The 72,089-nt window shown below is 41.2% G+C and overlaps 1 protein-coding gene across 1 annotated transcript; it reads right to left on the reverse strand.

Moving 5' to 3' along the window:
• Nucleotides 1-27,091: 27,091 nt before the first annotated feature.
• LOC148143476 (putative G protein-coupled receptor 139) lies at nt 27,092-31,813 on the reverse strand. The gene is made up of 2 exons (XM_087975664.1): nt 31,747-31,813; nt 27,092-27,978 (listed from the first exon to the last, which is right to left on the reverse strand). The coding sequence occupies exons 1-2, from the start codon at nt 31,811-31,813 to the stop codon at nt 27,092-27,094; spliced, it is 954 nt and encodes a 317-aa protein (XP_087831790.1).
• Nucleotides 31,814-72,089: the final 40,276 nt, after the last annotated feature.

A 72,089-nucleotide genomic window follows, 5' to 3' on the forward strand; every position in this document is an offset into this window, starting at 1 on the left:
CTCAATCCGAGCATTTTTCAGATTGAATAATATCAGGCGGTATTTCTAACCAACTAAACAGATAATTCTATAACCTTATTCCTCACTTGGAATGATTTGGCTGGCTTTTTGCCGTCTGCAAATTCCATTTTGTGAATAACCAGGAAAAACAATTGACCAGTGTTGTGATGTGATTTGATTTATTATTATCACATGTATCGAGATACACTGAAAAAGTTGTTTTGTGTTGAGCAAATCGTACCATATACGATTCATCAGGGTAGCAGTACGAGTGCAGATCGAAAGAGAGAAAGAGAGAGAGAGCGAGAGAGAGAAAGGGGGTGGGGGAGAGAGAGAGAGAGAGATCAATATTATCATTGAGAGGTCGGTTCAAAAGTATGATAAGAATGGGGAAGAAGCGATTCGTGAATCTGTCCCCACGCTTATTCAAACGTTTATATCTTCTAACCAGCGATTGGACCCCGCATGAGAGACGTTTTTGACAATGCTGGTTGTTCTCCCAAGGAATCCGGAAGCATAGATGGAGTCAAGAGACTGAGGGCTGTAATCGATTGGATTCCCTTCACGACTCTCTGCAGTCTTGGTAACAACAGTTGCCATACCACACTGTGATGCATTCAGACAGGATGCTTTCTATAGTGAAGCTATACAATGAAATTCTGTTAAGAGTCTCTATGGAAATGCCGAATATCTCTTGGTCGACTGAGCTGGTAGAAGCGTTAATGTTTTTTTACTTGACCATACAATCGACGTAGATTGACCAGGAACTCCCTGTCGACTATTGATATCTTAGCACTGTTGACGCAGGCATTGATGTGCTCTCAATTCCACTTACTGAAGTAAATGAACAGATCCTTCATCCTTCTGACATTTATGGCGAGATTCTTGACAATGAGGATCCCCCAGAAACTCATTTTCGAAGGAGATTTCCATATTAACAATCTCGAGTCTGTCAGTACATTTTAATATGTTCTTATTATCAGTATAACATGACAGTTGTCAGTTTACCTCAGTTGACTGCGCAGCTGTTATGTAAAGCAATGTGGTGCCAACAACGTGGGCTCTTTCTACACACAACGAAAGACACTCATTCTCAACCTCTCTTCACCCCGGCAAATCTCGTGACGCTCCGGTTAAACCAATACCTCTGATCTCTCTCTATTGAGATACCAACCCAATCGTCTGATACTGCGATGGTGAATTGACAGGAAAACCTGTCAGATTCCTTCATACTTCTTTGATGACATGAATGTCCTGTATCGCTCAGTAATACAACAATGTTTACAATACATAACGAAGCCATTTGTTCCATTGTGTTCATAGAGGCGTTAGTGGTGATCTTTCAGGAATCAGAGTGGATCACAGAGGACGAGAAAATTGTTAACATACCAACCGTATTTATGAAGGGCTGGAGGAAGAAGACACAACTCTCGAGGTTATGTAGCCTGAAGTTGATCGCTAAGAAAATGTTAGTGTCCAGTCTTAAATGGCCATTCTGGTGTATTTGGAAGCGCATGGTAGAATATGACTGGACCAGTTCAACTTCGTGAAAGGGAGATCCCGCCTGAACGTATCTGCTAGATGTCTTTGAGCAGGTAACGACCAGATTAAGCAAAGGAGAACCAATTAACGTGAATCTAGTTCGATTCTCAGAAGGCCTTTGACAACGTGTCGCACAGGAGGCGGTTAAACAAGATAATAGCGAACACGTGATGTTAGGGGGAAGGTTCAAGCACGGAGAGGGAATTGTCTGACTGGTAGAGGACAGAGATTGGGAAGAAGAAGTATTTTACTGGGTTGCATTTGATGGCTATTGGAGTTTAGTGGACAGTGTTTGGACTGAAACTATTCACGGTACACAAAGGGGACAAAGGAACTGAGGGCATTGTAGCTGATTGTGCAGCTGACACAAACGTAAATAGTGTTGAGGAAGCAACCAAAAGGTTGAAGGGAACGGACATGTGAGGCGAGTATGCAAATAATGAAAAACGATGAGGCAAGGTGAGAGTTTTTGCATTTTTGACGGGAAAATAGAGGGAGTAGAATATTTTCCGCATAGAGAAATTCTATAGAAAATTTGAGCTGCAAAATTTGCTTTGGGGGGATGCTATTTCAGGATTTTTTTAAAGCTATAGCTCAGTTGACAGGATCGCAAACATATCGTCGGCATTCATTTAAAGAATGCTATAATACAAGAGTAGCGACGTACTGTTGAAGCTGTATAGAGCTCGGGTCAAAATAACTTGTGATATTGTACTCATTATTCTACCCATATGTAAGGAAAGATATGTTGTCGTTGGACGGATGCAAACGATGATTGCACAAATAAACCCAGGGAGGAAGGGTGTGTCATTAAGATTAAAAGGATGTTAGGTGATAGCGGGCATATTCAGATTGGAGCTTGTAGCATACTGAGAGACCTCTTTGGTTTGGACATGGGGAAGATGTTCCCACTATTACGAGAGACTATTTCCTGAGGTTAGTGCCATAAATAAAGGATGACAATGTAAAGCTGAAGTGATGAAGGACCTCTTCAGCCAGTGGTTGATTAATCTAAGGCACACACTGCTGCAATGGGCTGCGGATGGCCAATTTATGTCGTGTATACAAGATGGAGGTGGTCAGGTTGTTATTTGGTAAAGGGATTATGCATTATGTAGAAGTTTTTGCTTGAGAAGCACGGCAGCCGTAATCGAATGGTGGGCAGAGACGATGGGACAAATTACTTAATTCTTCTCTTCTATCCAATGAATGTATGAGCCAGTAAATCTGACAAGAAACGGAGCTGAAAACCATGAGATTGAGGTTTTTATTTTGACACATTCTCAACTGAGTTACTTTGATCAAAGTCATTCGCAAATCTTCTGCTCATCCAATTGTTTCTCATCACCAACATTTCCTTCATTGACCATTCTTCTTCTTTCCATAAAGGTAGCCAAGTACAGCAGACACGAAATTCCCGAAAGAAAACCATGTTGATTATCTCACATAAATCAGTTGATGTCAATGTGATCATACTTATAAAATCTAACATGTTTTCAAACATTTTCCGACCAGTGTAATTGTAACAGGTGTTAGTCTGCATAATACTTACAACACTCGCCATGCGCCAAAACAGGGAAAAAAAAAGTTTTCCGTTTTTCCTCTCTTTGAAGTAAAATTTTGTGTATTCTGCAGGTTAGAGATCATTATAGGCCAAAAGCAGGAACTGCAATCGACCTGTAGAAAGTGTCAGCCCACGAAAGTGTTAATGAAGCCACTTATGTGAGTAGAAGAATGCATTTGGTTAAGATTTATGGACAAGAAGAGTTGAAATTACTCGAGATTGAGCAGCATTTGACTAAGAAAAACTGCTCTCTGAGGTTAACATCTAAAGGGACAGAAAACAGAAAAAGCTATTATCAAAAATGGACAATAGAAGCTGGAGTTTCGTCTGTTTTGACACTCTAATTCAGTTCAATCTTTTTGTACACGGAAAGTGTCATTCTTCGGACCTTCCCCCACTCTATCTCTGGTCTCCTGCCCTCCTCCTACCCCACACCCAGTTACAGATGATGCTGAGTGTGTCTATAAACTTCAGTGATCAATTTGGATTCACAGCGTGAGCATTATCTCTGTTATTGCACAATATATCAATCCCTGAGCGGGAATTGATATGTCAATGAAACTTGGGAAGTGACAAAATAGAAAAGATTGAGAAAATGAGAGAAGTTTAGAAAATCTACTTAGCACTTATAGTTTTTGCATCCCAATCTTTTCACTATTGCATAAATGCTTATCAAAGAGCACCAAGAGTACCTTTGCCCACTTAAATGATGATTCATTTTTGTCAATTGAAGTCACGTGATACGCTGGAATTGTCTGAAATCCGCAATATGTGTGACAAGATTTAGAATCGTTCTCTTCACTTTCACTGAAATATAGATTTCTTTGCATTGATGAAAAGTGAGAAGAATTTCCCTTCATTGCTCCCTCTATCATTAATTGGTGTGGAATTTCTCCTACAAAGGAGGAAAATGTAGAGATCGGCATCATAGTATTTTATAGGATAGTCTGCATTAATGTTACACGTCAGGACATAGAACATAGGACAGGACAGTACAGCACAGTATCTGCCTTCACCACTCGATGTTATGCGAACATTTTAACCTCAGCTCAGATCAAACGAACCTACATGCCCGACATTTTCCTAAGATCCATGTAACGATCCGAGAGTCACTTAATTTTCCCTGATGTATCTGACTCTTCCATCACTGCTGGTAGTGTATTCCAAACACCTACCACCGTCTGCGTACAGAAACAACCTCTGACGTATCCTCAAAACCTTCCTCCAAACACGCAAATATCATGTCCCCTTCTGATACCCATTTCCGCACTGGGAAACAATGAAGTCTGACTATCCACTCTAACTGTGCTCCTCGTCATCTTGTGTACATTTGTTAAGTCACCTCTTATCCTTTTTCACTTCAATAAAAAAATCCCAAGCTCCCTCAAGATTTCTTCACAGGACAAGCCCTTCAGTGGAGGCAGCATCCTTGATTATTTCCTCACAATCCTATTTAATTCTTCCATATCCTTCCTATAATGAAGCTACCAGAACAAGATACAATAGAAGAATTTGATCACTACAGATGCTGGTTTATGTACGTGGACCTCATGGTCCGTCAGCTGCTCCACACTGACACGAATCCTCACTAAACCCTGTAATCTGCCTTGAAATTCGAAGTTGTAAAATGAATCACTTTGCACTTCTCCTGATTAAACTCCATCTGGCAGTGATCAGCTCAGCTCTGTATCTGCCAATGCCCCGTTGCGACTGATAACAGCCATCTCCGCGATCCATGCCTCCCCCAAGCTTTCCGTTATTGGCAAACTTCCTAAAGCTCTCTTCCGCTCCCTCATTCAAGTCAAATACGAAGATCATAAAGAGCAGAGGCCCCACAGCAGATGCATTCCGAACACCATTATTCCCTGAACTCCAGACTGAATACTTTCCATCTACTACCATCCTCTGTCTTCTATGTGCCATCCTGTTCTTTCTCCAGGCAACCAAATTTCCCTGTCTCCCGTGCCTCCTTACTTTCTGAATGAGGCGACAATGGGGAAACTTCTTGAACACTTTGCTGAAATTCACACACAAAACATGTACTCTCCTTATGTCATCAATGCGTTTTGTCACATTCTTAAAGAATTCAACAAGATTTATGAGGCATGACCTGACCTTCTGAAAATCATGCCGACTATCTCGAATGAAGCTGTACTTTTCCAAATAATCTTAAATCCTGTCTCTCAGAATTGACTTCAAGAATTTGTGCATCGTCGACGAAAGATTGCTTGTTCTGTAATTCCCAGTCTAAGCCCTATTCCGTTTCTCGAAGAAGAGAAAAACATTCCCTTTATTGTTTCCGACTCTAGTGAAGAGCGAGGATGCAAGTATTATCCCCAAAGACGTTGGCTCCCATATTAATCTTGGGTATATCCCGTTTGGCTAGGTGGACTGACCTATTCTCGTGTTTTTCAAAACTTCCAGCACATTCTCCTTCTTAACATGAACCTGTTAGAGCATATCAGCCTGTTTCACATTGTCCTCATAATGCATAAATTCCCTCTCAGGAGTAAACATTGAAGCAATGTATTAATTAATGACCTTCCCTTCTTCCTCTGACACCAGGCACAAGTGCCCTTCACTGTCCTTGATCGGCCTGACCCTCACTCTGCCCATCATCTTGTTTCTCACATCAGCGTCTTACGCCTTCTGATTTTCCATAGTCTTACCCACTGAACATTTTTCGTCCTCTTCCAGTGCTGCCAAATCATGTCTTCAGTTCCTTCCTAACAACCTTGTAACTTTCTAGTCCCCTGTCTATTCCTTGATTCCTCAAACTTGAATAAGCGTCCTTCTTCCTCCTGACTAGATAACCCAAAGCTCTTTCATCAAAGATTCCTTCACACTGCTATTTATTCCTGCTTCAGGGTGAGAAACCTATCCAGCACATACTGCAAGCCCTCCATGAATAATCTTCACATTTCTGTCGTGCATTTCTCTGAGAATACGTGCTCCCAATTTATGATCCAAAATTCCTGCCTATTAACTTTTTAATCCCACGCAACCTCATTAAATACACTTTCCCACTGCCTGCTCGTATACCACTCCATGACTATTTCAAAGGTTAGGGTGTCGTGATCAAGATCAGCAAGATGCTCTGTCACCGTGAAATTTGACATTCGATTTGGCTCGTTGCCAAAAAAAAACAAATCCAATATGGTGTCCATTCGTATGACATTCTCTCCATGTTGACTCACCAATCCTTCCTTGACCTACCCGTCAAAATCTGCTCTATCCAAAATATTTGCACTAAGCAGGTTTGAATCAATATTAGGGAAGTTGAAACCACCACGACAACAACACTGTTACTGCTGCACATTTGCAAGTTTGACTCCCAATCAGACCCTTCGTTTCACTGTTGCTATTTGGGGGTCGAAAGAAGCTTCCCAATAAAATTAATGCTCTTTTCATGTTTGTCACCTCAACTTTTCCTGATTCAGCCGACAAAGCGCCGTCAACGACCTCCGTTTCTGCTACTGTAAACCTACTCCTGATTAACTATGCTACTTCACTTTTTCTTTTACGTCTATCGCGTCTCCTTCTAAAACATCAAAATTGTACAACATCCAAAATCCTTTCCTGCTCCTCTGACATTTATGTCTTCGAAATGTCCGCAACACCATTCCTTCACGTACTGATCCATGCAATAGGACGAACACCCACTTTCCTGACACTTCTTCCATCAAAATAGATACACAGCAAACTATCACCCGGAATGCAACTTTGCTCTCCCCAAAGTCTAACACTCCTCACAGACTCTGCACAGTGCATATGCATGTTCCTCACTTACCCCATTTTGTGATCAGTCGATCCTGTCACTATCCCCCTGCCAAACTAGTATAAACTCTCTGGAAAAGCTCTCACAAACTTCCTCCCCGGATATTGGTGCCCTCCAGTTCAAGTGCAACTCGTTCTTCTAGTACAGATGCCCTCAACCTCAGAAGGTATGCAAATGGTCCACATATGGGAAGACTTCTATCCTAAGTCAGCTCTTCAGCCACGTGTTCATCTCCACTCGCAGATGTTAGAAAGGATGTTAGGGCAGTTGAACACTTCTCCTGTAAAATGTGGGCTATAAGGGCCACCTCTAGTTTCACCACTGACTACATCTGGGGGAAGTGGCCTCAACTGCAGCTCCTCCAAAACTTCCTTAGGGAACTGGCGTTGTGGCTAGATGACATTTAGATCATTTGGAAGGGGAAGTGAGTAGTGGAGATGAATTAAAGTGAGGTAGCCTGATTACAGTCAGGCGACTGAAACTTAACTGGCTGACAGAATATGGGTCCCTTCTGCTTATTTCCCTCAAAATCATGTATGCAGTTTTGGATACGGTTGGTCGGGTCGTCACAATTAGGGGAAAGATACGACGTTCTATGGAACCGAGAGAGAGTTTAGCTTTTGGTGAGTTGCCTCAAACTGCCAGAGTTTATGATATCCGGCATGATTTTTTTAGGATATTTAAGGCGGAGGTGAAGCAGCCCTAACATGGTCCACTGATGCCCCAAGGACAGTGGTAGGAAAAGAGATTGGAATGTAATGCAGAAATTCAGTAAGTTGGGGTGGAAGCTTAGAGTTGAAAAAAGCAGATTTGTTGCCTTTGCTTTGCTCATCATGCCACATACTAAAAGGCGAGAATAAGGGGACAGAGCATTTGAACATGTGGCTACAGGTTTGGTGCACGAGGGAGGGATTCATTTATCTGGATAATAGGGGCTCATTCAGAGGTAGATGCGACCTCTACAAACTGGATGGTCTGCACCTGAACCAGTGGCGTATCAATATCCTGCGGGAGGAGAGACTTGATAAATGGTCTTTGGGAGGGTTTACACTAATTGAGCAGGTGGGTGGAAACCTGAATTGTAGCTCCATTTTGCAGGATATTTATTGTAGTGATGTCGTAAATAAAATTTCAAGGTTGCAACAGTGCACTGGAATGCAGGAAGGTGGTTTGAAGTGTGTTGATTTAAAAGCCAGGAGCATCCAGAATAAGGTGGTCGAAGTTTCAGCATGGGTTGGTACCTGGGAACTCAATATCGTGGCCGTTTTGGAGACATGATCACAACAAGGACGGGAATGGCTGTGGCAGGTTCTGGCAGTCACATATTTTAGTATGAACAGGGAATTTGGCAAAGCAGGAGGAGGTGTGGCATTGTGTGTCAACAACAGTATTGAGGTGGCAGAAAGGACGTTTGATGAGGTCTCGTTTGCTGCAGTAGCATGGATTGATGTTAGAAACAGGAGAGGAGTGGTCACGCTTTTGGGAGTTTTCTCAAGACCTCAGAAAAGTTCCAGATATGTAGAGAAACGGAGTGCAAATATGATTCGGAATAAGACCGAAAGTAACAGGGTAATTGTTAAAGGGAACTTCATTTTTCCGCATATTGAATGGATACCCGATCATTCGAGAACTTTAATTGGGAGAGTTTTTTTGCCCAATGTTTTCCGGAGGGTTTTCTGAAATTCTGCAAAGTATAAAAATTGAAAAGTCCCCATGGCCGGATGGGATTTTTCCTAGGTTTCTCTAGCAAACTGGGGCGGAGATATCAGAAACGTTGTTTTTTTTTATCTTCATGTCGTCGTTGTCTATAGGAAGAACAGCAACTGTTGTCCGTTTGTTTAAGAAGTGGAGTAGAGAGGGCCCTGGTCATTCTCGACCAGTGAGCCTTACTTCGGTCATGTGCAACGTGTCAAAAAAGGTTAATAACAGATTGGATTTAAAATCATCGTGAAATAAATGAGATGATTAGGGATAGACAACACGCTTTTGTGAAGGGCGAGGCCTAGTGTGAGGTGATTCACTTGGGAACAAGTAACAGCAATGCAGTGCACTGTGCTAATGGTCAGATTCTAGTTAGTATGGATGAGCTGAGACATCTCAGTCTCATGTATGTAGATCCCCGAAAGTTGCCAGGCAGGTTGATAGGGTTGTTGAGAAGGTATACTATGTGTTAGCTCTTATTGGAAGTGGAAGTGAGTTTCGGATCCATGAGGTTATGTTGCAGATGTACAAAACTCAGGTGCAGCCGTACTTGGAGTATTGTGTTCAGTTCAGGACGCAACATAGAGTCATAGAGATGTACAGCATGGAAACAGACCCTTCATTCCAGCGCGTTCATGCCGATCTGATTTACCAACCCACTCGAGTCCCACATGCTAGTACCCAGCCCATATCCTTCCAAACCCTTCCTATTCAAATACCCATCCAAATGTATTTTAAATGTTACAATTGTACCAGCCTCCACCACTTCCTCTGGCAGCACATTCCATACACATACCAACCTCTGTGTGAAAAATTGTCCCGTAGGTCTGTTTTATATTTTTCCCCTCTCACCCTAAACCTATGCCATCTAGTTCTGGACTTTCCAAGCCCAGGGAAAAGACTTTGCCTATTTACCCTATCCATGCCCCTCATAATGTTGTAAACCTCTATCAGATAACCTCTCAGCCTCAGACACTCCAGGGAAAACAGCCCTAGCCTGTTCAGCCTCTCCCCATAGCTCAAATCCTCCAACCCTGGCAACATCCCTGTAAATCTTTTCTGAATCCTTTCAAGTTTCACAACATCTTTCCGTTAGGAAAGAGAACAGAATTGTACGCAATATTCCAACAGTGGCCTAACCAATGTCCTGTACAGCCTCAACGTGACCTCACAACTCCTGTACTCAATACTCAGAACAATAAAGGTAAGCATACCAAACGCCTTCTTTACTATTCTATCTACCTGCGACTCCACTTTCAAGGAGATATGAACGTGCACTCCAAGTTCTCGTTGTTCAGCAACACTCCCTAGGATCTTACCATTAAATGTATAAGTCCTGTTAAGATTTGCTTTCCCAAAATGCGGCACCTCGCTATTATTCTGAATTAAACTCCATCTGCAACTTCTCAGCCCATTTGCTCATCTGGGCAAGATCCTGTTGTGACCTGAGGTACCCTCTTCACTGTCCACTACATCTCCAATTTTGGTGGCATCTGCAAACCTACGAGCTGTACCTCTTATGGTCGCATGCAAATTATTTATGTGAATGACAAAATAAAGTAGAGGACACAGCACCGATCCTTGTGGCACTCCACTGGTCACAGGCCTCCAGTCTGAAAAACAACCCTACACCACCACTCTTTGTCATCTACCTTTGAGACAGTTCTGTATCCAAATGGCTAGTTCTCCATGTATTTCATGAGATTTAACCTTGCTAATCAGTGTCCCATGGGGAACCTTGATGAACGCCTTAATGAGGTCCTTATAGATCACAACTGCAGCTCCTCCCTCATCAATCCACCTTGTTACTTCTTCAAAAATATCAATCAAGTTTGTGGGTCATGAATTCCCGCGCACAAAGCCACGTTGACTATCCATAATAAGTCATGCCTTTCCAAGTACATGTAAAGCCTGTCACTCAGGATTGCCTCCAACAGCTTGCCCTCCACCGACGTCAGGCTCACTGGTCTATAGTTCTCTTGATTGTCCTTACTACCCTTCTTAAACAGGGGCATCACGTTAGCCATCCTCCAGTTTTCTGACACCTCATTTACGACTATTGATAATACAAATATCTCAACAATAGGCCCAATAATCACTTCCCTAGCTTCCCACAGAGTTCGAGGTTGCACAAGTCCTGGGGATTTATCCACCTTTACCCATTGCGAGACATTTAAAACTTCCACCTCTGCAATATGGACCTTCTGCAAGATGTCACCATCTAATTCATTACATTCTATATCTTCCATTTGCTTTTGCCCAGTACATGCTGATGCAAAATACTAATTTAGTATCTCCCCCCATTTTCTGTGGCTCCACACAAAGGCCACCTTGCTGATCTTTGAGGGGAACTATTTTCTCCATAGTTGCCATTTTGTCCTTCTTGTATTTGCTAAAACTCTTTGGATTCTCCTTAATTCTATTCGCTAAAGCTATCTCATGTCCCCTTTTTGCCGACCTGATTTCCCTCTTAAGTGTACTCCTACTTCCTTTACACTCTTCTCAGGATTCACTCGATCTATCCTGTCTGTCCCTTAAATATGTTTCCTTCTTTTTCTTAACCAAACCCTCAATTTCTTTGGTCATCCAGCATCCATAATACTTAACAGACGTTCCTTTTTTCCTAACAGGAATATACTTTCCCTGTATTCTCGCTATCTCATTTCTGAAGGCTTCCCATTTTCAAGCCGTCCCTTTACCTGCGAAAATCTGCCCCCAATAAGCTTTCGAACGTTCTTGCCTATTACCGTCAAAAATTGGCCTTTCTCCAAATTAGAACTTCAACTTTTAGATCTGGTCTATCCTTTTCCATCATTCTTTTACATCTAATAGAATTTTCAGGAAGTTTGGAGAAACATTGGAAAAGATAAAGAACTGATTTACCAGGATGTTGCCTGGTATAAATGGAAGGTTTTATAATGAAAGACTGAGGTACTTGAATCTGATTTCGTTCAGTGTTGACATAATAGTGACATACGAAATGACCCGAGGATTAGATAAGGTGGATAGTGAGAGACTTTTATTCCTCGCATGGTGACGGCAGCATGATTTGAAATTGATTCAAATTCAGTGTTGATAGATATGGAAGAGATGTCAGAGGTGCATGCAACACTCCTTGCCTGCAATTGCAGTAGACTCGCCAAAATTATGGGATTCAAATTGGCATTGGAGAAACATATGAATGATAATGGATTCGTGTAGCTGAGATGGGTTTCATATTGGTTTCACAAATCGGCACAAACTTGAGGGCCGAAGGGGCTGTGCTGCGTTGTGATGTTTTATGCTCTACGTTCTAAACGGAAAGATAAAGTTGACTTGGATGTTAAACAAGATCTTGTGAGGGACACCATTGATAAAGCAACGGGATTGTTTGAGGACTACGATAAATAGAACATATAAAGCAGCTGAAGAGAACGAGGCAATCACGGTGTCACACAATGCATTTTACAGAGGTCCGCAAATTACAGGGCCAGATTTCGGCTCAGCGAGGCACATTGTGTGTGTGCCTTCCAACCCACATCATTTGAAGAGGAAGCGAAGGAAGTAGAAGCATGGATTGTTATGGATTATGAGACGAAGATGGTGGTACACCATTTGTTTGATATGCAGTAATGGTACCCTCCAACCCCGCACCCACTACCACTTTATTTCGAGAGGAAAGGGGAGGACCCTACGCATCTGTTGTAAAATTTCCTGTAGTGACAACTTGTGCCGCAAAGCAGAATGCTCTGGTGGTCATTTAATATTCCACATCTTTTGGATTCTCAGAACTCATCAATATTTCCTAAATTGTACTCACATATCAATTCGCTAATGACCCCGTGGAGGTCTTGACAAAAGACAAACTCCCAGATGTTGACAAATGACTAAGATGATGAGGAACATAAAATATTAATTTCGATGTACCTAAACTCCAATTATCTCGTGGCTACAAAGAGGAAGGGCGAAACAGAATAACCTAATTCAGAGAAAGGAAGCTCTTTTAATAGCCGTAGCAACTAATACAGGTCAACATTTCGCATAATTCCATAAGTGTACGCAAAGATATGGTAAACACACGACGGCTTTTTCCACCCTACTATCGTTAGTATTTTGGAATATTCATTGTAGATTTAGACCACGAAACCTTAGAGCACCAAGCGAAATAATTGTGGTCATGTAACATAGAATTACATCACAAACATTTGTTTGGTATGTTACAGGCCACACTCGCAGGGGTTTAGATGATAAGGTAGATCCCAAGGGTGTGAAGAAAGGAACAGGGAAAGAACACGTCAGAATAAAATAAAAACTAGGGTGGCATGAGCAAACGGTGGCATCCGGACCTGGATTAAAGAGAGTGGAAACGTCCGTGTCGAAGGACCCTCACCCGTTGTATGAAACGGTGGCTTTGGCAGGGGCACTTGAAGAGGAATTCCAGGCCCCACAGAGTTTGAGTCCTGTGGTGATCACAGAGATCGTGTCCACAAACAAGAACTGGAAGACCCCGATGTGCTAGTTATGCTGACTGGGTCTGCGATGGAGAAACTTAAACTGATGCCAACCAAAATGGCAGTGATGAAGAATTAGGCCTCCTGGATTCCTCCATGGCCTTCATTTCCTGTACTTCAGCACTTCTCCCAGACATGAAGAGTGGCCTGGCGCCGGGAGTGTGTTAGGGTACCAAACAACTCTGTCCCAGGCGCCTGAAATTTCAGTCAATATCCTACTTGAATCTGGCATACACGTTTCAAAATAACGAAGGAGTAGAATGTTTTAGCCAGAGCTCGACCACTCTGCCCATTCGTGATCCATTTTTTCCCCTTTATTTTCCTCTTCGAGTTCATTTCTTTCTTCTCCACAGTCCCTTGATGACTCTTGGTGTCCGATAACGACCAACTTCTTACGACTTCTAATTTGCCATGACTCATGGCCACAGGGAACACATCATGAACAGACTGCTCGCGCTGGTGCAGCGATTCTATGGCCAACTTCCTGTTTGGCACTAAAGACTAACAGAATGATGTACAGGTCTCCTGAAGTTGCTTGACGGCCTCGTAACCTTACGTTATGACGTCAATGCTTGGTTTGGTGTAGTAGCACCCCGAGATTGCTTGCAAGAGTGGTTTGGTAACTGCTGCTGCGGCAACCTCTTATATCTCATGTCGCTGTCTTCCAGAATCATTTGCCGATCTCTCAGCCTGGCATACGCTCGGGCGGGGCCGGGGATCTCTCTGTCTCGATATGATTCCAGCATGAGCTTCTTGCCTCATCAACTTCCACTATAAGCCCGATGTGGTTTGAACACAAGGCTGACGATTGGAGACTGACTGGCACTATCGAATTAGTTGGAAAATATTTTGTTCTGAACTTCCTATTTCAGCAGCTGTGAACTTTTATTTCTCTACTTTCTACGATTTTGTAGCTAAAGAAGCTATACTGAGGTAACTTCTTACCTGAGATGGCGCTGTAAATAGTAATGTGCAAAACATTGGTAAACATTGAATTTACCAATTTGCATACTTGTGTCAGAGAAACATGTTCAATTTCATTCAATTTCATTCCAAGACTTGAAGTTCAATGCAAGGAATCCCCTTGCTATCGACATGGCGAGTGGGGATGAGGCAGGGATCTGTCTAACTGGTGATCCCTGAAAAACCTCTCGACACGATGTGGGAGCTGTATCAGGTATAAGGAGATGACCTTGTAGAAGATGAGGTTTGCCGAATTAGTTGAAGCACAGGGAATAGAGTTGATCACAGACAATGTCCCAGTAATCACCCCCCAGGAAATCCATTATTTTTTCTATGCGATGTTCAGTCTCCGAGACAGAACCTGGTAGGCTATGGATAGTGGGATTCTCAATTGCTTGTCTACATTCCACCTCTGGCAGCTCCGAATATAATCAAGAACACAAGGCGGCGGTGCCAAGGATTTCTTTGCAGCATCCTTAGTGAGTGGAGCGGTAGTAAGCTCCTTGTCCTGCTTAATAAGTTGAGTTTCATTGATTCCGTTTGCCACATGCTCCAGACGTAAGGACATCCATCTTTAATGTCAGACTCAACAGCAGTTGACAGGCACAGTGCAGCTTTCATATCTTCCCATTCTTCAGGAAACAAAGCTGTTTGGCTCCTGGAGTGCAACCGAAATGAAATCGTAAGTTTCATGGCCTCTAGTTCTGGCGAGGTGACTGCTTTGTTGGAACATACTTTCCATGCGGAGATAATGAGGGTCGAAGAATGGTCTGCTTAAAATCACAGCTTGTTTCTGCAGTACGGTGATTTGCTTCATGAATGCATATATGTTAGAGATAGGACCTGAGCAGAAATGCCTGTTTGAGGAAATATGTCATCTTTGGGGTCCAGTGAGAGTTGTGTTCTGCGAGCATCAGTGATTAGTCACCTGCTTTTCGTCAATTACATAATTGATTTAGATGAAATATCGGAGACGTGGTTTTCAATGTTTAGCCCATAATATAATGGACCATAGGAAGGTGATCTTTGTGTAAAGCAACATCTTTTTTAAATGGGCAAAGAAGAAGTAGTTGAAGGTTAATGTAGATAAATATGAAGTGTGGCATTTTGGTTAGGAAATTAGTCCAGAAATTACACTGTAGATGGTAGGCTCCCGGTGTGTTTACCGAACAGAGAAACCTAGGGTCGCAAGCTCACAGTGCTTTGCAACTTGTATCATAGGTAGTTAGGGTAGTAAACAAGCCACTTTTATGTACTGGTTGGAGCATTGAAATTAGGAGTTGGCATATCATGCTATACAAGAAATTGGTGAGGCCACTTTTATAATATTGTGTGAAATTATGTTCACTCTGCTATAAGAAGTATGATGTTTAACTCGAAATGGTGCATTGAAATTTTGCAAGAATGTTGCCTGGTCCGAAAGACAATGAATATTAGAAGAAAGGAGATTGAACGGGGACTGATTGAGGTCTACAAATTCATGAAGGCTATAGGCAAGGTAGATAGAAATAAGCTTCTTCCCATGGTGAGGGAATCAATAGCGAGAGGTCACGCGTTCCAGGTGAGATGTAAAACGTTCAGGGGGGTTTCATGCAGCAACCCAGAAGGTTGTAGGTTCCTTGAAGGCGTTGCCAGCAGAGGTAGTAGCGGCAGGCACAGTAGGTTTATTTAAGGTGCGTCTGGACAGATGAATGAGTAGCTGGGGAACAGAGGGATACAGATGCTTAGGAATTTGGCGACAGGTTTAGACAGTGGATTTGGATCAGCTCTGGCTTGGAAGACCAAAGGGCCTATTTCTGGGCTGTAAATTTTCCTTGTTCGTTTTTCTTTGAATATGGTGGGACATTTTCTTCCTCGTTTATAAATTCGTGAAGTGCCTTGATAAGATGATTAGCTGAAGTCTTCTCTCGAAGCTCTAGTATTACAAAACTGAAGGGAATCCTTTTAAGATGAAAAAGGGCAATGTAAAAGGAATGAAAGGGATATTGTTCTCACACAGAGCGTGTATTGAACAAGCTTCCAGATGAGGTAGTAATGGCAAATGCAATTACAACATCAGTACGCGCAGAGGAAACCATTGGAAGGACAGGGGTCAAATTCAGGCAAATGGGACTAATTCAGTTGAAGATAACTGATCAGCCCGGAGATAATGTGCCATATATTTCCATGAATTAGTAATTGTCACCATTTTATATTGGGTCGCGGTGATAATGTTCACTCTTTCATATTGTGTCTGCCAGATAATGCTCTCTATTTTATGTCGGGTCTACTAGATAATGTTGAATATTTTATATTATGGTTTGGGAGCTAATAGCGTAAGGTGTGTATGAGTGCACATGCCTCCCGTTGTCACAGGAAACTTGAACCAAGAAAAAATGCTTGTCTCTTCTGACAATTAATGGACGTTTGCTTTTGCAATCAGATTTTAGATGAAATGAAAATTGAATGATTTGCAAACACGAAACTCCAGAAGAGCGAGGAGAGAGATAATTGTGTGAAGGGATCTAAAGGAGAATGTGAACATGGTGTAGATGTGAAGAATATGAAGAGATATAGATTTAATGAAACGGCGGGAACGATTTCTGTTTACGTTGAAAACAGGGATTAGTGCTGTCATGAGAGATAGACATAGCGACGTTTGTAAGATCAGTCTTGGCTCTGTGCATCAGTCGCTCTTGACAATTCTGTCACATTTTGTTCCCATCCATTCCTGCAATTGCACCTCGTATGACAAATTTTAGGGACAGCATGAACTACACAATCATCTCATACCAGAATGTTTATAGATAACTGAGAATAAGACCAGGCAGTTTATTGCTATTCTTTCCCTTGTTTCAGCTCGTGCCGACCGATTGATTGTGTCAGAATGATTCGCTCTCTCTGCCTCTCGCTTTGCATCTCTCTCGGCCCCAACTCTTTCTCTATCTCCACTTCCCTTCTGAGTTACAGCTTTCAAGTAAATTGACCTTGCTGTTGGGGAAATGGGTGGGAGGAATGAAATTTCTTTAAACTTCAACGATTCTATCACCATTTCCACAATCTTACACATTGACGAGCACAGGCCGAGTGCAAACCCAAGGAATGAGAGCACATGACGTTGTAATCCTGTCGCAGGACTGTACCAGCGCTTCTGTTTGACAGGTTGGTGTCAGGACAGCAGAAGAGCTACGGGAGGGACTGAAATGGACACCTGTCTCCTCAGCCCTACAAATGACATTTCTCCCTCTGTCTGTATGTAAACTTTAGCCTTTCATCAATTTCCTAGTTGAGAGGCTGAAATTGTTGAAAACAAAGGTTAATTATTTTAGAAAGAAAAAGTGACAACAGGATGCAGTCACCTCGTGACTCCCAACATCTTCTCATTTTTTGAACATTTCCCTTTGATATTAAAAGTGGACAACAGGACCAAATTTCAATAGAAAACAAGGGACAGCTGTTGTCTGACTGCCCATAATGGATATATTCTGAAAGACTAGGCAGTTACTCGTTGAGTTTCAGAGCCTGTTTCTCTCCTTCCCTCTGTGATTACACTGTCGCATTCAACATTTTCTTGCCCCTATTGAGAAAAATCACATCAAAAACGACTAATGCTCTGTCTGTCCCACTCAAAACAGCCCTAGCTTCCTATCTACACTGTCTGGGATTTTTGCTGTTCGTACGTGAAATATTACTGTGACAATTTTCCACAGTAAACATTACATTTGAGTTTTTAGTGGGGAGAAGGCTACTTAGAATGGGGACCATTGGAGTAAGAATGGGACAGTCCAAATCACAGGGTCTGCAGGGAGCACAACTTCCTTTATCCAAGTTCTGTTGATTGCTATTCGCCAGTCCCAGTCCAGTCTCTTCAAGCCCACCTCCGCTCACTTCGAAAAGGACAGTGCAGAACAGTGTTTGCTGAGATCAGCCAATGTGGGCAAATACACTTGCGAATGCTTTACGCTATGCATCATTCAAAGCATTGACGGCATCGTGCAAGGAGGGTCGCGCGATTTACAGATTGAGGGGAAAGACGTCTCAGTGGATGCAGAGATGGGAACAACTACAGTAAAGGTGGAGATGACTCAGAGGGAGGGAGGAACTCACAGAGAGAAGAGAGAAGAAAAATCAGAAGACGAGAGGGGACTAAGTTGGTATGTTAAAGCAGTCAGATTCTTATGGACCATCAGGGTAGAGGCAGTCTGAACGCTTCCTGCTGTAACCATCTCTGCTTTACTGTTTTGGGTTTGGATTGTCAGTTCGAATTTGAAATGAAAATAGATTTCGTACATTTTTTTTTCTTATGCTTTTGGTGAGAATGTCATTGCGCTGTTTGTTAAATTCAGGTTTATTGCCAAGAAAGGGATTCGATTGAAATTCAAATTGTTTTCGGGTTTTACACTTATGTTATTTTTTCCTCACACTACCGCCTAACTGCGGTCGTGCTTTTTTTTATGTTAGTATTTTATTCGTAGCCAAATTGTTAATAGGTTTAATAGACATAAAATTGGTTTTAGCCAATCTCTAGTTTCTACACTTAGTTAAGTCTTAGTTTTCTGGACAAAACTAGGTTGAGTTTAGTGGCAATGACTTGATTATAAGATTCAGTTTAGATTGGCAGAACGTTTTTGAATTACTCCAACTGGATCAAATAAATACCATCGTATTCTTTTATTGTGAATAATATTGCATGTAGGTTTGCTAGCTGAGCTACAAGCTTTATTTGCAGACGTTTCGTTATCCAAATAGCAAACAACTTCAGTGGACCTCAGGCGAAGCACTGTTGAAAATTCCTGCTTTCTCTTTATATCTTTAGGTTTCTTTTGGTTGGAGATGTCATTTCCTGTGGTGATGTTACTTCCTGTGGTGAAGCCACTTCCTGTTCCATTCCTCGGAGGTGGTAGATGGGGTCTAACTCAATGTGTTTGTTCATAGAGTTTTGGTTGTAATGCCATGCTTCTCGGAATTCTCGTGAGTCTCTTTGTCTGCCTTGTTCTAGGATGGATGTATTGTCACGGTCAAAGTGGTGTCCGTCCTCCTCCATATGTGAGCATAGTAGTGACAAAGGGTTATGTTTTTTTGTGACAAATTGCTGGTCATGTACCCTGGTGGCTAGTTTTCTGCCTGTTTGTCCAATGTAGTACTTGTTACAGTCTTTGCACCGTATTTTCTAAATGACCTTATATTTGCACGTTGTCTGTATAGAGTCTTTCAAGTTTATTAGCTTCTGTTTTAGTGTGTTGGTGTGTTTATGGGCTACCATGATAGCAAGCGGCCTGAGTAATCTGGCAGTCATTTCCAAGATGTCTTTGATGTAGGGGAGAGTGGCTAGGGTTTCTGGACTTGTTTTTGTCTGCTTGTTTGGATTTGTTGCTGAAAAATCAACGGTCTGTGTTCATTGCATACCCATTCTTTTTTGAATACATGGTATGGATGATCTGTCTCTGCTCTGCGTAGTTATTCTGTGCTGCAGTGTGTGATGGCTCGTTGAAGTAATGTTCTGATGCCGCTTCGTTTGTCGGTGTTAGGATGGTTGCTTCTGTAGTTCAATATTTAATCCGTATGTGTTGTTTTCCTGTAGACGCTGGTTTGAAGATCCCCATTAGCTGTTCCCTCTACTGTGACTTGTAGCAATATCAGTATGTTGTTGTTTCCCTCCTCTTTAGTGAATGTTATGCCAGTAAGGATATTATTAATGGTCTTAAAAGTTTCCCCTAATTTGTTTCGTTTAGTGATGACAAAGGTGTCATGCACGGAGCGGACCCAAAGTTTGTGTTGGATGGTTGGCAGAGTGGTTTGTTCAAGTTGCTGCATTACTGCCTCTGCTAAGGACCCTGATAGCGGAGATCCAGTGGGTGTTCCGTTGGATTGTCTGTAGGTTTTGTTGTTGAAGTTGAAATGTGCGATTATGTGTAGGTCCACTAGCTTGATGACACTGTCCTTGTGGATGTAGTTAGTGGTGGTTGGTATATGCGTTATTGGGTCTTCTAATAGTGTAGCCAGTGTTTCCTTGGCCAGGTTAATGTTGATTGATGTTGGCAAGGCTGTTACATCAAAGGAGACCATTATTTCTTACTCTTCTATCTTAGCGTCTTTGATGGTCTTCAGGAATTCTTTGGTGGATTGGCGTGAGACTTGTACTAAGTGTTTTAGACTTTGGTGTAGCTCCTTGGCCAATCTGTAAGTTGGTGTTTCCAGGTCGTGAGACTATGGGTCTGTGGGGGGTTCCTGATTTGTGAATTTATGGTATTCCGTAGAAGCGTGGAATGTTGGATCCGTCTGGTTTCATTCTTTTGGAAGTCGGTCTTACTTATTTCTGCAGATTTCTGAGGTTTTTGAGTAGGGCTGTGATTTGGTTCTCTAGTTGTGGGGTCGGGTCTATCGCCATCTGTTAGTAAGTGTTGGTATCTGTATTAGTGCATTCACTTTTTCAATGTAGCCTCTCCGATTTAGAATGACTGTCAAACGTTCTTTGTCTGAAGGTAAGATAACAATGATTTTATCTTTCTTTAGTCTTTCTAGTGCCTTCCTTTCTTTTGCATTAAGAGTGTTTTCTTCCTTTTTGCTGCTTAATGTTGGTGCCACTACCTGTCTGATGGTTTGCTGGGTTTCTTATATAAGTTGGTTGTCTTTTAGTGTTGTGTCTAATTCTGCTAAGAAATCTTTCTCATCCACATCCTGGCAGTTGTAATTTAATCCTCTTACAAAGACGGTTTTCTCAGTGTCTGTTAAGGGTCGGTCAGGTAATTTTACTATTTATTGTGTCATTTACAAAATACTGTGCAATGGCTGTAACAAACGCTACATTGGACAAACAGCAGACAACTAGCCACCAGGATACATGAACACCAAAAGGCCACAAAAAGGCTAGATCCTCTCCCACTAGTATCCTCACATACGGATGAGGAAGGACACCATTTCGACTAGGACAACACATCCATCCTCGGACAAGCCAAACAAAGACACGCACGAGAATTCGTAGAAGCATGGCATTCCAACAGGAATTCAATCAACAAACACATCGATTTAGACTCCATTTACCACTCACTGAGAAAATGACATCACCAACCCGAAGATATCCAAGCATATGAAGAGAAAGCAGGAATTTTCAGCATTGCTTCGCCTGAGGCCCACTGAGGATGCTACCTAGTGGGGTAACGAAACCACGAGGAAATTAACCTTGCAGCTCAGTGAGCAAACCTACATCCGAAACCTCAACCTCAGCTACAAATCTTCTCAAAACTCGCTGTTGTAAATAATGTGCAGAATGTCTTGTTTGTTGACGCACTATGTTACAATGGGTTTAGCCTTAATTTTGGGATTAGAGATCATATATGCCATTTGACAACAGTTAGGCTGTATTTCTGAATACATCGGAAACGAACAACAATGGAAAATGAGTGAGATATTCAGCCATCGAGCCTACTCATTTTAAATGCATTTATGGCTAAAGTGTCGCTTGGCGTTGCAATCTGTTTTCTTGTTTGTTGCGAATTTTGCGTGAGTCAGCGAATGCACCATGGCACGTGGCTGCGAGGCTGGTACAGGACGGATGGAATCAGATACCTATACCATTGGGATGACTTCTGGGGAAGGGTGGGACCTGTACATGAAGGACGGGTTGCAGCTGAACTGGAAGGGCACAAATGTCCTATTTGTGAGATTTGCTCGTGTGGTTCGAGGGTTTAAACTGGTTTGGCAAGGGGGTATGTATCAGAGCTACTTAGCTGAGAGGGGGTAGTTGCAGATGGGGCAGTGACAGGATGCGAAGAATCCATCGGGAAGTTTTCTCATGTGATGAAACAAAGGAATCGGTTAAAGTGTGTCTGCTTTAATGCAATGAGTGTCAGAAATAAGAGTGATTAACTTCGTGCATGAATCAGGTTTGAGACTATAATGTTGTGGCCTTAACGGAGATGTGTGTTTTGCAGGGGCAGGAATGGTTGCTAGATGTTCCAGGGTTTAGAACTTTTAAAAATAACATGGAGGTTGGAAAAAGACAAGGGGTTGTAGCATTGCTAACCAGAGAGTGCACCACAGTTACAGAAATGAAGGTTTTTGAGGAAGGTTTGCCTCCTGAGTCAGTATGGGTGGGAGTTAGGAAGAGCAAGGGATCAGCCACCTCATTGGGGGTTTCTACAGACCCAGTAATGGCAGTAGAAAGATTGAAGAACACGAAAGCCAGAAGAGTTTGGAAAAATGCAGATGTATCAGGGTTGTTGGTGTGCGTGACGTCAACATTCCCAATATCGACTGGAGACTCCTTAGTGCAGATGGTTTGGATAGAGCCGTTTTTGTCAAGTTTGTTCAGGAGAATTTCCTTACACAGTATGTAGACAGACCAGCGGGGGAAAAGGGTACTTTGAATTTGGTGCTCGGCAATGAGCCAGGACAGGTGTCAGATCTCACGAGGGGAGAACACTTTGGTGACAGTGACCACAACTGCTTCACTTTACCATAGCCTTAGAGAGGAGAAGGAGCAGTTACCGAGGGAAGATATTTAAGTGGGGAAAAGAAAATTACGACGCTGTCAGACCGGAGTTGGGAAGCAAGGACTCGGAGCAATTGTTCAACCGAAAGAGCACAGCAGATTTGTGGAGACTGTTCAAGGAGCATTTGTTGCGAGTGATGCACGAATTTGCTTCTCTGAGGCAGTTAAAAGGGGCATGATTAAGGAGCCTTGGATGATGAGAACAGAGTAGCTTCTCGTCAAAAAGAAGAACGCAGCCGACATAAGGTAGAGGAAGCAAAGATCGAGCACAGCTTTAGAGGATTGCAGGCTTACTAGAATGGAGCTCAGAAATGGAAAGAGGAGGTCCAGGAAGTGTCACGAAAAAGGCTTGGCAGGAAGGATTAGGGAGAACCCAAACGCGTTTTACTCATACGTGAGGAATAGGAGAATGATCAGGGAGAAGGAAGGGCCGATCAAGGATAGCGTAGGGAAATTGTGCTTACAAGCTTAAAAGATAGGGGAAGCCTGAAATGCGTTCTTTGCGAAGGAAAGGTAAGTTGTTGTAAATGAGAACTTTGAGGAGCTGGGAGACAGGCTTGAGCAGATCAAGATTGATGAAGTTGATGTGCTGGAAATTTTGACAAACATTAAGATTGGTAAGTTCCCAGGGCCAGACCATATTTATCCTAATTTGCTCCGGGAAGCGAGAAAGGTGGTTGCTGATCCGCTGGCGAAGATCTTTGCTTCCTCACTGTCCATGTGAACCGTACCGGAGGATTGGAAGGAGGTTAATGTTGTTCCTCTTTTCGAGAATGTTGATAGGTTGAAATCCCTGGCAATTACAGGCTAGTCAGTCATACGTCTGTGGTCAGCAAGGGTTTGGAAATTATTCTGAGTGATAGGATTTATGACTATTTGAAAGAGCATAGCATGTTTAAAAGCAGTCAGCATGGCTTTGTGAGGGGAAGGTCAGGTCTCACTAACCTTACTGAGTTGTTTGAGGAGGTGACAAGACATGTCGATGAAGTTCAAGCAGTGGATCTGGTGTATCTGGACTTCAGCAAGGCATTCGATAACGTTCCCCATGGTAGGCTCATTCATAACATCAGGAGGTTTGGGATACAGGGAGATTTGGCTAACTGGATTCACAATTGGTTGCCTGTCAGAAGGCAGAGAGTGGTTTTAGATGATAAGTATTCTGCCTGGAGGTCAGTGTTGCCTCGAGTTCCGCAGTGCTGTGTTCTTGGGTCTCTGCTCTTTGTACTCTTATAATTGACTTGAATGAGGAGATTGAGGATGGGTGAGTACATTTGCCGATGCCACAAAGGTTGGAGGTGCTTTTGATAGTACCGAGAGCTATTGAAAGCTGCAGCACATCATAGACAGAATGCAAGAAATGACAGGTGTAGTCCAACCTGGGTAAATGCGAAGTGAAGCATTTTGAAATGTCGAACTTGAATGCTGAATATAGGATTAAAGGCAGCATTCTGGGTAGTGTGGAGCAACAGAGGGATCTTGATGCTCAAGTGCATAGATCCCTTAAAGTTGCCACCGACGTTGAGACGGTTGTTAAAAAAAAAGCATATGTTGTTTTGGCTGTCATTAACGCGAGATTGATTTTAAGAGTCGCGAGGTTTTGCTGCAGCTCTACAAGTCCATGGTGAGACCACATTTGGAATATTGTATCCAGTTCTGGTTGCCCTACTATGTGAAAGATGCAGTGGCTTTAAAGAGGGTGCAAAGAAGGTTTACCAGAATGCTGCCTGGGCTGGAGGGCTTCTCGTATGGAGAGAGGTTTACTAAGCTCGGACTTTTCAGTCTGGAGAGAAGGAGGAAGAGAGGTGACCTGATCGAGGTGTACAAGTTAATGAGAGGCATGAATAGAGTTACTACTCAGAGACTTTTTTCCAGGGCAGGATTGACTGGCACGAGAGGTAATCATTTTAAGATATCAGGGGAAAGATATGGAGGAGACGTCAGAGGTAGGTTCTTAACACAGAGAGTTCTGAATTCATGAAATGCGTTGCCAGCAGTGATGTTGGAAGCAGAGTCATTAGGGACATTTAAGTGAGAGCTGGACGTGCACATCGACAGCGGTGAATTGAGGGGTGCATAGGACTGTTACTTTATTTTACATTAGGATTAATCCTCGGCACAACATCGTCGGCCGAAGGGCCTGTTCTGTGCTATACCTTTCTATGTTATATGTTTTTGTTTCAGATTATGATTATACAAATCCTGTTTACGTCTAGGCTATGACGTAGAAGAAGTAATTAGGTTTGAGTAGCTTGTGGATTGTGATTTTGGTAATGGTCATTCTGACTGTTAGGTTATCAGATTACCAGATCGTGTTACTGTTGGACTGTGCACTTGTTCAAGGTTAGCATTCACCTATGGGTAGGTGCAATTTAAATTTGCATTTGATTTTCAATTAAGTTTCATTCACAGTGTGGCTTAGAGGCAAGGTTTCCATTTTGGTTTTGAATTCTGATGGAAGGGATACTATGAAGACAGAAAGGTGGAAAGAAGGAATACCACATTAGTAGTTTCATGCAATGGAACACACGGGAGACAAATGTGACGGGGGCAAAAGAGCAGAAAGAAAAATAAGAGAGATGGTGTGTTGCAGGGAAAGTGCAGAAGGTGCAACGCAATTCGAAAATATTAAGTTCAACAAGCTTTAAAACAGGACCTTAGCACAGTGAGTAACTGAGTAACGATATGAAGAAACAGTCTGGCCATTTAAGAGCGGCCAACAAACGTCCAAAATGAGAAATAGAAATAGAACAGCATGAAAGTGAAATGAGGTAGGTGACCGATTGGACAGGGAGAAGTGTGGAATGAACAGGCTGAAAAGAGAGAATAATCTGGAGGCACTTTCCAAGCAATTAGTCAGTGTCATTTAGGAATGGATTAAAAAAAAGTCTCCTAAAAGATTTTCACGTCCTGTTGACAAACGTGGGACCAACTATTACACCGCCGGTTATCTAATTTCATCACGTCTCTCCACAGGAGAGCGTGGTCTCTGCTTGAACAGACTTGACACAGTGAAACCCATGTCTCTCCTCAGTCTTAAATCGGGTGGTGGGAGGCGAAGAAAGAAAGTGAGACAGAAGAGAGCTGTTACGTCAGAGAACTAGAACGGGGATGTAAAAAATCTGTATTACTCTCACTGATTATGAGCAGTAAAAGTGCTAATATTACTAACAATCAATATATTATCCATCATTTCATGAGTTTTGCTATTTGAAAGTCATTTGTTTTCCTTCTCTCTGTGAGAATAGGTGAGGAGGTTAGAATAGAAAGAGGACTGTGTTGTGGACAACATCGCTTTCTAATCTGTTCCCCGACGGGATGGGGCCGTTCGCCACAGCAGATTCGCCGCCAACGATTGGTCACTGCCCTTTGACCACCGAGGACGCTTAGCTACCGCCCATTGGCAACTGAAGACGATTCACCACCGCAAGTGAGTCGTATATTTTGAATATTGGTCGTACAAAAAATTGTCGTTATATTGGTTAAGGTAGTGTTGGCGTTGTTTCAGTAACAACTTATTTTCGTTACAGGAGAGTGTTTTTTTTAAGCTTGTATTTTTGGAACAGGAATTTTTAGTAGGGAAACAGAAATTATTGATAAACGTGGAAATAAGAAGTTTTACCACGATGATTTTATATATATTTTTGATAAACTATTCAAGAGTGATTCAAGTATTAAGTTTTGGCGATGTGAGCAAAGGGGCCACCACAAATAACGGAAAAAAAAATTATCGAGACGCAGACGATAGAATTTTTAAAATGTTGTTCTTGAATACGGCGAAAGAAATTGTTTGGAATATCTTAGAGGAATAGCGCATAACTATCAAATGAACTGAAATTTCATTTAATATTAATGTGAGATTTTACTGCCATTACAAAGCTTTTAAAATATATTTCCTTTGTTTTTTTTTAAAGTTTGTAACTCATTTTTATATATAAACCAATAAAATGATATTTATTTTACCTCTTTTTATATCAATATGTAGTGTGTAGTTGCATAAACAAAGGGGACTGAAAAGTTGAAAGAAAGGCGGGAGGGAAAACAATCAGTACATATATATATTTCTGGTGGCAAATAGTCTCCAGAGGTCAAACGATCCCAGCGGAGAAACGCTGCTGACGAACTGGCAGTGGTTAATCATCGGCAGCAAATCTGCCATGGCGAATCGTCACCAACCCCTTCCCCGAAAGCCAATGTTAGGCCCGTGATCTTTCAAATTTATTGCCTGACTTCTACTGTTAGCCTAATACATCACGGTCACCTCTCACTATCCTTGCGGTCCATCTGCAAACGTCCACATATCTTTTAGCTAGCTTTCATGGAGAATTTTCTCTTGCTTCTGTCCTACTCAGAATTCTCCAAAATGATTATTCCACTTGTTGCAATGACATGATTCCTATGATGTATCTGTCAATTTCTTCTGATTTTTGTCCAATATTCTTGCTCTCTGATATCTCATTACTCTGGCATCTCTTTCCTCTGGCAAGCAGGATAGCTGAATTCCCACTCCAGTACCATTTTGCAGCGGATCCTCTGCAAGCCAAATCGATCCTTATCTGTAGACATTTTGGATATTCATCGTACATTCATTTAATACATCGTTTAATAGTTGACTTAACTGGATATAGCATAGCACGCTTCAACTGCTCTCGGAACTTGGACTGTGTTGCCAAATATATAAATGTGTTTGTACAGCAGCTCATATTCCGCAGCATGTAAGAGACTTTTTCAAAAACATGAGCAGCATCTTCATCCAAGTACTCTTCTACTTCAAAAAAAAATAACATGTATACAAACCATAGAAGTATAAAGCTGCCTGAAATGGAGAAGAGTAAAATCATAGACTTCCTTCTACTCTCCATCTCTGGGTCACTCTGATTCTCTCCCTTGCTTTGTCCTCTCAGGCCCTGACGGACCCGACTGGCCATTAAAATATGTCTCACTGTAAGGCCATTCAGCAAGAGAATTAATCCGAATGGCATCAATGGCGATAAAGCCTTTTCAAACATTCTAAATCCGATCCATCGAGGGTCAGTAAAGTAGCTTGGCTTATTTGAACACGCAATTGGAACATTGTCAATTATACTTATCGGTTTAAATCTAAAATAGATGGGAATGTTTTTTACACAGAACACAATCCCAGTGGTTGATAAGACCACGGCTGCAGTTTTCTTGGTGCAATATTTTAATTTTAGCGTTTGGCAACAAATGGCAACAAATCGATCAAAAGTGAAGGTGACTGTGAACCAAACAGAACAGTCTATTGCTATACGTATGAGAACATAGCCAGCACTGCACACAGGGGTGATTCTGAGGAAGTATAATGGAAAATAAAAGTAGGTGATCCGATGGAGTATGACTTCAGTGATGATTGTCAGAAGATCCGCCATTGCCATGGCCACAAGATAGCGAGTAGTGCAAGGAGAGAGTCCACACTTGCCCCGGGACAGGATCAGTATTGCTACTGAATTGACTACGTTGTGGAAAGATGGAAAGAAACATCCAAAATTATTGTGAATAATTCTTCCTTAAATCAGGCATTTACGGACGACTCTGATCAGAATAAAAAAACCCTCAAATATTATTTCAGCATGCATGCTACTTTAGTCAGAATGATTAATGTACCCGATTGGAATGTGAATCATACGATTTATGGCAATCAGACCATCAGACATAACATTTTTACTACACAAATGCAGTGCACATTGACGTGAAACCTTTTAGTATGTCCCAAATACTTCTGATGAAAGATCTGGCATTGGAATGCAAACACATCTGTCTGAGCTGCACAAAGTTTTTAAATTAAATTAAAAATAACCACAGTTTAAGGTGATGTAAATGTCGTCAAATCAAGAATTTCCTCAAGAGGAATACTAAAAACGCCTGGAAATGTTATGCTAATAGGAAACGGAAGTGAACAGATCTACAGAGACTCGAAAGTTAGAGAATACTTTACTGACATTATTGCCGCTGTCCATGACAGAGTGTGACAAATGGCTTTTATAAAAAAAAGATACAAAATGGCAAGCGTTACAGCTGGAGCTTATGCAGCGTTTCGTACAGCTCAAATCGTGACTGTCACTGATAGGTAATTAAATGCCTTTGAGAATTATACTATAGTCTCATTAAGATGGTGTAGAATGCAAATGATAAACCTCCTCCTCACTGAAGACAAACTGCAGATCCAAAGGAAATTGTCTGATTAGAAACTTCTGCTTTTAATTTTAGAAAGAAAAGGTAATGTCTTTAAAATCATGAGGGGCATGTATAGGATAAACAGACAAAGTACTTTCCCTGATGTGGGGGAGTCCAGAACGAGAGGGCATAGGGATAGGGTGAGTGGGGAAAGATACAAAAGTGATCTAAAGGGCAACTATTTTCATGTAGAGTATGGTACATGTATGAAATGAGCTGCCAGAGAAAGTGGTGGAAGTTCGTACAATTGCAACATTTAAAAGGCACACAAAGAGGAAGGTTTTGGAGGGATATAGGCCGGGTGCTGGCAGGTGGGACTAAGTTAGGCTGGGATATCTGGTCGACATGAACAAGTTGGACAGAAGGGTCTGTGTTTGTGCAGTACATCTCGATGACTCCAACAACTCAGACGGACCAGCGCTAAGATCTATGACTCTATGAAAGCTTGATCCACTTTACAGGAAGCCTTTTTTCACAACATACACAGCACACATATATGGGCATGTTAAAATTATAAATGCAGCTGACGAACGAACATTAATATATCGAACTAGATTTCCTTTAACTACATTGCTGTAGGCAGTATAGAGACAGTTCCACTCCATCAGCAGCGACATTAGAACAACGAAAGACTATTGAGAAAAAAAGAATTGTAAACGAGAACAAAGACATATACAATAACGTAACAACGGGATGCTGAAACAACTTTAAAACTGGGTCACATGACTTATAAAACTAAACAATTGCTTATTATCCGTCCTAACGCACAGTCTAAGAAACAAGGGGAGAATGGTTCAGATAAAATAGAAGGCACGGTTAATAAGGAGTTCAAGCCCAGAGAACTTTAGACAATCCAAGTAAGCTTACTTGAATGATTTGTTAGAGCTGGAAAAGTGATTACATTTCATCGCCAAAAGTGGAATTTTAACGAATGCCATCTTATTTAGTAGAACGTGCAGGTTTGAAACATATTTAAAGTAATCACAATAAGACCTATTCGAGAATTAACTTCTCCATGAAACAATTTTACAGCATGCAAATAAAAGAAGTTGCGAATGGCAGCTGCTAGACAGACAGACTGTTGTTACTTCACTTTTCAAAATCGTGTAAGAATGAAGATGCTCTCCAACTTAACAACGTTGTCACAGAATTTTAGCATTAGTTAGAACAATGTTTAAATTCTGAAGTGTTTTCCTACTAGAGCTGACATTGACAACTTTATCACACTTAGTAGAAATTAACATCCTTTTCTGAACTTCGTACAAATTCAGCATGGAATACGAATTGCGTAATATTATTAGAAAATTCATTATAAATAAGCAAGTATGCGAACCATGTGGCTGGAAAGAGTCAAAACAGCCATTATTGGAATATGATCAATAAATACGTTGTGCGAGCTCACGAATAGCTAATGGCCTTCGGAAAAATATCACAAGATAATGGGAGGACCTACAGTTAATTATGAATATATGCATAGTTGATCGTATATTCGCAGTACTGGATGTGTTAGCCAGAGTGGCGATGGAAAACACTGATTTTAAAAACGTTGTATGTAACCATTACAACCCGGTATGTACCAATATTCTGCAGTTTACTGGGGGAGAGAAAGTGTCTGAGAGACCTCTCCCACGCTACCTTGGTCATCGGATCCGAATACAAATCAATTTGTGCTTCTGAAAATATAATTCAACTTTTCGGTTTAAAATCTCTGCCCAATATTCAAAATGTGTGATTTATAACACTTGGCATATTTATGCTGGAAAATATTTGAGCAAAATTGGTGGTTCAGTGGATCACATGTTCGCAATGCTGCCTCTCAGTGTGGGGATCCCGAGTTTGATTCCACCCTCACTTTACTGTCTGTGTAGAGAGAGCTCATTTCTCCCCGTGTCTGTTTGGGTTTCCTGCAGGTACCCTGGTTTCTACGCAAAATCAAAAAGACGTGCAGGTTCGTCGGATTTGCCATGATCAATTGCCCATAGTTTCCAAAGATGTGCAGTTTAGGTGGATTGACCACAGAAAGTGTAGCGTTACAAGGATGCGGTGGGTTTGGTAGGTATGCTCTTCAGAGGAATGGTTTGGACTTGATCGGCCAAATGGTCTGCTTTCGCACTCTAGGAATTCTATTCTTCTGTGACATTATGTGTCTATCTACAACATATGCACTGCAGTGTTCTAAGAATGACCCTCCCCAACATATTGTAAAGCGTAACGAGGAATGGGCAACAAATACTGAAACAGCCAGCGACTTGCATGTCCCAGAACTGAGTAATACTTAAAAACAAAATGTATAGGAGGAAGTCAATAATCAACACACTTGCAAGTAGAAGCAAGTATGGGGAACAAACATACCCCAGATAAATAGACATCCCCATTTTATTTGTCATAGTAATTTTCTGTTAAACAATTGGAGTAGGTCCAATCAACAATATCTTTTTGACGATATGGAAATGAATTGTTCATTCGAACAACTGACTTAGCTGTTTTTCGGACCAAATTTGGGAAATTAGTTAATTGCTACAAGAAATTTATGTTATTAATCGAAACAGGAATAAGAAGACAAGATTGTCCAAGTATTGAACTCGAATAATTGATACTCGAGGAGATGCATGGTAATTGTGATCCGTGGATGACTGTAAAAAGTTTATTACACTCAGCACTATTCCAGTATGACAGGATACCGAGTAATACATGAAACGTTGTATCATGTTTTCGAAAACATTCAGCGAGCACACTCAGGATAATTCTACGTTTAGAAATGCTCCAAGACATGTACACTTAAAGACATTTTCCTGTTTTGAGGTTTGTTTGAACATGAAGCATCATTACAGTGAATAAAATAATTGTTAACTATAGTGTCTGTAAGCTAACAATGACTGGGAAAATCGTTAAGTCGGTTGTCAGAGACGTTGATTTCTTGAAATAACAGCTCAATTTTGTTAATGTATATCTGTCCAACTCGCAACAAAAAAATCCCATGTAATGTTTAAATGACAACAGAGCATGCACAGAGAATGATGCAGTTTTAAAGCTTATAGACACTTACCTGAAACACCAACGACAGCAAGGATCGTGTAATATATTTTCCTGGCAAATAAAAGTGAACCATGCATTGTATGTGATGAAACCTGGTTGTCTGTCTGTGATGCATGTAATGATACTAAACAGAAATCTGAGTTTGTACTTTCCAACGCATTATCTTTTATAGCACTGTGGAGCTCCCGGGGGTTAGCTTTTCGTTTGAATTTCGTTTTCACATTTTTTTTTCCGGAGTTTATGAAAACAAGTTATGAATTTTTAATTGCATGTTGCTGAAATTCAATTAGCCATCAGATGGAATTGGAGAGTAGAAATCCCTGGAGTAGGCTTATCAGAGCACAAGATGTTTCCATGTCACAGAGAGAGAAGCACACCACCCTTCCTAACTCTGCACTTGCAGATCACGAAATTCAGACCCTTAGAAGACGCACTATAGTTACTCCAATGATTTATCACCAGACTTCCGCACAATTCATTCCAGTTATTGCGATTAATTAAACATAGACATCTGTTTTCTACCTTCAACAAAGTATTTAGTACATCGAATTTAATCTAATTAACGCTTAGGCGTTAAGCCAATAAATTCAGTCATCATTCATACAAAAGGGAAACAAACACGTTTAAGAGAAAAATAAGAAAAAAATCAAAAACTGGCCAGTTACTTAATTGGCTCCCACAATATGTTATTTCACTGACCTAATTGTGAACTTCCTGTCAAAATTCTGTGGAAAGAATGATCAGGGTCACATTCTATATTTACAAAGGTATAGGTGATAAAACCTCAAATTCACTGTTCTATTGTTTGAGAGTACAAATCCTGTTGTGTTTTCGGGTGAAGAAGTATTTTGAAAGCTTGTGATGTTGAATTAACCTGCTGTACTATCAATTGGTGTGGCGAACTTCTGACTTTGTGGACACCGGTCAAACACTGTCAATTCCACATCACGGCATATAAGGCAACTTTCGTTTGAATCGTTAGCTGCAAGTCGTGGATTAGATATTCCCTAACAGGATAGGTAGGAAATGGAATGGGAACTTAAGGAAGAAATTCAAAGTGTTAGATTGGAAGCTTCGTACTAGAAGCACCAGAGCTGTTATTTTTTTTCCCCGTGCCACATGTAAGCGAGGCGAGGTATAGGGAAGAAAACAGGAGTTGAACCTGTGGCTACAGGGATGGTGCTAGGAGGGAGAATTCCAGGTTCGTGGATAATTGGGCCTCATTGTCGGGTACGTGGGAACTCTACAAACAGGATAATCTACACCTAAAACAGAGGGATGCCAATATCCTGGGGGTAAATTTGCTCATTCTGTTCATAGACAGTTTAAACTAGCTCAGCAGGGGAATAGGAAACTAAATTGGAGCTCCAGCGTCCAGGAGGTTGAGAGTAGTGAGGTTGGAAATATTGTTTAATGGTCGCAAGATTACACTGGCAAGCAGGAAGTTGGTTTGAAATGTGCTTGCCTGAACACCAGGAACATCCAGAATAAAGTGGGTGAACTCGCAGCATGGTTTGGTATCTGGGACTTCAATGTTGTGGCCGTTTCAAAGACATGGATAGACCAGGGACGGGAAAGGCTGTTGCAGATTCCGGGATTTAGATGTTTCGGTTAGAACTGAAAAAAAATGATAAAAGAAGGGGAGGTGTGGCATTGTTAGTCAAGAACAATATTACAGTAACAGAAAGGACGTTTGAGGCAGTATGGGTTGAGGTTTGAAACACGAAAGTAGAGTTCACACTGTTGAGAATATTTGACAGGGTTCCGAATAGTTCCAGAAAAATCGAGAAATTGATAGAAAAGATTGTTTTGGATAGGAGTGAGAGTAACAGGTGTGGTGTTACGGGGGGCGTTAACTTTCCGAATATTGACTGGAAATGAAATAGTTCGAGTACATTGGATGGGTCAATTTTTGTCCAATGTGTGCAGGATGTTCTCCAGACACAATATGTAGAAAACCCAACAAGGGGTGAGATCACATTGTATTTTGTACTGTATAATAAACCTGGCCAGCTGCAAGGTTTGGAGATAGGTAAGCACTTTAGAAATAGCGCCTACAAACCGGTTATGTTTACTTTCACGATGGAATTGGATAGGTATATAACACAGGGTAAGAGTTATTACTGAAATACTGGCAATTATATTACGATTATGCCATACTTAGGATACATCGGATGGGGAAGGAAATGGCAGGAGATGGGAACAATTGAAATGTGGAGACAATTCCAGGAACATCAATTGCATGCTCTTAAGAACGATGTATCTGTCAGGCAGTGAGGAAGTGATCAATCAAGGAAGCCATGGTTTAAAAAATAAGTTGAATCTCTTGTTAAGAGGAAGAAGAAGGCTTACATTAGGATGAGACGTGAAGGCTCAGTTAGGACTCATCGAGTTACAAGTTAGTTATTAAAGACCTAAAGTGAATGGTAAAGAGAACCAGGAGGGGACAGGAGAAGTAGTTGGCAGGGAACATCAAGAAAGCCCTTAAGCTTTCTATCAGTACATCAGGGATAAACTCGTGAAAGATTAGGGTCAATCATGGAGAGTAGTGGGAAGTTGTGCGTGGAGTCCGAGGAGATAGGGGAAGCGCTATATCAATACTTCTCGTCAGAATTCAGACTGGAAAAAAGACAATTTTGTTGAGGAGAATACTGAGATACAGTCTACTGGACGCGACAGGATTGAGGTTGGCAAGGAGGTGGTGCCAGCAGTTCTGGAAGTTGTGGAAGCAGATAAGTCCCTTGGACCGAATGGGAATTTATCCGAGGAGTTCATGGGAAGGCAGGAACGACATAGCAGAGCCTTTATCTATGATCTTCATGTCGTCAGTGTCTACACAAATAGTGCCAGAAGACTGGAGCATAGCAAAGGTTTTCGCTTTGTTCAAGAGAGAAATCGAGATAACCCTGGTATTTAGAGACCAGTGAGCCTCATTTCTTTCATGGGTGAAGTGTTGGAAAGGTTAATAACAAATACGATTTGCTGTCATCTGGGCAGGAATACATGTAAGAGGCATTTGAATGGGTATATGATTAGGAAGGGTTTGGAGGGATATGGGCCGGGTGCTGGCAAGTGGGACTAGGTTGGGTTGGAATGTCATGGACGGGTTGAACCGAAGGGTCTATTTCCAAGCTGCACATCTCTGACCCTATGACTCTATGACTTTGATGAAGGGTACTCAACACCGGTTTTTGAATGGTACGCCGTGCCTCACAAATCTTCTTGAGTTCTTTGAGATGGTGACCAAACAAGTGGATAAGGATAAAGCAGTTGATGTGAAGTGTATGGATTTCAGTAAGGCGTTTGATAAGGTTCCACACTGTCGGTTATTACACAAAATAAAGAGGCATGGGATTGAGGATGATTTAGCGGGTTGGATCAGAAGTTGGTGCGTGGAAAGAAAACAGAGGGTGTTGGTTGATGAGAAATGATCCTTCTGGAGTTCAGTTACTAGTGGTGTACCGCAAGGGTCTGTTTTGAGGCTACTGCTGTTTGTCATTCTTATTAATGACCTAGATGAGAGCGTAGAAGGATGGTATAATAAATTTGCGAATTACACTAAAATTTGTGGGTTGTGCAGTTGGATGTTGTAGGTAACAGAGAGACATAAATAAGTTGCAGAGTCGGGCTGAGATTTGGCAAATGGAATTTAATGCGGAAAAGTGTGAGGTGATTCAATTTCGAAGGAGCAACAACAAAAATGAGTCCTGGGCGATTGTCAGGATTCTTGGTAGTGTAGGTGAGCAGAGAGATCTGTGTCTATGTGCACTGATTCCTGAAAGTTGCCACCCCATTTGAGGACGTTGTTAGATGGCAAACGGGTCTTAGGTTTTCTTGGTAGAGGGATTGAGTTCCGGAGTCACGAGGTCATGTTGCACCTGTACAAAACTCTGGTGCGGCCGAACTTTGATTATTGCACACAGTTCTGTTTACTGCATTATAAGAAGAGTGTGGACGTTTTGAGTGGGACCTGAGGACATTTACTTGGATGTTTCCTGGTATGGAGGGAAGGCCTCATGAGGAATGGCTGAGGGACTTGAGACTGTTTTCTTTAGAGAAAAGAAGGTTGAGAGGTGACTTAATTGAGACATTCAATATAATCAGATGATTAGATATAGTCGACAGTGAGAGCCTTTTTCATCGGATAGTGGTGGCAAGCACAAGGGAACGTAACTTGCATTTGAGGGTGGTAGATGTCGGACAGATGTCAGAAGTATTGTCTTTACTCAGAGAGTTGTAAAGGTGTGGAACGCACTTTTTGCAAGTGTAGTAGACTCGCCAAATATATGTGCATTTAAATGATTACTGAAAAGACATATGGATGAAAATAGAATAGTGTAGGATAGATAGGCTTCAGATTGGTTTCATGGATTGGCACGACATCGAAGACTGAATGCAGAATTAATAGTTGATAATTTAACTTCTGGTCTGGTGAGAAAACTGAAATATCTGCAGATGTTGCAAATGAGATACAAAAATATAAATGCCTGGAATAGTTCGGAACGTCTGGCAGCATGTGGACAGAAATCAGAGTCAACGTTTCTGGCCTTTGCTCAGAATCTACCGTTTCACAGAACAAAGACTGGAGTGGGTGTCCCTTCTGAGAGAGGAAGAGAACTTGTTCAAGGTGAGCATGCCTAGACGAGAAGTGAGTTAAATACTAAATAAACACCGAAAAAAAACTGTGGATGCTATAAATCGGTTACAAAAACAAAAATTGTTAAGAAATGTACAGCATGTCTGATAACACCTGTGGACAGAAATCTGAGTTCATGTTTCACGTCGAGTGATACTTCCTCATAACACTTCTCAAACACTGATTTCTGGTTGCATCCACAACGATGACGTGTATTTTTCCAAGGACTCGATTCACATTCAGTATCTTCCATCAGTTTGAATATAGGATGACTTCCGCATTTTCACAAATCTGATACTGACCTCCTTGATCGCTTAATAGATTAAAAAAATCATTATTAACCTCTGCACTCCGTTTAAAAACAATGCTCTTCCTGGGTTTGCTGTGTCGAAAGGAAGGCTTCTGGTCAAGACTCTGTCTGCAATTATCCTCCTGACTCTTCATCTCAACAAACAGAAGCTAGTTTGGTCTATTCTGTTCCCAAGTTGTATTCCAAAGCCTGCGAGTTATCTTCAGCTCCAAAGCAAAATTGATGAAAGAATAAAAATAAAATGAATGAAAACATGTCAGCTCGGTTTTTGTAAAAGTTTTTGGGAAGGTGCGTTTAAAAACCATGCAGATCCTTCGAGAACAGCGTCACTCTAAACTGGATATAACGTTTATTTTCACTCCTAACTTTCCATCAGCATAACCATTCATTTATTAAACTCCGAACGCAACAGAATGGTTTAGTACCATGAGTTAGGTATTTTGGTATTTTCGAGAACTCTCAATGTACGATAGTTCTGCTTTAATGTGAGGAAATAGCACACAAAACAAAACGTTGAAAGTAACACACAAGGCCACCATTGTGTCATTCCTGTGCGTTTTCACCGATGTGGGAAAAGCTTTCCTGAACGCACGCCTTACCAGTTGATGGCTTTTTTTGTGTATTTTCTTATTTTTTGTACACTTCCTTCTGACTGTGCTCAGTATCACAGCGTCCCTGGTTGCTTATTTACAATAGATTTGTGACACTTAGAAGTGACTTAATTCACATCACGATGACTCCACTGTTAATGGAATTAATTCCCACTGCTGGGATTTAAGTCGTCATCAATAAACTGCTTGTTCAAAGTATAATAAAAACAAAATTCTGAATAATTTTGTAAAAAAAAACAGATTCTCATGATATTATTGCATAATATATAAAGGCAACACAATACGAATGCATTAGCTCAGAGCTTAATTCAAAACATTGTCCAGAGAAGGCAAGGATACGATACTGCACACAAAAAATAGTATCATCATTTCAAACGTTAAGGAAAATATACCATCCGATGCTTGCCATCATTGGAGGTCCTGGCAAGTTTTTGAAGTAAATAAAACCCTTTAGTTTTATTCATGAGCTGCGTATAGCTCTCAGGTTCATAACCTTACAAGCTAGTCGCTTGTTTGTAACAGGAACCAGGTGGGTGGACATGGTATCCGTAAACATTTTTATTTGAAAGCAGACACATACACATTATGGTCAGAATAGCCTCCTTCCGCTTCATAAATTTTTTTTACTTGTGTCATTAGATAGTTTAAACTTCTAGAGAAACTCTGTATTAACTGGATAGAAATCAAATGAGTGTGCAATATAAGCCTGTTATAGCAACTATTTATTTCTTCCATTCATCTTCAGTTTTCAAACCGTTGCACTTTGTGAAATATAGATCTTTGTTGAGGAGGAACAGCATTCATTCCAAGAGAAGTCATTACAAAACAAAAATGGACCTTTCTGGAAAATCTGAGGAGGACTGGCAGAAATTGAGCAGTTAACGTTTCACTTCAACTTAACTCCATGTTGTCTCCAGAGATGCTGCTGGATTTGATCAGCTTATCCAGAAATTTCTGGTTTTATTTTGGATGTCCAGCATGCATCGTTTTTGTTTTTCAAGTACGTCTGAAATGATTACTGCTCTCCCACGGATAAACTGCAATAATGTGGAACATCCCTTTATCCTGAGGACCAATAGATCTTAAGTGTATTATTATATTTAATGCACATTTATTACTGTGCAAAAGTACAAATACTAAATGTTATTTACGCTGAAGTCAAAATGGCGAACTTTGAAAACGGGGTGGCACGATGTTTCTATGATTGGCACTGCTACCTGACAGCGACAGGGACACGGTTTTCATTCCGGCCTCGGGTGATTGCCTGTGTGGAGGTTGTACATTTTCCACGTACCTGCTTGAGTTTCATTCACGTGGTCCGATTTTGTTCCCACGATGAAACGATGTGCAGGTTAGGTGTTCTGGCCATGTTAAAATACCCATAATGTCAGGGATGTGTACGTCAGGTGCATTAGTCAGGGTTAAATATAGGGTAGGGGAATGCGTCTGCGTGTTTTACTCTTCGGGTGGTTGGTGTGGAGTTGATGGACGAAAGGGACGATTTCCACGTTGTAGGAACCCGATTCTATTGGATGAAACATTTGGCCTAATGCAGTTACATCAGACAGCCTGATCCATGAAAGTTTCCGTTCATTCCAGCTCACCTAAGGCAGCAAGCATACCCTGTCACTGTTGCCAACTTTCTCTTCTCCCTCACACAATATTGTGATCTCAACTGTTCTACACGCTAGTAATTCAATAAAGTAAACCCTCTGGTATAGCCTAACAATTCATTAATATATCATGTTATTTTCCAATTTAAAACAGTGAACTTTACTTTTGGAGAGGGTAAAAACAATGACTGCAGATGCTGGAAACCAAATTCTGGATTAGTGGTGCTGGAAGAGCACTGCAGTTCAGAGAGCATCCAAGGAGCAGCTAAATCAACGTTTCAGGCAAAAGCCCATCATCAGGATTCCTGATGAAGGGCTTTTGCCCGAAACGTCGATTTCGCTGATCCTTGAATTTCTCTGAACTGCTGTACACTTCCAGCACCACTAATCCAGAATTTACTTTTGGAGAACTGAGAATAGAATGCATCTCCTTCACATCTTCTGTTGCAGGAACCTCATGTTGGGTATTTCCTCTGCATTCATAGTCCATTGAATAGAGTCACAACTTGTTACTTATGCGCTGAAATCTGAAATTATTCTGTTTTAATATCATTCTTGTAAAGAAAGTTTATATTCAATGATTTGGCTTCAAATACTAGTATGGAAACCAAAGCTAATGGGCAGCACAGTGGTTAGCACTGCTGCCTGACAGCGCTGGAGACCCGCGTTCAATTCCCCCCTCAGGCAGCTGTCTGAGTTTGCACATTCCCCCCGTCTCTGCGTCGGTTTCCTCCGGGTGATCTGGTTTCCTCTCACAGTCCAAGAATGTGCAGGATAGGTGAATTGGCCATGTTAAATTGCCCATAGTGTTAGGTGAAGGGGTAAATGTAGGGGAGTGGGACTGGGTGGGTTGTTCTTTGGAGTGTCAGTGTGAGCTTGTTGCACCGAAGGGCCTGTTTCCACATTATAAGTAATCTAACCTAAATGCGATGTTGTATGACATCATGCCAGTAGTACTAGAATTGATCAAGAGAACATGAAGGATTAATGATATTTAGAGTTCTTGCATAAATGTTAAACCTGTTGCCATGCTGCACAGGAGCAAGCTGACATTGGATGCCATTCCAAGCTCCTTACCTTGGACATGCGTAGTTTTTGGTCAGATTGGAGTTATTGCCGTAATAACAACACAGACGTCTATGGAAATTAAGTCCATGATGTTTTGAAACGGAGAATTCTTGCCAGCAGTTGGGAATCCATTTTACATTGTGTTACAGTTAACTTCCTCTCCGTTTCTTTGAAGTCTGTGATGATAACAAATGCATATATCTCTGGAGGTAATATTCTTACCGGATTGTTAGAAACAAAAAGTGTATTTTATAAATTGCCAAATGGGTTTTCCTGTCTCTCTTTCAGTGAATTTAACTTCAGTTTCGATCTTTACCCGGGAAAACTGTGAGCTATCCACCTGAACCACTCGCTATCTGGGGGTGATGACAACAGTAGAGCTCCTAGTCATCATCATTTACGTCGTATTGAACTCTACCAATGATTATTATTTGCCATTAATTTTTTTTGGACATACGTCCTGCCTTCAGTATTTACTGTGTCCTGCTCCGTGCAGCCACACACTGTTTTGCCTGGTTCACAGTCGCTTTCACTTTCGATTGATTTATTATCATTTGGTGCCTAAGTCTGAAATCTGAATATTGCTCCAAAAAAACAGCAACAGTGATTATCCTAACAACAGGGATTCTACCCCTCCTTGAAAAGAAAAATTAAATAGACTTTAGTTTTAAACTAGGAACATAGTTAATAACACACCTTGGCGCTATACGATTAAACCAAGCCATTTTACTCATTCAAGATGCATTGGATTTCGGTCGTTTGAAAACGTTTTCACACCTTGATGCCATTTGGGTTGATTCTAATTCTAAATTGTGAGACAGTGAGTAATATTTAGTGGTCAGTTGAATCTATAAACAATTCAAACGTCACAGCAAGGGCGACTCTGGAAATGAGAGCAGAATGAAGTCGAACATTTTGCTCTTCACCATTTCTAGCAGCTTCATACTTCTGGGTCAACTACATTATTTTTCAGTGTAGTTGATTTATTACACTGCCCGTCTGCTTATTTGTTTGAAAACTTTGAAACCTTTGTTGCACAAACAAATACATTTACCTGGTAACTCAACCTAAGTTCAGAAAACAACTAAAGAGCACAATGACATATTTGTTGACTTTAGTTAACACATTTATTAATGAACAAACAAATTATAGAGTTATAGAGATGTACAGCATGGAAACAGACCCTTTGGTCCAACCTGTCCATGCCGACCAGATATCCCAACCCAACCTAATCCCACCTGCCAGCACCCGGCTCAGATCCCTCCAAAACCTATTAATATACACATCCAAATGCTTCTTAAATGTTGCAATTGTACAAGCATCCACCACTTCCTCTGGCAGCTTTTTCCATACCCGTACCATCCTCTGTGTGAAAAATGTTGCCCCTTCGGTCTCTCTTTATATCTTTCCGCTCTCTCACTAAATCTATGCCCTCTAGTTCTGGACTCCCCGAACCCAGGGGAAAAAAAAACTTTGCATAGTTACCCTATCCATGTCTCTCATAATTTTGTAAACTCTATACAGTCACTCCTCAGCCTCTGACACTAAAGAGAAAACAGCCCCAGCCTATTCAGCCTCGCCCTACAGCACAAATCTTCCAACCCTGGCAGGAAGGAGACCAGAATTGCACGCAATATTCCAACAGTAGCCTAACCAATGTCCTGTACAGCCGCAACTTGACATGCCAACTCCTGTACTCAATACTCTGACAAATAAATGAAAGCATACCAATACCTTCTTCACTACCCTATCTATCTGCGACTCAAATTTCAAGGAGCTATGAACCTGCACTCCAAGATCTCTTTTTTCAGCAACACTCCCCTGGACCTTACCATTAAGTGTATAAGTCCTGCTAAGATTTGCTTTCCCAAAATGCAGCATCTCGCATTTATCTGAATTAAACCCATCTGTCACTTCTCAGTCCATTGTCCCATCTGGTCAATATCCTTTTGTAATCTGAGGTAACCCACTTCGCTGTCCACTACACCTCCAATTTTGGTGTCATCTGCAAACTTACTACCTGTACCTCTTATGCTCGGATCCAAATAATTGATGTAAATGACAAAAAGTAGAGGACTAAGCACCGATCCTTGTGGTACTCCACTGGTCACAGGCCTCCAGTCTGAAAAACAACCTTCCACCACCACCCTCTGTCTTCTCCCTTTGAACCAGTTCTGTATCCAAATGGTTACTTCTCCCTGTATTTCATGACGTAATTTCAATGTGAATGAAGGTAATGACAAATGTTAATCCAAAGACGAACGTATCCCAATTTATTATATTTTTATCCAATGTCTTATTCCAAAATATATAACTTTGCCTAACATTGTAATCACCTATATCCCAAAAATATTCACTCCACTCCACCTTGTTCTGCTCCTGTGAATCCCTTTATCCATCACGCCCCTTTGTGTTTCTGCATGCTCTCCAGAATTTACAACTATCACCCTCTTTAATCAGTCACTCAGAAGTTTCCTTTACTATATATGGTTCTCCGTACGGGTCACCCTGAAAATCAATTTGCATAACCCGCAACCTGACCCACATTGATCAACAATCGCTGGCAGGTCCGAGAGCATTCCAGTCTCTGTAATCGTCTAAGACCTATGTTTCCCTTACTCTGTCCCTTCAGCATTCCACAACTCTTCAAAACTCGCTGCCCCAAAAATTAGCGAAATGTGCAAAGCTCTGCAAATACTATAGCACTCCTAACATATTTATAATTTCGTGCTTCAATTCATCGGTTATTCACAAATTTATTTTTGCTGCACTGCATTTTACAGACATACATATGCACATCCAGATATATAGAAAAGGAGAAGGAATATATTTTATGCCCCGTTGTATCTCCTTTCTAATTCAATAAGGTTATGACTGATAGTCTCCAGTTCTATACATTTCTGCAGAACATATAGCATGTTTTCGACACTATTACAAGACTCTTCACAAATGTATATGTTTATGTTAAGTCAGACCTTTAAGCTTCAACATATGCTAGCATTTTATGCCCAAACATTCCTGGCACATGTTCGAAATAATAGATGATTGATTCGTTTCTGATATGATGTCATAACTTTTATATGTTTCCTTAACTAAGAAGGTTAATGACTTTTACAATGTTCCATGTATGATTTCACAAACTCCTGTATAAATGAAACACAACTGGCATATTTTTGCATTGAGTTCAGCACGTGAGAATTGGTGTCATTTTATCAGTTTTCCGAATGGCTTTCAGTATTTATGCATTAACTTGTGATTTAACCATTATCATGTCCAGGCCGACCTGCTTCTCTGAGCTTCGCAAATGTTCAACCATTTACGTCATATCCATTTGTTTTGCATGTACATTTCTTGCACTGCCTTGCTCGAAACATTCCTTCATTTTTGGCATTAAGACTATTGGCCTTGACTTTTTTTTTTGCTCACTCCTTGTGCAGCATTAGAACATAGAACAGTACAGCATAGAACAGTCCCTTCAGCCCACGATGTTGTGCCGAACACTGATCCCAATGTATGCACCCTCACATTTCTGTGACCATATGCATGTCCACTGGTCTCTTAAATGTCCCCAATGACCATGCTTCCACAACTGCTGCTGGCAACGCATTCCATGCTCTCACAACTCTCTGGATAAAGAACGCGCGTCTGACATCCCCTCTACACTTTCCTCCAACCAGCTTAAAACTATGACCCCTCGTGTTAGTCATTTCTGCCCTGGGAAATAGTCTCTGGCTATCGACTCTATCTATGCCTCTCATTATCTTGTATACCTCAATTAGGTCCCCTCTCCTCCTCCTTTTCTCCAATGAAAAAAGTCCGAGCTCAGTCAACCTCTCCTCATAAGATAAGCGCTCCAGTCCAGGCATCATCCTGGTAAACCTCCTCTGAACCTGCTTTAAAGCATCCACATCTTTCCTATAATAGGGCGAACAGAACTAGACGCAGTATTCAAAGTGCGGTCTAACCAAAGTTTTATAGAGCTGCAACAAGATCTCACGACTCTTAAACTCAATCCCCCTGTTAATGAAAGCCAAAACACCATATGCTTTCTTAACAAACCTGTCCACTTGGATGGCCATTTTAAGGGATCTATGTACCTGCACATCAAGATCCCTGTGTTCCTCCACACTGCCAAAAATCTTATCCTTAATCCTGTACTCAGTTTTCAAATTCGACCTTCCAAAATGCATCAGCTCGCATTTATCCATGTTGAACTCCATCTGCCACCTCTCAGCCCATCTCTGCATCCTGTCAATGTCCCGCTGCAGCTTACAACAGCCCTCTATACTGTCAACGACACCTCCAACCATTGTGTCATCTGCAAACTTGCTGACCCATCCTTCAATGCCCTCATCCTAGTCATTAATAAACATTACAAACAATGGAGGCCCAAGGACAGAGCCCTGTGGAACACCACTCACCACAGACTTCCAGACAGAATATTTTCCTTTCAGTACCACTCGCTGTCTTCTGTTGGCCAGCCAATTCTGTATCCAGACAGCTAAGTTCCCCTGAATCCCATTTCTCCTGACCTTCTGAAGGAGCCTACCATGGGGAACCTTATCAAATGCCTTGCTGAATTCCACATACAACTTTTCTCAAAGTCACATCCTCAAAGAACTCGATAAGGTTTGTGAAGCATGACCTGCCGCTCACAAAGCCGTGTTGACTGCATTTAATCAAGCCATGTTCTTCCAGAATTTCATAAATACTATCCCTCAGAATCCTTTCTAACATCTTGCAGACGACAGACGTGAGACTTACTGGTATGTAATTGCCAGGGATTTCCCTATTTCCTTTCTTGAAGAGAGAAATTACATTTGCCACTCTCCAGTCCTCAGGTACGACTCCAGTGGATAGCGAGGAAGCAAAGATCTTCGCAAGTGGCGAAGCAACTGCATTTCTCGTTTCTTGTTCCCTCAGGTTTCACAGAGAACTTATTTCTCCTTCTCCCTCTCTTGTTAATCTACTTCTCTCGCTGTCACATTTAAATATTTTCAGGTGCGTTTCTTGCACTTCGAAATGCCTATGTTTCTGTATATTTTTATTGTGAACTGACAAAGTAAAAGGGCTGTTTTAAAATGATGGATTTTGAAAGGGGTTGCTGCAATTCTTTGAAATATGGTAGAAAGAATATCATTATACAACTACCACGAGACGTTGTGGAGGGTTGTTTTTTATAGGCTGGCAGGAACAAAGGCATTCGTAGCATGAATTGCCCAAACTATAGAATTGATTGAGTTGTGGGTGACAACGGCCGATAGTTTATGGCTGTCACCAGTGTACATTAGCTGGATATGAAAGATACTTGCAAAACCATAGAACCTTCACAAGGAGTGATGTTGTGCCCTCTTGCATTCCAAAAAATTGAGGCCTGTAAAAGGCCATTTTCTTCGAGAGTCCATTGCTGTAGAATGTAACTCTTGACCAGTAATTCACATACATTTCTAATTTGTAAACCACTCTCTCTGTTTGTTTATTCTCGTAAGGGACTCTGAAAAATGTTAGTGTGGATGGATCTGTGGTGGAACAAGAATAAGCAGCCTTACAAATGGAACGATAAATCGGAAAATATTGATTGCAAAAAAAAACAAGTTAATTAGAAAATGAACATACAACGGAGAATCAGAGAATGAAGTATCTCTGAAGAATTAAACTGCATCTTGTTCAGGGAAAGGAATTTTACAGGTTAAGCTGATGAACTCAGTGAATGTTAAGAGAGATGGGATTGCAAAGTCGGGTCTCGTCCTTAAATTTGAGGAAATGACAGGTGTGGCAGCTCAATGATCTATGTTGTAAATGCTATGCGAATGATAGAATTGGAGGCAAGAAGTGGACGGGGAGTAGAGATTTTCAGTAAAGAAATCATTACTTCTGAAACAAGCGACAGTATTTCTGAAAAGTAGTCAAGTGTAACTTTCGGGTTGATAATAAAAATGAAAATTGTTGATATTGCACTGTAAGCCTCCATGTGAGCGGCACGCTGTCTCATAGCGCCGGGACCCGAGTTTGATTCCCGCCTCGGACGACTGCCTGTCTGGAGTTTTCACATTGTCCCCGTCGGTTTCCTCTATGTGGTCTATCTTCCTTTCACATTCCAAAGATGTGCAGGTACGTTGAATTAGCTATGCAAAATTGCCCAGTGAGTGGTAAATATAGGTTCGTGGAAGGGGTATTTGTCGCTTACCCTTCGGAGGGTTGGTGACTTTTTGGGCCAAAGGTCCTGTTTCCATACTGTAAAGAATCTAATCACGAAAAGTAATCATAGTGGAATCGAGAAATAAATATGTTGAGACATCTGAGATAGTTCAACAATTGGAATGCGACAAGAAATTTCAAATGTTGATTCGTGTTGACTGTTTGCACATAAAAGGGCGTCTGACAAATGGGGAGATTTCTAAAGTGTGAAGACGAGATTTCTGAATTATCATGTTTGCGTTCCAGTGGTAATTTTCATCGAATAACTGCTGTGTGGAAAAGCCATTTGTCCGAACGCATCCACAACTAGGCTATTCCCTATCCGGACATTTGCACTTCTCCGAACGAATTCAACTAACCTGTACATCCGTGAACACTAATGGGCAATTTGACATAGTCTAATCACCTTTAGATGCGGAATATCCAGAGGAAACCAACGCAGACAAATAGATAATGTGCAAGCTCCACACTGACAGTCGCCCGAGGTTGGAATTCAAACTGGCTGCCTCGTGCTGTGAGCTGTAACCACTGAACCATCTTGCCACCGCAAAAGCATGAAGACATCATTAATTTCTGTCATACGACGAGGTGACAACCAATAAATGAATAAGCATGTTGAGCTTCTAGTCAAGAAGAAGGAAATAATCATGCAGCTACTTCTCCTATAACATTCCAGGGAAACCGCACTTAATAGAAAGTAACCCTTAATTGGAAGTTATGGAGCCTATGGGGTTGGTGGCACAACAGCATCAGTCGTGTTCGCTCAAACATCATCCAACGTCTAACAAAAAGTATGGGATTGCGTGAATGAAGATTTAAATCATATATATATATATATAAGAAGCAAGCGTACATTTAACACATTATATTGAGAAAACTTTATTACTGCAGGGACAGGGGTTCATCATTACCGCCACCTTCAAGTGTAGCTGTGGTTGTAAAGGGGACAGCTTTGTTTGATTGTCTTCTGTTTGTTTCTCGGAGGTTGGTACAGATTGCGTGATATCCAGTTACAAGAAGAAATTCGAAAGGCAAATCGTATGTATAAGAGTACTGCAGTTCTGAAGGGATTATATTGTGTTGATACAGGAATTACACGAAAATACTCCTGTCTCTGAGGGAGAGCACCAGTTGTTCATTTTTGACATGAAGATACAAAATGCATAGTACTGTATCTTTCATATGCTCTGACCATAACCACATGCGTGGAGTGACGTTTGCGAAGCGTTTGAATTGCGCTTTTGTAAACAGCTGTAAGAATTCTCAGAAATGAAGTTCCCAAATTCTTCAGTGAATTTGTAGACAAATCGCGGTGCCAAAACGCAATTTGCACGAGAACTACCTGCATGCTATATGTAGAAAAGTGTTGCCAGTGATTCTAAAATATAAAATGTATCTGCATTTCCTGAGGGAGGGAATGATTGAGAAAAAGGGGCCATGGTTTACTGCGAGGGAAATCGTATCTCACAAACTTGATTGAGTTTTCTGTCCAAGCATACTAAAAGATTGATAAGGGAAGCCGGTACAGCTTGTTTTCTTGGACTTCAGTAAAGCCTTTGACAAGGCTTCACAATCTCGTCTAATCAGTAAAGTTTGATCACATGGGATTCAGGTTTAGTTTACCAATCAGATATAAAATACGCTTGCCAGCAGGAGGCAGAGATTAATGGTGGAGAGATGTTTTTCAGATGAGAGGCCGGTAGCCAGAGGGAATCATGCGGGATCTGTTTTACTTTTCATTTACATAAACGATTTGGAGGTGAATCATTATGAATCAAAACGATAGTAAGTCTGTGGACGACAGCAAAATTACTGGCCTAGTCGGCAGTGAAGTTGGATTTCTAAGGGTACAAAGGCATCTTGATCGAATGGGTGAAAGAGCTGAACAATGGCAGATGGAGTGCAATAAGAATGAATATGAAGTATCTTATTTTGCAAAACAACAAGAGCATGATTTTTTCATGTAATATAGGGCCATAGATAGTATTATAGACAAGAAGAACCTCAGAGTTTAACTACATAATTATTTGAGGTATGCATCACATATAGACAGGATCATTAAGAATGCTTCTGTCTGTTTGATTTCATTGCTCAGAGGTTTGGCGTTGTCATTTCGAAGTTTTATAGAATGTTAGTCAGGTCTCTCATGGAATACTATTGTCTATTCCTGTTCAACCTATTATAAGAAAGTTATTATTGAGCTGAAGAGAGTTCAGCAGACATTTATAGGGAATTTCAAATGGAATGTAACGTTTATGTTATAAAGAGAAGCTGAAAATGTTGTTCCTATATTTAATTGGAGCATAAGAGATTGAAACTGAAAATGTGTTGCTAGAAAAGCGCAGCAGGTCAGGCAGCATCCAAAGAGCAGGAGAATCGACGTTTCGGGCATGAGCCATTCTTCAGGAATGAGGAAAGTGTGTCCAGCAGGCTAAGATAAAAGGTAGGGAGGAGGGACTTGGGAGGGGCGTTGGAAATGCGATAGGTGGAAGGAGGTCAATGTGAGGGTGATAGGCCGGAGTGGGGGTGGGGGCAGAGAGGTCAGGAAGAAGATTGCAGGTTAGGAAGGCGGTGCTGAGTTCGAGGGATTTGACTGAGTGGAGGTTGGGTTGGTGGGGGGTGTGGACCTGACGAGGGAGTCACGGAGGGAGTGGTCTTTTCGGAACGCTGATAGGGGAGGGGAAGGAAATATATCCTTGGTGGTGGGGTCTGTTTGGAGGTAGCGGAAATGACGACAGATGATACGATGAATATGGAGATTGGTGGGGTGGTCGGTGAGGACCAGTGGGGTTCTGTCCTGGTGGGGATTGGAGGGGCGGGGCTCAAGGGCGGAGGAGCGGGAAGTGGAGTAGATGCGGTGGAGGGCATCGTCGATCACGTCTGGGGGGAAATTGCGATCTTTGAAGAAGGAGGCCATTTGGTTTGTACGGTATTGGAACTGGTCCGCCTGGGAGCAGATGCGGCAGAGACGAAGGAATTGGGAATATGGGATGGCGTTTTTACAGGGGGCAGTGTGGGAGGAGGTGTAGTCTAGGTACCTGTGGGAGTCGGCCGGTTTAAAGTTAATGTCAGTATTGATTCGGTCGTCCGAGATAAAAATTGGAAGGTCTAGGAAGGGGAGGGAGGAGTCTGAGACGGTCCAGGTGAATTTGAGGTCGGGGTAGAAGGTGTTGGTAAAGTGGATGAACTTTTCAACCTCCTCGTGGGAGCACGAGGCAGCGCCAATACAGTCATCGATGTAGCGGAGGAAAAGGTAGGGGGGTGGTGCCAGTGTAGCTGCGGAAGATGGACTGTTCCACATATCCTACGAAGAGGCAGACATAGCTGGGGCGCATGCGGGTGCCAATGGCTACTCCTTTGGTTTGCAGAAAGTGGGAAGATTGGAAAGAGAATTTATTCAGGGTGAGGACCAGTTCAGTCAGTCGAAGGAAGGTGTCAGTGGAAGGGTACTTGTTGGTATGGCGGCAAAGGAGGAAGCGGATGGCTTTGAGTCCTTCGTGATGGGGGATGGAGGTGTACAGGAACTGGATGTCCATGGTGAAGATAAGGCGTTGGGGACCGGGGAAGCGAAAATCATGGAGGAGGTGGAGGGCATGGGTGCTGTCCCGCACGTAGGTGGGGAGTTCTTGGACTAAGGGGGACAGGACCGTGTCGTGGTATGTAGAGATGAGTTCGATGGGGCAGGAGCAGGCTGAGACAATGGGTCGGCCGGGGCAGTCAGGTTTGTGGATTTTGGGCAGAAGGTAGAAACGGGCGGTGCGTGGTTGTGGGGCTATGAGGTTGGAGGCGGTGGATGGAAGATCCCCTGAGGTGATGAGGTTATGGATGGTCTGGGGGATGATGGTTTGGTGGTGGGAGGTGGGGTGATTGAAAGGCAATCTGCAAAGGTCTTTACAATCATGAGATTTGTCAACAAGGCAAATTTATCAATACACTGAACGGGGTATTTCAAGGCCAGAGGGTATAATTTTAAGGTGAGAAGAGAAATTTGCAAAGACATGAGAAGGAATATATTTTGCACAGTTTGAGGTACAAGTATGAAATGACCTGCCAGAGGAAGTCATGGTTGCCCGTTCCATCGCAATGTTTAAAAGACATTTGGATAAGTACACGAATAAGAATGGTTGGAGCCATATGTGTCGACCTCAGGCAATTGAGACGAGTTTAGTTTATAGTTACGGTCGGTATGGATTAGTTGGACAGAAGGGTTTTATTTGCTGCATTACTGTATGAATCTGTGTCTCTTGCAAGCCAGCAAAAAGCAGCATGGAAAGACATGGTCAACAGCTGTCAAATACTGTTCATAAAAAGCATCGCCTCAGTGCACTGTGTGTCAACTATAACGCTACCCTCTTTATTTCCTCTCTCCTGCATAACCACAACGCATTTTGTATTCTTGCATCTATATCAATGTTTATGTGGGACAATGTATATGTCGGTTAGAGAATAAGATAGTAGAGCTATCAGTTATGAGTTCATAGTTATTTACTTTAAGGTAGAGATTCTTGTTGGAAATAAACACAATCTCCTGAATAACAGAAACCGCAGTCTGTGTTTTCAGTGCATCTCTGTCCGAAAAGAAAGAACATTTTGGAACGGTTACAATCATTACAAAAATAGAGTTCAATCTTTTGACAGTCCTGGCAATAGAGGTTCAAGATTTCCAACATACTACAAGACCGAATCCCGAAACGTATAGCATCTTTTCTTGTCAGAGTATATCTTATAGTTCGAGAACTTTCAATGATTGCATGAAGGGGATTTGAAAATCTCAAGCTGATTCGCTTAGCAGCTTGCGTGGCAGTACTGCAGACTGCTCGAGCTGAGGATATAAAATGCTGAGGTTTAACCATGAAAGGTTAAGGCAGATTTGCAAATAAATGAAATATGCTGACTTTTCTTTATGTAAACGCTGAATCTATCCACGAGTAACGAGATAAATTTTGGAAGTGTTGATGGGCAATTTAGATCTCACAACGTGCATGAACAGGGGTAACTGATTTTATTGAGCCAATTGTTTGAAAGTTATCATTACTCACCAGTATACTCAACCGTTGACTGCTAACAAAATATCTCCGAAAATTCAGTCATGGAAGCTTTTGTCATTATAATAGCGTTTTGTCAATGTGGGAGATTTCAAGGAACATCTTAAAAAGAGGAAGGCATTGGATAAATTCGGAGGGTTTCAGAATTTCACACCGGGTCATCTGAAAGCAAGCATTTTCATGATATTTTGATTAAAATGAGGAAGTCATAATATAGCAGAAGAGATGTTGCAGAAAATGGTACAAAGTGGAATGTCATGATGAATTCACATCTAAGCTGTAGATTTCGAAATTGATGGATCAGGGGCTTTTGAAGATAAATAAAGACGCCACTGGTGGGCAACATGACTTGGATTGAGTGAAGATTTCGTAAATCGCAGGCAGATGTACTTGCAACATTGTAGACTAATCAAGCGAACATTGCAGTTCTCAAGCACAAACTGAACAGAGGCATTGGTGAAGGTTTCAGCAACAGATGAGGTGTTAGGCAACAGCGATTTTTAGGGTGGGGCATTAAAGAATATTCATCAGAAAAATCGGTCTTTAATATCAGACAGTTTACTCGAACACAGTAGAATAAAATGAATGCTCTTACCATAATGTTTTTAATTATCAGCGTTGTTAGCCCATCTGTCTGTTTTTGACAGCACATCAGGAAAGGGACCTTCTGTGTTTCAGTCAACAGAATCTGAACTTTTTTTCAGATTAACACCCTTCCAAGAGGAGCATTGCCGCTTAGAGAAACTCAGTTTCGTCATGCACTGTCTGATATTCGTTGTTCATCAATATATTAACAACATTCTTTCATAACAAGAACCTGCATGGAGGTATGAAAGGCCCGTGAACATTGAGTCGATCATGGAAAACTATGAAGTGATTAATTTTGGAAGGTCAAAGTTGTATGCAGAATACAGGTTTAAAGGCAGGATTCTAAGCAGTGTGGAGGAATACAGGGATCTTGGGCACCATGTCGATAGATCCTTCAAAGTTATCACCCGGCTTGATAAGGCTTTTAGGAAGGCATATTGAATGTTGGCTTTCATGAGCGAGGGGACTGAGTTTAAGAGCTGCAATGTTATATGACAATTCAATAGGGCCCTGGTTAGACTACAATTAACATAATATGTCCAGTTCTGATTGCCTCATTATAGGAAGAACTCTAAGGTAACCTTCTTTGCTATCCACTACACCTCCAATTCGGATAAAATCTGCAAACTTTCTTTCAAATTGGATAATCTCATATTTATCCCCATTACTATTTGGCGTGCACTTGCAGATATGTCTAACTCCTAGATTGTCCAACATCAATAGCAACGAATCTATATCCTTCTCACAGCTCACACTTGAATCCATGTTTGTGTCACTTGAAAACTTTGAAATAATTTGTTTAGTTTTGTCATTTATGACAACAACATATATTCAAAATAACTGGTATACCAATACTGATCACTGAACTGCGCCACTAGTCACATTCTCAGAGAGCACTTTCTGGTTATGACAAAGTTTAAAACATCCAATAAATCAGAAAATAAGAGAAAGATGCAGATCTGAAAAAAAATGTTATGCAACCCATCACGCCAGGACGTACTATTTGGAAGATACTCAACATTCCCTTGTTACCCTGTAACCTCCCAACATCAGGCACTTATTGAAAACTCGCAATGAAACTTATAATTGCATTTTGCGCCACTGTGCTTTGAGGCAACGAATTCCAGATTAATACAATCCGCTACAGCAAAGACATTATTGCAATTCATTTATTTTGCAATTCTCTGTCTTTTGCATTCCACTTATTTTCAGGACGCATACAGTTTATTTTCCCGTTCACTCCGTCATTTATCTAGCACGTCGAACAGTTCCACAAAACGTCATCATTACACCGACCCCCACCCCTTGCACAGTAAGGAGAACATTGCAGGTTCCTGCCCTTTCAACATAACGGTATCTCAACACATTGAGATTATTCTAGGACATATCCTTTGTACTGTCATTCAGCATTGTTATTCTTTGTCAGTGTGTGGTACCTTTAAAAGTTAATAATTATTCATCAGGTCTAATCTACCATTCAGACAGTGTCAACATTTCTGTATTTTTTCTACTAAAAGCCTGGTTTCTAGCTTCTTGGGGACTAAAGTCTGAAGCCTGCTGTCTGAGCATTGCTGACTCGCAATGTGTTCAGTGACTAGGAACGCGACTGCACTAATCATGTTGGAATTTGTTTTCTGCAGTTCAACAATCCTGTCATTGTGTCGGTAAATAAAGTTAATTTTGTACAGATTGCAATCGACACACCATGTGTTCACTCAGGTAGATTTTCTTGTTACTCTTCCAATGTCCATCTGGGTTAAATAAATGCAATCTACACCTTTCCAGTCTCACCATGCTCGTTTATTCCTGACTGCACTGGACTGGCCCATAATTTACACATGAATGAGCCATTGCCTGAAATAAACAACACATTGATTAAATTTTACTGTTTAAGTGCATGCGCTGAGAGAGAATAACAAATAGTATCACTACTGCTTCTGTGGAAGTTAACGTTTCATTGGCTGATCGGTAAATGAATTGATGGCCTTCAATGAATAACATGGCATTGGCTATAAGGAATCGAGTTAAACATCTGCGTGCAAGGCTCATCGTTTACACCATGATTTCAGATCAATGAAGGACACATCCACTACATTTTCTTCGGTCAAAGATCCTCGGATATGCGAAGGGGAAGATCCCTTTCTTTCAAAAGCTAGACAACATCTCCCTGTGTGTGTTAACAAGAAAATTGACACATCACCTGTGATAGAAAGCATCAGATAGTTTGTAAAACGAATGCATGTCTGGTTTGAAATAAGGTCCGTTTACTGTTACAAATTATTTTAACACTGTGAGTAACCTACAACAATCAAGTTAATGATGAGAAATCACAGATAATTCACGCATAATCTGACAGTGATTATGCATCATGTAATTAATGAACTAACATGACAGAGTTCTTCATGTTATAACGTCTAACAACATTTCAATTTTTGAGTGCGCATTCAGACGGCAATTTTTCTGGATCCTGCGATTTTAATTTCAATATTTTGTTTATTCAGTTTAACAGTTTCCCCTGATCCTCTCCTTGACTTTGGTCATTATTGTAACTTTATTCACTTTATCCTTGTCTGACTTGCAGCCGATCACAAACTTTCCTTAAAGCTCTTCTCTTCATTGTCCAACTGATATACAAGGAATAATGCAGGCAGTTCCTCATCTCAGACAGTATGCACACTAGTCATCACTAAAACATTGAAATGACCCGAATCGCACAGTCACAGAAACGGGAAATGTTCAGTTCCACTCTGATCTCACATTCCATATATTGTATTCCAGCATTGAAGCAGAGCACGAGAGAAAGAGATAAATTCTCCATCGTGCAATAAATACAACTGTACATAAGGCACAGTCTCCAATCACATCCAATGTCAGATATAAAAATGGCGTTTCAATCTATCAATGCCAAATAACAGCAAACATTGTAATTAATATTAAATCCTTGCATCATTTTAAAGTCTGGATGCAAGGGATACTGGAAACATCAAATAAAAATACATAATTCTGTGGAAAAAATCTGTCAATGTTCTTGTGAAATGTTATTAAGCTGAAGAGTTCATTATGATCTTCTTTCCATAAAAGCTGTGGGAACAGGTGAGTGGAGGCAGAATTTTCTGTTTCTAAAATAATGTAGATTTCCCTGTTTAGAAGACACATAAATTAATGATAAAACATACATTGTACAAAACAATCTGTATACTACAATATTCAAGACATAAGTACAAACAACATCCTGCAAATAGAGCTAAGCCCTTGGTGTCCACTTTGCTTGCAAAGAAAAGAATAAAATAGAGTGCAAAACAAACGTTGCTGTCATGTACAAGATTAGAGACTGCGGAAGAAGCATGGTAATTCACAATTAAAATCAATAAGATTCAATGACTCAATGAAATACACGAGCACCCACTTTCACGACAGAAAGTGAATCACGTATTCCCAGTCATGACTGACTGTGATAGTGAGAGACAGGGAAATTTTGATATATTTCATTGGTCACGTACAATATCAAACACAGTGAAATACAAAATGAAGTCCATATTCTCTAAAAAGCCAGAGATTGACAGACGGAACACAATTGGATTGCATGTTATATACAAAATAATCTGCATGAAGATCATCCAACGATCATTGATTTAATGTCGAAATCAAACATTTCATTTGTATTACATTACGATGCAACAATCTCACTGATGCTTGATTGAAACACATGTATTGAAAACTCGTCTTCATAGCCATCATTCCCAAATGGTCCTTTCCTCTATAAAAACAATGAATGTGCATGCCTCATTTTCTATTCTGTGAACATCATTGCTCATGAGTATCGGGACATGTGTTGGTCGGCATGGAGGGCTGTACGAGAATTCGTCAAATTCTCAGTTACTTACTGTGTAAGAGAAACAGGAAAATGAGTTGAGCACTCTGTGACAGATATTTAAACATTACTCTTTCTCAGTCAAACAAATCTCCAGATTGAATAACAAGTGATAGCATTTCTAACCTAATAACCGGATACATCCGTTTACGCAGCAGGCAATAACATTATTCCTCATGTGGCTGAATTTTTGCAGATTCAAACTCACGCATCCAATTCCTGAAAAGTGCAATGCCAACAAAAGCAAGGGATCGATGGTTTGATATGATTTGATTTATTATAATCACATATACCGAGATAAACTGAAATGTGTTGTATTCTGAGCATTGCAGGTACATCGTATCCTAGAAGGTGCATCAGGACAGCCGAATGCGTGCGGAATACAGTGTTTCAACTACAGAGAAGGTGTAGAGACAGAGAGAGTGACAGAGAGAGATCAATACTAATGCTGTGATGTCGATAGGAAAATCTGATAACAGTGGGAAAGAATCGGCTTGTGAATATGTTGCACAGACATTCAAACGTTTATATCTTCTGCCTGAGTGCAGAGGGAGAAAGTGAATGGAACTGGGCTTAGAGCAGTTTTAGATAATGCTGGTTGATCTCATGAGACAGGGGCAGTACAGAAGATGCAGTGGAAGCAAACTCTTCGACTGACGTTGTCTGACCCCTGAATATTTCAAAATATTAATGAAATTCGGCAAAATAACAGGGAAAACTCCAGAAGGAGTTAGGGGTTTTGAACCGACCCTGATTTAGTTTGTGGATTTGAAAAAGACCAAGTCAAGCGGTAGACAGTTTTACCAAGGAAGGAAATTGGACAATCAATGGTGGGAAAATATGAGCAATGTGAATAAGTCCGTGACCGGAATATGGAAATGAAATTCATACCTGTATGAGTTTTCTTTAACAAAAATTAACGTAATTAATATTACTCGAACTTTACCTGAATTGGCCACTTGGCCAAATGGATCAGGAGTGTTAATTTGCATACACTCAGAAATTTTTAGATTCCAGCCGTGCTCCAATCACTTTCTTTCAAGGAAAAGTTTTGTTTGAAAATAAACTAAATTCTATCATTTCTTCTGTGCTGAAGGCAACGCCAATCCTTCTAAACATTTATTACTTCTTTGCTTAAATTTCATCAAGTGTAGTTTCCCTATCCTTCTCACTGACTTGTCGACTCTTCGTCCACGTGACATCATCCTCGACATGGAACATGCTTTCCATTGGAACTCTGACCATTAGTTTCAAAGGAATCCAAAGATTGTTTCTTATTTCAAGGAACAGATACAACGTTTAAAAGACACTTAAGTAAGTGTTTAATAAGAAAGATATTGAATTATAATGGAGTTTTGGGCTGGTTGGACCGAAGGTTCTGTTTTCACACTGTATGATGCAGTGACACCACAGGTCAAAGCCTTTGATTTCCCAATCTTCTGAACATGGTCAATAATTGAAAATAATCTGACCACTTACTAATTTTGTATCATTCAGTGTTAACTGCACTAATCTCTAAGTGTTCTACATTCTCCAGGTTCGGAAGCATTCAAGTGCGATTGGTGAACCAATAGATTTTTCACTCAATCGATGGTAATTGCATGCTCTCCATTACTGAGAGTGGTTTTATTTCAGATTATTGCAGTATTCTCGAGCTATGGATCGTGTCAAAAACAAGAGCAGCGACATTAAAATCGCAAACGATTCTTCAGTCAGCCCAGTCCGTACCTTTCGAGTTCTTTATCCCAGAGGACTTAGGAATCATAGAGTTATAGAGTTATAGGACATAGAACATGACAGCGCAGTACAGGCCCTTCGGCCCTCGATGTTGCACCGACCTGTCATTAAATCTGAAGCCCATATAACCTACACTCTTCCATGTACGTCCATATGCTTGTCCAATGACGACTTAAATGTACTTAAAGTTCTTTAGCATGGAGTTGGGACGTTTGGCCCAAACTAGTCCATATCGACCAAAATGTCGAACAATGCTAATCTCATTTTCCTGCTCTTGCCCCATATCCTTTTAAACCTTTTCTATCCAGGTATTTGTTCAAATGTATTTGAAATGTTCTGCACATACAAGTCTCAATGAGCTGGCAGCTCATTATATATGTGTACTGCCTTCTGCATAAAAATAGACCCCCTCAGCGTCCCTTTTGTTCTTTCCTCTTTAATCTTGAACTGATGCACTCTGGTCCTCGATACCCCAAACCTCGGGCAATGACTGAGTGCATTCACCCTATTCTTCTCTGTCATGATCTCAAACACTTCTATAAGATCTACGCTCAGTCTTCTATGCTCCAACGAATAAAAAATAAGCTTGTCCAACCTCTCCCTATAACTCTGACCATTCAGTTTCTGGTAACATTCATGTATTTTTCTCGACACTCTTTCCAGTTTAGTATCTTCCTTCCTTCAGCAAGGTGACTAAAATTTAAATTAATAGTCCAAGTGCGGCTTCACCAACGTACTGCAGAACTGCAACATAACTTCCCAAATTCCATACTCAGCGTCTGAACCAATGAAGGCCAGTTTTCCAAAAGCCTTCTTCACTGCTCTGTCTAACTAATTCCATTTTCAGAGGACCATGCAGCCAAACTTCAAGGTCTCTCTGTTCCACTACATTCCTTAAGGTTCTTCCATGCACCATGAAACTGCTGACTTAATGTGACTCTCTTAAAGGCAAAAGCTTACATTTATTTCTCTTAATCATCATTTCCTATTTTTCTACCAACATATCTCGCTCATCAAGGTCCTGCTGCAATTTCTGATAAACCTTCTCACTATCCACTAGACCACATACCTTAATGTCATCTGCAAACTTACCAAGCATGCCTTGTACATTTAACATCCAAGTCATTGATATAGTGGCCTCAGGCAAAGAAACTGCTCCAGTCAAAGTAAAAGATGTACTTCTCGTTTTCAATAGCGTAGGGTACATCAGGATGATGTGGTAAAATGACCTGTGGTAGAAAACAATATGTTTACATTAAATGATAAAGCACAGCTGAATGCCCTATTCCCATTCTTATGTAATGTGTTCCGATTCATTGATTAATTTATTGTAAGTTCCATCAGCTGCGAGGATCGAATTTTTTCACATACCCTCTCCCCCTCCCCGGATCTAGGTGTTACACATTCAGGGGGATTCTCACAATGTCATCAGCTTTCATTACAAACGGCCTCATTTTCTATCATTGCTCTTACTGCAGCCAGATATTCGCATGCATTTTTTAATCTACATTTACACATTTTGTGTTTATGAACATTAAGTTGTTCAAAACGTGCCAGGAGCGTACAGATGGAGTAACAAGATATTGGGAAAGCTCCTTACAAAGTGTTAGCAAGGCTACTTGGAACAGCTCTCCAGCCATAACTGGATTTAAGGTGCCTCATCGCTGTGAACCGGTATGTGGCTCTGAGAGAGATCTACTGCGACCAGTAATCCCCAGAGCTGCTCATTCCCAAATTGCCCTGCCAGTGCCTGATGTGAGAAATTAGTCAGAAGACAAGGTTGAGCTTCAGAGATCTGTGCTGTTATCGCCCTGCAGGAGACCATCGAATCTGACCTGGTGACACTTCAATCACAACAACGCATGCAACATCCACAAAAAGTGAGCTATCAGCATTTCAAAAGAGAGCTGGCCTGTCCCCTTTAACTGTCTGATGAGCTGAATCATGGCGTTAGCAACAAATTGTTACAAAAATGAAAAAAAAATCAATGCAGATCTCTGATTTCTGGGGTCAAAATCCCGCACATACCGAAATGCTCTTTGTAACAGCGGCATTTAATAACATTCGGCTTTTTGCACCAAGGCAGGGAACAGGGAAGAGGTCTCACTGAAGTCACATGTTGACCAGTCCAAGGTAATAGCGACAGATCTGTAACCAGTGGTCTTTTACTGAATAACACAATCGATCGCCTCTTCCTTTCATTTATTAGTCCATCCAAAACTGATTATTTCACACCGATCTGATTAAGTTTCATGTCTCACTTTTCTGCGCAATTTGCCAGTTGCTTTAGGTCATGTTGCACATTTGGCAAGAAAAGCAGGAACTGAATCCAATCGCCCAAACTCGCGTTCACCATTGCCTTTTACTTTGGTCCCTTTATCGGCAAAACCACGTGTATCCACCTGGATCTCTCTTAAAACCATACTGTCAAATGGCTCTTGAGAATTAGACAAAATGTACAGCATAAACTAAAAAAAAACTTAAGCCTGGAATCTTTGAATAGTTCTGTCCTGACTACACCCTGCAATTCAGAAAAAAACAAATGTCATCAGCGGTAAGGACTCCCATTTCAAAATGTAACTCTGTCTCTATGAACGAAGGCTGACTGGAGTTTCAAAACAAAACCTTCCCAAAACCAAAAAAAAGGATGCGATTTTAATTTGAAGTTACCGATGGACTGTTTAAAGCATGCAAGTTCAGATGGCTCAGTATTGAACTCAGATTAACTGAGTCATGCTCACTACGACACGACCTTAGTTTATAATAGTGTTTGGAGCATGCAGTCTCTCCGAAGACTCTCCCAATAGCGTTACTACTTCACAAGAAAGATAACATAATCATGGCAAGTAATGTCAGGCTACTGTTTCTGATGTGCGAGGTTTTAGGGAGTCTTAAAGAGAAGTAGCTTGACAAATGGAATGGTTCATGAGAGAGTCCAGAATGGGGATAACAAGTTTAATGGAAAGCACAGCTGTTAACAATGCAGGGATGAAAATACGGAATGCACAAAATGATAGGTGAGCACACAGCTGGAGGGTTTATTGGGCTTAAAGAAGTTAAAGAGAACGGAATGACGAGGTCATGACGGACTTGAAGCTAAGGATAGAGATTATACAAGTGATCCATTTCTGGGTCAGGAGCCAGTGAATATAATAAGACACAGATTTTTGAACTGGACGTGATTCGGGTGAAGTTCCAAGCAGCCGAATTTTAGATGAGCAGAGATAGATGTCGGTGAAAGCTGGTCAGAAGAATTGCTTTAGACAAGCTCAGCTTGTGCAAAGACGCGGATAGAGGTTTCCACAGCAGGTGATCTGATGCAGCTTCGGAGTTGGGAAGTGTTTAGTTGGACAGCGTTCAGAAGAAATTTACCAGTAATGTTGCCGAGTATGAGATGTTAGAATCACAAAGAAACACGACATAGGCGGGGACATTTTACACTGGAGCGTGCAAGGTTGACAGTTGACTTCAGAGAAGTTTATGCAATAATTTGGGAGATCGATAGATTGCAGTTGTCTTTTGCCTGGGCGAAGGGATTTGAAAACTAGGAGGATACGTTTTATGTTGAGAGGAGAAAGATTTAAATAAAGACATGAGGATTGAATGTTTTACGCAGAGGGTGTTTCGCATGTGGAATGAAATACCTGAGAAGTGGTGGGTGTAGGTACAATTACAACGTTCAAAAGACATTTCATGAAGAACATGAACAGGAAAGTTTTTGTCGCATATGGCACAGGACCAAGCAGGTGGGAAGGGGATTATTTTCAGCATGGACTGATTGGACAGAAGCGTTTATTTCTGTTCTGTATGACTCGATGATTCGATGACTACGATTTTACGTATCAATACAGTGTATTCATCTTCTAATATACATTCTGTGTAATATCACGGAGTTCAGTTGGAGATATGATGGAAGAAATGGGTACAGTGTCAGTCATTGTTGTAATATTACTACCTTTACTGTATCTGTATCAATGGAACTTTATGTTAGCACCAAAGATATTCATAGTTCACTGTAGGCAGAAGCAATAAAAAAAATCCACTTTTGGTCAAAAGTCTGATACTCTTTGAAGTCAGCTTCCTACTTAGAGAAACCCCATCTGAATCACTCGCTGTGGGATATTTTCTGTGAGTGCATCAATCAATATTAGTCATTTCTGGCACTGGATTCAATGAGGAATAAAGAGTCCGTGATACGAATGGAATGACACAGTTGCTTTGTTCCTGACTCTTCAGCTCTCGCTCTATTAGAAAGGATGCTATTTCCCATGTAATGTACTGTCCTCTATTTTGCCCAATTACGGGGTCTTAATTACTGAGTAAACTAATAGTTGATGCTCTTAACTGCAATATTATGGCCCTGTCAGATCACAACTGAACTCTGCCCCGTATGGAAAGGCTTCAGTTATCATTACACATTTAGTTCTGTTCAAGAACTGTTTCACAATGCAAACAAGTTGCTTAAAGTGGAACTTAGTGGTCATTGAAATATTTTCTTTGCTCACTCACACAAATCATAATAAAATGATACAGTAAAAAGCAGAAGCCTTCTAATTGAAATAAATACCTTGCAAAAAAAAACCGACAGAATATTTGGTATCTCCAGGTATATCCTTAGGCAATCCAGAGCAAAAGAAAATGTGTTTATATTTTGGCGTGATTTTTGCTTACTTCCAAATGACTTCCTACTGGTAATACGTGTGCTATTTGTAACTCTTCAATTCCGTAGCCCCATGGTTTTACAACTTGACAAATTTCCTCCCATTTCTCATTCGCTTGAATATTTGGTCATCTCCAGTTCCTCATCAAGAGGTTACTTTTACGATAGTAACGATTTGGATACTCTCAGGTTACCTTTTGATATACACTTTTTGATACAATTGATTTAGATTTTTGACTTTCTGTTGCAATTCCTTAAATTTCTTGGAACTAAAAATAATCACTTTGTCCGCCACCTGTTTTATTGTTTTTTTTTCGTAACTATTTGTTCAAACATCATCTCTGCTGATTGTCCTACAAAAGCCTTGTCTTCATTCTTTGATATCTCTTCCTACTTTAATCCGTGGCTTTATGATCTTGTTATCATACAATTATGAAAAGTACCAAGATACATTTCCTGTAGTTTCTCCACTACCTGATTCTCAGCTAGCTTTTCAAGCAGGGTAGGCATCAATCCCACATAAGACAAATTGCAATCCCGTTAACGAAGATTTCTCTATTCGCCCTACATTCACTTCATCACTCCTTACTGGAGATTCCGACCTCACTTTAGATAACTGGACATTGATTTGTCGACAGGTATTCCAACTTTTTCTCGCAATGCTTTTTCTCAACTAGTCATCTCGTAATATCAGTGACTGACATGCTCGCAAATCTCTTAGAAATATAATTTTATTATCTGATTCAACTCGCATAGATGAGTAAGCCAGATTCTCAATAGTAATTTCTTTTTTTTAGTAAGATCTGGCGCCTCCTTCTCAACCAGCCGCTAAACATATTGTATATTCATTTGCGGATGTTTAGTTTTTAGTGTGCATAGATTCAACAAAGCTTGTGTTTTTTTCTCACATCCGTCTTCCCAGGGTTTTTTTCTAAACCACCAAATCTGGGACTGCATGTGACATGCGTTAATGCACAGAAAAGACTGGAGCTGCCTTCTATCTCCTTCGTCCACACAGATTTCCTTTTTACCTAGTAGTTAACTATTTTACTGTCTAGCATGAGACTTCATTTTCCCTTACCTCTGAAGTATGTCACTTTACCATGATTTCTATTCCTCACAAACGTGGGAAGCCAAACTTTGATGTATGAAACAGTTACAGTAATCATTCATTTCCATCGCTAATCTTGCAGTGTGAACTCTATGATCTTCCTCGTGAGAGCTCAGTACATCAGGAAGTGAATTAATGAACACCTCCAAAATAAATGTTTCTCAAAAAGTGTCATATGTGTGAACTACTTTCTTTTAAACTCAAAGTACCTTCGACCAGGGTTCCTCCTTGGATTGGTGAAACATTACCTAACAGCATCTGGCAACAGTTGATGCACGCTCAAGATAGCTTTCTTCACAGCGTCATACTCAAACTCATACTCCCCACGTATCTCCTATGATAATGATGCACATACTTCACTACATATACTTAACAGCTTTGTTTGGATCAACATTATATACATTGGCGCCAGCTACTGCATATGTTTAACGACTTTATCAACCGAAATGAAAAATACTTCGGAATCCTTCACTTCAAAGTTAGGCAGTGCTTGAGCATACTTAAACAGATACCCACCGTGCCTTTGGATACGATGGAATTGTTCTCCATCACTGTTCTCATTAAGACACCTAATTTCTATCTCCACCTGGCCATTACAGACAAAGACAATATAGGCAATAGATAATAGACAATAGGTGCATGAGAAGGTCATTCTGCCCTTCGAGCCTGCACCACCATTCAATAAGATCATGGATGATCATCCTTAATCAGTATCCTGTTCCTGCCTTATCTCCATAACCCTTGACTCCGCTATCCTTGAAAGCTCTATCCAACTCTTTCTTAAATGAATCCAGAGACTGGCCTCCACTGCCCTCTGGGGCAGAGCATTCCACACAGCCACCACTCTCTGGGTGAAGAGGTTATTCCTCATCTCTGTCCTAAATGGTCTACCCCGTATTTTTAAGCTGTGTCCTCTGGTTCGGCACTCACCCATCAGCGGAAACATGTTTCTTGCCTCCAGAGTGTCCAAACCTTTCATAATCTTATATGTCTCAATCAGATCCCCTCTCAGTCTTCTAAACTCAACGGTATACAAGCCCAGTCGCTCCAGTCTTTCAGTGTAAGGTAATCTCGCCATTCCAGGAATTGACCTCGTGAACCTACGCTGCACTCCCTCAATAGCCAGAATGTCTTTCCTCAAGTTTGGAGACCAGAACTGCACACAATACTCCAGGTGTGGTCTTACCTGGACCCGATACAGCTGCAGAAGTACCTCTTTGCTTCTATACTCAATCCCTCTTGTTATGAAGGCCAGCATGCTATTAGCCTTCTTCACTACCTGCTGTACCTGCATGCTTACCTTCATTGACTGTTGTACAAGAACACCCAGATCTCTCTGTACTGTCCCTTTACCTAAATTGATTCCATTTAGGTAGTAATCTGCCTTCCTGTTCTTGCCACCAAAGTGGATAACCATACATTTATCCACATTAAACTGCATCTGCCATGCATCTGACCACTCACCTAACTTGTCCAGGCCACCCTGTCATCTCCAAAAATCCTCATCACATTTCACCCTGCCACCCAGCTTAGTATCATCAGCAAATTTGCTAATGGTATTTTAATACCATCTTCCATATCATTAACATATATTGCAAAAAGCTGTGGTCCCGGTACTGATCCCTGCGGTACCCCACTGGTCACTTCCTGCCATTCCGATTTGGAGCCGTTTATCACTACTCTTTGTTTCCTATCAGCCAACCAATTTTCAATCCAAGTTAGTACTTTTCCACCAATACCATGCGCCCTAATTTTGCTCACTAACCTCCTATGTGGGACTTTATCAAAAGCTTTCTGAAAGTCCAGGTACACTACATTTACTGGATCTCCCTCATCCATCTTCAGAGTTACATCCTCAAAAAGTTTCAGATTAGTCAAGCATGTTTTCCCCTTCACAAATCCATGCTGACTCTGACCTATCCTGTTTCTCCTATCCAGATGCCGTAATTTCATCGTTAATAATAGACTCCAGCAACTTTCCCACCACTGAGGTCAGACTAACTGGTCTATAATTTCCTGCTTTCTCTCTCCCACCTTTGTTAAAAATGGTATAACATTAGCCACCCTCCAATCCGCAGGAACTGATCCCGAATCTATCGAACTCTGGAAAATAATCACCAACGCATCCACGATTTCTCGAGCCACCTCCTCCAGTACCCTGGGACGTAGACCATCAGGCCCCGGGGACTTATCAACCTTCAGACCTAACAGTCTCTCCAAAACCAATCCCTGGAAAATATAAATTCCCTTAATTTCAGGTCCTTCAGCCACTGTTACCTCAGGGATTTTGCTTGTGTCTTCCCCAGTGGACACAGATCTGAAGTACCAATTCAATTCTTCTGCCATTTCTTTGTTCCCCGTAATATATTCCCCTGTTTCTGTTTTCAAGGGCCCAATTTTAGTCTTATCCATTTTTTTTGCCTTTCACATACCAAAAAAAGCTTTTACTATCTTCTTTTATATTATTGGCCAGTTTACCAATAGAAGAACAAGCAGTTGATGTTAAACTTATACAAGTCATTTATTCGACCTCAACTGGAATATTGCGTACAGTGGGAGACCAAATTATCAGAAAAAATGTCAACGCATTGGACAGAGAGTAGACGTGATTTACAATAATGGTTCCAAGAATGAGGTACTTCAGTGGTGAGCACAGATTTCTGACTTTAGGACTGCTTTAAGAAAGAGAATTGAAAAGGTTTTTTAATGGGGGTTTCAAAATCATGAGTAGTGAGATGTATAAAAATAACGATGGTCACCATTACTAGGAGGAGTGGTGAGCTGAGGATCGTTTCAGAGAAGCAGTTTACATGGAAAAACACATTTGACAACAAATCCATCTCACATTGATCAGCATAAAATATCCTCGAGGTAATTCAGGAAATTATCATTCTGTCAGTTAGTTCCCTGAGCAGACTGTCCAAGTTATTTGATAGAAAGTCATCACCAGAACTACCAAAGGGCACCAAGACAGATCTTGGCTCGTGGTGGAAAGTATACTGCACGTGAGATGCTTGATGCATGCCCAGTCTCTGTGAGCCTCCACTTCCGCCTGTCCTCGAAGTGACTTGGGCAGAGTGACTTGGGGGTGAAGATTCTGTTGCATACCATCTTCTAGATTGCGCCTTTCTCAAGTTGGTCAGGAGAGAAATGCAATGGTTCATGCAAAGGTTTGGCCCGATCAATTCTGTAATAAAGGACCCTTCATTCTACAGGCAGTTTCCCGAAATGCACATGAAGACAAATATCTCTGCCAGAAAGATTTTAGTCTTTTACTGATAAGTGTTGACTTTAACCGAAAGTAGCAGACTGGAACATTCTGAAATGCAAGACACGGTTTTCATAATGCAAGAAAAGAAAATTGATAAACTGTTACCTATTTCTGACGGCGATAGTTTTCTGTTAATAGCAGTATTAGACAGGGATAAAATTATTCAGGTTTTCTGAATGTAGATCCCCTGTTCTCCGAATAAAATCATCCCAGCACAGGAACAATACAGCGCTGAATGTAAAGTCAATCTCCGCACTATCCTCATCTCACTCCGTGACGATCGTACACACCAAATTGCATCCAAAGTAAATCTCCCTCTGACTTGACCAAATCAGACATTTCAGTTAAGCAGAGATTGCTGTAATGTATAGATCTCCCTCTTCAAACTCTCCCCATCAATCACTCTTGCGCAATTACGTCACTGGATCAGACACTGAGTCAAGACACAATGTGCTTTGAGCAATATTTTTGTCACTCTTTATCCTTATGACACCACCAAGTCTGTATTTGTGTCTTTGTCAGTTTATTTCCACTGTGACTTCTTTAGTCTCTCCTTTGTGTGAGAATGTGGATGTTTCTAATATATACCACCGTGGGCGGCACGGTGGCACAGTGGTTAGCAATGCTGCCTCACAGTGCCAGAGACCCGGGTTCAATACCCGCCTCAGGCGACTGACTGTTTGGAGTTTGCACGTTCTCCCCGTGTCTGCGTGGGTGTGCTCCGGTTTCCTCCCACAGTCCAAAGATGTGCAGGTCAGGTGAATTGGCCATGCTAAATTGCCCGTAGTGTGAGGTAGGGGTATGGGTGGGTTGCGCTTCGGCGGGGCGGTATGGACTTGTTGGGCCGAAGGGCCTGTATCCACACTGTAAGTAATCTAATCTAATCTATACACTGTGATAAAAAGAATGGAACATCCTAATGTTTAGGAGCGAAAATCATTAACACATTGACCCCATTATACTGACGGAGATTACATCAGAGTGCCGAAGGAGGGCTGAAGGAGGAAGGTCGTTGAAATTTAATCTCAGCATGGTCTGATAAGTAGTTTCGAACCTGCATTTTTAGCGACACGCCGGAGAGTTATTTAACTTTGGGAATCTTCAATTCTCAGTGTACCCCTCCTTAAGAGATGAATTCAGTCATTAAATGTAGTAGCACAAGTAAGCCACTCGGCTCAACGATGAGATCGTAGCTCATCTAATAAACCGCATTTCCACTTGCCTGTCTTTTATCATAATCTTTGATTTCCTTCCTGATAAAAAAAAAATCTGTCGCTCTCACCTTAAAACGTAACAGATGTGATGCAGGAGGTGTGATCAGTCAGCTCACAGATTACAGAAACATTCATGGCCTGGTAAGTAGTGAGGAGGAAACCATTAACCTACAGGACCATACAGATACGGTGCTCAGATGGGCGATATCAGGCCAAATACAGTGAAGCAGTATTGTTTTGCGTTCCATATAGGCAGCTTGTACCATATAAAGCGCATCAGTTTGGAGAACATGGAACAGAATACCATGTTACCGCTGCAGAGAAGTTGCAGAGAGCGCGATCAATATGAACATTTGAGAGGTCTGTGCAAAGGTCTGACAACATAGAGAAATAAACTATTCTTGCATCTACATTTTTACAGGCAATCAATTAAAAAAAAGTATTTTGCCTAAAGGGAGAGTTTGTAAGAGTTTGGTTACTTTTCCGAGGCTGCAGAAAATATAAATGGAGTCAATCGACTCGAGACTACTTTGCATGATTGACTGAACTCTGTTATTTTTATTCAATCTGGGTATATAATTTGAATACTTTTTTTAAGGGTGTGAGCAGATTCACATTAGAGCAGTCCAGAGAAATCAACAGTCGGGTAGCAACTAACAGGTAAACATTAGCAGGTTCCTTGATGTAATCTACATCAATCACTAATTCCCGGCACAGTTTCAGCAAAGCGTTCTGACCACGGAGTCAATGACTACATTCTCAACAATATTTTACCTGATTTTTCAGATTATCTGCTGGATTTTGTCTCTCAGCATTCAGGTGAACAGTCAGAATAATTCCATGTTCCATGCCTTGGTTATAAACGCAGAATTTGATTCCACATGATGTTTGACACAGGAGCCTGTCAGTGTCGGTGGGAGATGAGTCTTTAACAAGGTTTATGAAGGTTTGTAGCTCAGGTTGAGGTTTAGGGTGTAGGTTTACTCGCTGAGCTGTAGGTTTGATATCCAGACGTTTCATTACCTGGCCAGGTAACATCATCAGTGGCGACCTCCAATGTAAACGAAGCTGTTGTCTCCTGCTTTCTATTTATATCTTTCTCCTGGATGGGGTTCCTGAGGTTTGTGGTGATGTCATTTCCTGTTCGTTTTTCAGAGGGGTTGATAGATGGCATCTAGATCTATGTGCTTGTTTATGGCGTTGTGGTTGGAGTGCCAGGCCTCTAGGAATTCTCTGGCATGTCTTTGCTTAGCCTGTCCCAGGATAGATGTGTTGTCCCAGTCGAAATGGTGTTTTTTTTTCATCCGTGTGTAGGACTATGAGGGAGAGGGGTTCGTGTCTTTTTGTGGCTAGCTGGTGTTCATGAATCCTGGTGGCTAACTTTCTTCCTGTTTGTCCTACGTGGTGTTTGTGGCAGTCCTTGCATGGAATTTTATAGATCATGTTGGTTTTGTCCATGTGTTGTACTGTGTCTTTTAAGTTTATTAGTTTTTGTTTGAGAGTTTTGGTGGGTTTGTGTTCAACTAGGATTCCGAGGGGTCTCAGTAGGTTGTTCTCCACTGTTTTCCATTAGAAACTCTTTTCATCAATGTTGATACCCTCTATCAATGGTTTGTGGCAGCTCGCAGCACCGTTTTCTCTTAAAACAGCAGCTGATCCCAACAATTGTAATTCCCGAGTTTCTCCTCTACCCTGGTCCCCTCGTAAAAGATTATTAGCTGCAGGCAAAAGTTTCACATAACACCGGCAAGCAGTCTTTCTACAACGTGTACACCTGGCTTCAGACTATGTTCTCATTCCCACCTCGTTCCCTTCGCAGTGGTCTCTATACGAACGCCAGCAATGTTCAACTAACAACACATAGTTGTCCAACACCTGCGCATTGCTGTCACACCAGCTTAAAGCCCCACTTCCACTTTGTACTCCGAGCAACAGCTTGTTCCCACAACTCACACTGCATTCCTACTGCATTTCTCCCAAAGGTGCCTTGTGTTCCCTCATTTCTCGTAGCAACTGCTACTTGTCCCACACTCCTCTGTTCACCTAGAAATAGTCTGTGGCCCGTCAACCACTCTAATTCCCTAGCAGTGGTCTCCATCCCTGACCTCTCTATTCACGAGGCAACGAGCTGTGAATCCGAACCCACGCTTTAATCTCGGCCCGGCCCCTTCCTTTAGTATCAGTACTTTAGACTGTGACTGTCTATATTCAGCTCAGACCTCCAAACAAAATACAAACAAAAGAAAGTTGGCTCTGCTGTTTGACACTTTTGAAAAGAACATGTTTTGTTCATTACAAGTTGAAGTTGTACATAGAGTAAATGGAATGGTGCCATTTTATTCTGGTCCCTGAGACAAGAGAAGCATTGATATATGCCAACATTATACCTGTGATAAGGTTGATTAACCCAGCAGTGTACTCAGTCTGTTACCATAGATATGGTGTTGAGGTGCACGCATTGGACTGGGATGGACAAAATTAGAAATCACAAGATGCCAGATTTTAGTCCAAAAGGTTTATTTGAACTCACAAGCTTTCAGAGAACTGCTCCTTCATCAAGTGAACTGACTTCTCCTGACAAATGCACAACGCTTCAAAAGCTTGTGAATTCAAATAAGCCTGTTGAACGATAACATAGTGCCATATGACTGCTGACTTTGTTACCTTGGCGACAGGTTGCTTTATTACTGAAAAATTGAACTGAAATGTGAAACACCTGAATGGACTGTTTAATTTGTGAATTTTATTGATTGGTTAAATTTAGAACAGGGAGAATTCAGCAGATTGTTCAGTTGTTGTCTGAACTTAGATTGGGTCCCGGCATAAATTGCAGTGTTTGTACAGGAACTGAGGAGCTGCATCATGAAGCCCAATTCTTGCACAAAGCGCTCGAGATAAAAAGAGAAATACCCAAACATAAACATCCGTCTCCATACAGAAAACACCATCAATGGTGACCAGAGCAGTATGAAATTGGCTGAGATTACAAATAGTAAAGTAATAGATTTTTTTCGATTTTGCATTTCTGTGTCACACTGAACGTCCCCATTGTTTCGATCTATGAGTCTCCTGCGGGCTCTGCTGGTGGCGAAAATATGTCTGACGGTGAAAACATTGAACAGCAGAATCAGGAGAAATGGGAGCGTCGGAGTTAGAATGTGATGGAGGAACTCGATTGTGACCCAAGCACGAGAGTCAAAAACCTTGATTGGGGAAAAACAAAACCAGGGCTCGTTCTTCAGCCAATACTTACTTGAGAACATAAAAAACCAGAAAATGTTCTTTAAGCAGCTCAGCACAGTCACTGTTCCCAAAACAACTACAGCTGTTTTCTCACTGCAATATTTACTTTTCAGCTTCTGGCAGCAAATGGCAACATATCGATCAAAGGTGAAAGTGACCGTAAACCAGACTGAACAATCAATGGCTGCATAAAGCAGGACGGCGTGGATATTACACACGGGGATGGACTCCAGGAAATAGAACAGTTCCTCAGAAACAATCGGAATGTGTCTTAATATCAGGTCGAAGATAACGACAAGCAGATCCGCCACTGCCATGGCCACCATATAACGTCTGACACATCGAGACAATCCACAGTCTTTATAAATCAGGATGTAGATCGTCATTACGTTAACTGCGAGGAAGGTAAAGAAACAATTTTACAATAGTCTGGAGGCAAAGTTACCAGTCTGAGTAAAGACCAGTGAGATTATCAAATGTGTCAATGTATTCAGAGATTTATTGATATAATTGAATCGGAAATAACAGATGGCAACATTTTAATTAAATCAAGAAAATGCGTGATATATCAGTAAAACTACCACCTGCTCAAGGACACAGACACACATTCTGAATAACAAATGAAGATGTGCATGCAATCTGTCACGTAAGAGCAGAAGCAGGTCAAGTCTTTAAAATTTCTGCTCCGATGGTGAAAGCCTTGCCACCTTAAAATAGACTTTCCCGTTCGTTGAAGACAAATGGAGACCGGAAATTTCCTTTATTCAGATTGTCATTGATCCTCTGTTGTAATGAAAATCAACCCTTTAACTGCCTGAGGGAAGTTCGAAACAATGCTTCCTTCTCCCTGGAATAGAATGTCATTCATCGTGACGTGGTCATTTGTTCAACAACTTGGTGTCCGGCTGTTCAAAAGTAATATTACTTAGAAAATGTTGCAGAAAATGGCTGTCATAGAATATTCTGGATAATGTCAACTATGAAATGTTGCAGAGAATGTCAGCCGTGGAAGGTTAAACATAATGTTCCCGATAATTCCCAGGATCAGAACGAGGCCAGTCAGCCCCAACTGGTGGCACACGAGGACGAGTAGAGTTGTTGTTCTATGCAAACACGTAGGGACAAACGATTCAGATGAATCGTGATGTCATTCAGCCCTTCAAACCTGCTCTAGCAT

This window comes from Chiloscyllium plagiosum, unplaced genomic scaffold (genome assembly GCF_037043375.1).
Source record: "Chiloscyllium plagiosum isolate Xiang-an unplaced genomic scaffold, Cpla_swu_hap1 HiC_scaffold_27, whole genome shotgun sequence".
NCBI classification, from domain to species: domain Eukaryota; kingdom Metazoa; phylum Chordata; class Chondrichthyes; order Orectolobiformes; family Hemiscylliidae; genus Chiloscyllium; species Chiloscyllium plagiosum.

Bases quoted from the DNA above. Each gene is read 5' to 3' on its own strand.
- LOC148143476 (XM_087975664.1), bottom strand. From the start codon at position 31,813: ATGCATGGTTCACTTTTATTTGCCAGGAAAATATATTACACGATCCTT. The intron at 27,979-31,746 runs GTAAGTGTCTAT...TCCACAACGTAG, and splicing joins TGCTGTCGTTGGTGTTTCAG to TCAATTCAGTAGCAATACTG.